General features: G+C 43.4%; 6 protein-coding genes, 1 non-coding gene and 2 pseudogenes across 17 annotated transcripts; 5 read left to right on the forward strand and 4 right to left on the reverse strand.

Moving 5' to 3' along the window:
- Positions 1 to 866: 866 nt before the first annotated feature.
- On the reverse strand, positions 867 to 3,713 carry LOC140223458 (uncharacterized; annotated as a pseudogene).
- Positions 3,714 to 6,898: 3,185 nt separating this feature from the next.
- Positions 6,899 to 16,723, forward strand: LOC117863746 (uncharacterized). Of its 4 annotated transcripts, XM_034747576.2 has the most exons (10): positions 6,899 to 7,129; positions 7,409 to 7,561; positions 7,706 to 7,880; positions 8,165 to 8,429; positions 8,523 to 8,745; positions 8,838 to 8,988; positions 9,096 to 9,287; positions 10,458 to 11,513; positions 14,097 to 14,994; positions 15,130 to 16,723. In XM_034747576.2, exons 3-10 carry the CDS (start codon positions 7,776 to 7,778, stop codon positions 16,605 to 16,607), a joined length of 4,368 nt encoding a protein of 1,455 aa, XP_034603467.1. In that variant the 5' UTR covers positions 6,899 to 7,129; positions 7,409 to 7,561; positions 7,706 to 7,775; the 3' UTR covers positions 16,608 to 16,723. The 4 variants fall into 4 exon arrangements, with proteins under 4 accessions (XP_034603467.1, XP_034603465.1, XP_034603464.1 ...); XM_034747574.2 differs by having other exon boundaries at positions 7,703 to 7,880; positions 14,097 to 16,723; XM_034747573.2 differs by having other exon boundaries at positions 14,097 to 16,723.
- Positions 16,724 to 16,863: 140 nt separating this feature from the next.
- LOC117863750 (uracil phosphoribosyltransferase) lies at positions 16,864 to 19,166 on the forward strand. Of its 6 annotated transcripts, none has more exons than XM_034747580.2 (9): positions 16,864 to 17,165; positions 17,247 to 17,324; positions 17,443 to 17,524; positions 17,877 to 17,961; positions 18,098 to 18,159; positions 18,423 to 18,490; positions 18,585 to 18,647; positions 18,760 to 18,808; positions 18,907 to 19,166. In XM_034747580.2, exons 1-8 carry the CDS (start codon positions 17,049 to 17,051, stop codon positions 18,796 to 18,798), a joined length of 594 nt encoding a protein of 197 aa, XP_034603471.1. In that variant the 5' UTR covers positions 16,864 to 17,048; the 3' UTR covers positions 18,799 to 18,808; positions 18,907 to 19,166. The 6 variants fall into 6 exon arrangements, with proteins under 6 accessions (XP_034603471.1, XP_034603472.1, XP_034603477.1 ...); XM_034747581.2 differs by having other exon boundaries at positions 17,913 to 17,961; XM_034747586.2 differs by lacking the exons at positions 18,585 to 18,647; positions 18,760 to 18,808; positions 18,907 to 19,166 and having other exon boundaries at positions 18,054 to 18,159; positions 18,423 to 18,458.
- A 4,137-nt stretch (positions 19,167 to 23,303) lies between these two features.
- LOC117863748 (uncharacterized) lies at positions 23,304 to 33,955 on the forward strand. 3 transcript variants are annotated; one of them, XM_034747578.2, is made up of 9 exons: positions 23,304 to 23,547; positions 23,827 to 23,979; positions 24,121 to 24,298; positions 24,578 to 24,842; positions 24,936 to 25,158; positions 25,251 to 25,401; positions 25,509 to 25,700; positions 28,016 to 29,071; positions 31,717 to 33,955. In XM_034747578.2, exons 3-9 carry the CDS (start codon positions 24,194 to 24,196, stop codon positions 32,569 to 32,571), a joined length of 2,847 nt encoding a protein of 948 aa, XP_034603469.1. In that variant the 5' UTR covers positions 23,304 to 23,547; positions 23,827 to 23,979; positions 24,121 to 24,193; the 3' UTR covers positions 32,572 to 33,955. The 3 variants fall into 3 exon arrangements, with proteins under 3 accessions (XP_034603469.1, XP_034603468.1, XP_034603470.1); XM_034747577.2 differs by having other exon boundaries at positions 24,124 to 24,298; XM_034747579.2 differs by having other exon boundaries at positions 24,165 to 24,298.
- Positions 33,956 to 35,687: 1,732 nt separating this feature from the next.
- LOC117863752 (uracil phosphoribosyltransferase) lies at positions 35,688 to 37,951 on the forward strand. Its single transcript, XM_072295412.1, has 7 exons — positions 35,688 to 36,286; positions 36,674 to 36,722; positions 36,859 to 36,920; positions 37,187 to 37,254; positions 37,341 to 37,403; positions 37,516 to 37,563; positions 37,662 to 37,951. The coding sequence occupies exons 2-6, from the start codon at positions 36,676 to 36,678 to the stop codon at positions 37,540 to 37,542; spliced, it is 267 nt and encodes an 88-aa protein (XP_072151513.1). The 5' UTR covers positions 35,688 to 36,286; positions 36,674 to 36,675; the 3' UTR covers positions 37,543 to 37,563; positions 37,662 to 37,951.
- A 233-nt stretch (positions 37,952 to 38,184) lies between these two features.
- TRNAV-CAC (transfer RNA valine (anticodon CAC)) lies at positions 38,185 to 38,258 on the reverse strand. Its single transcript has one exon. It is a non-coding gene; the product is annotated as a tRNA-Val (tRNA).
- Positions 38,259 to 38,628: 370 nt separating this feature from the next.
- LOC117863751 (uncharacterized) lies at positions 38,629 to 39,227 on the reverse strand. Its single transcript, XM_034747588.2, has one exon. It carries the CDS (start codon positions 39,191 to 39,193, stop codon positions 38,813 to 38,815), a length of 381 nt encoding a protein of 126 aa, XP_034603479.1. The 5' UTR covers positions 39,194 to 39,227; the 3' UTR covers positions 38,629 to 38,812.
- Positions 39,228 to 43,034: 3,807 nt separating this feature from the next.
- Positions 43,035 to 49,941, forward strand: LOC117864676 (nuclear poly(A) polymerase 4-like; annotated as a pseudogene).
- Positions 49,942 to 55,414: 5,473 nt separating this feature from the next.
- On the reverse strand, positions 55,415 to 56,191 carry LOC140223459 (uncharacterized). Its single transcript, XM_072295300.1, has one exon. It carries the CDS (start codon positions 56,189 to 56,191, stop codon positions 55,415 to 55,417), a length of 777 nt encoding a protein of 258 aa, XP_072151401.1.
- Positions 56,192 to 67,345: the final 11,154 nt, after the last annotated feature.

The raw sequence follows: 67,345 nt of genomic DNA on the forward strand, positions 1-67,345 counted from the left end.
GATTTCGGTTTTTTAGTTTCGGCATTTGCATTTGATGTTAGACTCATTTTCTTGACTTGATGTTCAGATTGCAGATAAATGTGAGTACTACAGGTGGCAAAGGTTTTATTTCAAAGATTTGGTTGATGCCAAGGTGATTGAAGTGCTTAATTGGGAAGTTGATGACCAAGTTGATGACCAAGAAGTTGAGTCCATGGGGCGTGCAGAGAGGGCAGTTGCAAGTTTGAAATTTGAGAAGGAAGCCATGGAGGCAGGGCTGGATAAAATGATGAATGCCTTGTTGCTGTTGACTGTGCTGCTTGTAGGATTTATGGGTGTTGTTGTTGGGAACATGTTGAAGTAGTAGTAACATTTATGGGTGTTGTTGTTATTGTTGGAAACAATGTATTGTGTCTAGGTGTAATAAATGAAACATCACTTTTGTTTTTGGATCACTGTGTTGATTCCTGAATTTCATTCATGGCCAAGCAATATAGTTCATGGCAAACAGATACAGTTGACAACCAAATAGGTCATGGCAAACAGATACATCCTCATTGCCAACAGAATTTGTTCATGAGCAATGGCCAAGCAATATAGTTCATGTCAAACAGATATACTTGACAGCCAAATAGACATTGTTGATGGCCAACAGATAGTTCATGGCCAACACAAAAGCATAATTCATGGCCAACACAAAACCATAATTCATGGCCAACAGAAAAGCATAATTCATGACCAAACACACAGACATTGTTCATGGCCTAACAAACAAAAGTCACACACAGAGAGTTTAAATTTTTTTGGCGTCTTCTTGACTTTGGTCGCCAGCAACTTCCTTGGGGTCATCTTCTTTGCAACTTTTGGTGCTACTGGTGCCACCACTTCTAATGGTACAGGTTCAAAATCAGCAGCTTCTTCAGCAGGTGGGTCTGGTGGTGCCTCCAAAGCAAGTCTCCTGTGCAATGTAATAGGCTCTTAGCTGCTGCAGTACACATATTATTGAAAATGTTGTTGTGTAGCTGCAATACCAACCTCTTAGGCCTTGATGCTGATGCTTCCAGATGTTGTTGTGCTTGAGCTGCAGCTTCAGCTTCTTCCCTAGTTGCTTTCCTGGCTGCTTTCCTTGCTGATGCTGCTGCAATTGCTTTAGCTTCTTCCCTAGCTGTTGCAGCTCTTGTCCTTGGTGTCCTTTGTGGTGGAACTTGGTCTGGTTCAATAGAAGTGTCATGGTTGGCCTTCTTCCTTCCTGGCTTCACTGCTGCTTTCTTGGTCCTCTTCCTGTAAAACAAGTTTAGTAGTTAGTCATGGCAATATTAGAGCACAAACAAATGATTGGCTTAGTACATACCTTTTCTTGGTCCCAGTGAGCCCACAGTGCCTACTGCCCTTCCTTTTCACTACAGGCTGCACATATGGATTGCCTAGTAGGCTTACCTGACCTCTCCAAGCAAGAGGGAATTCTGTTCTTCCTCTGCCTACCAATGCCTCTCTTCTTCCCTATAGGTGGCAATAGTTTGAAGTCCTTTGCAACTTCAGGCCATTGATTCCTATCTGTGATGTTAGGCCACCCAGCATCATATGCTTGTCTAAATCTTTGCACAGAATATGCCATGTCCACAAACTTTTTATAATCTGGCTGCCTCACAGTGGTTATAACAGCCAATGCATGGGGGCAAGGCTTACCAGTAACCTGCCATTCTCTACATGTACTGTTCATTTAGATAGACCACATGTCTTCTTACTTTCTCATCCTTGTATATCTCAGTCACCTCAGCTTGATGTGGCAGTCCATTGGTGACTTTTAAGTGTCCTATCCCCTTTGAGGCAGCATTAAGTTGATGAATCACAGCAGGGAGAATAACTCCATTTAAAGCTCTTCCAATCCTCCTCCTCCTTTCAAACATGACCACACCTTTCTCTCTGATAGCATCTACCAGACAGTGTAGTGGCAGGTCCTTGAATTCTTTGATCCATGCATTCCAAGACTCAACCAAATTGTTGAGGATGTAGTCACATTTGATGTCTGGAGAGAACTTGGATCTAGCCCACAAGAGATTATGGTGCTCTTCTAACCATTTTCCTACTTCAGGGCTAGCTTCCAAGACTTTACTCATAAAATAATTGTGCTTTCCAGCTGAGTAAGCTCTTGCAGCAGGCCACATGTTTTCAGCATATATATTTCCTGTGAACTTCTTCTTCATGTTTTCCATCAAGTGCCTGAAACATTCCCTCTATTCAGCCCATGGGAAAATATGCTTGACAACAGATTCTAGGCCCTTACAAGCATCAGTACAAATAGCCATTCTTGGAAGTACTCCAATGGCCTTGCCTAACTGCTCCATGAACCAAATCCAATTTTCCTTGGTCTCTGAATCAAAAAACCCAAAAGCCAAAGGGAACATCCAATTATGACCATCTAAAGCTAAGGCTGCAGGCATATGTCCATTCCACTGCCCATTCAAAGCTGTGGAGTCTATACTAATGTAAGGTCTGCACCCATACAAGAACCCATCTATACTACCTCTGAAAGCACAAAAAAATATGTTGAAGTGGTGCTTCTCTCCAACTTTGACAGTATCTATCTCAACTACACTACCAGGCTGCCTCAACTCAACTTCTGCCTTAAACCTATACAACCAATCAAATGAATCATCCTACTTACCAAATAATTTGTCAGCTGCTCTCTGCCTACCATACCAAACTGTCTGGTAGTTGATCTTAATCTTGTACTTGTCCTCCAATGCTTCCTTCACATCTGCAGCACCCATTCTAGGCTTCCTCTTGAGCAAAGGTATGGCCCTCTCAGCCACCCATGCTTGATTGGCCATTTTGCCCAGCACTCTGCTTCTTGAAGCACACTTATGAAGCTCATTGTTTATTTGGACCTGCAGGACATAAAGATTTGTTAGCTCAAGATCAAACAAATAGTAAGGTTAAGTTAGTCAAACATTACAACACATGTAAGTTAGTAAATGTACCCTGACAGAACCATCAGCTTTTGTTCTAGCTCTAATAACCCATGGACACCCTTTAGCCAAGCAATGCCCCCTGAATCTTTCTTTGTCTGACTTCTCAGTTCCCGGCTCAAACTCATTGACTATAACATGCTGCCTCACTGCCAATCTGAAATCTACCATGTTAGGATAGATTGTGCCCACCCTCATGTCTGGGTTGTCTCTATCCCACTCAAGTATTGGCTCTGAAGGTTCATTGTCATCAACATTAATTCCAGCCTCATGCATCTCTGCTTGTACATCAGGAGGAATGTCAGGGATAGCAGGGTCATCTTCTGCTGCTGCTTGTGCTGCTGCCTGAGCTGCTGCCTCATCTGCTGCTTTGAAGCCCATTGCCTCATAAACCCTGTCCTCATCAGCCAAAACATAAGCTTCACCATCTTGTTGAGTCTCTGGCAGTATAGTCAGTGTACTCCAATCAACAATTTCTGGTTGGGCTTGCTCATGTTGTGCTGGAGATGTACAATTTTCACTTGCACCTTCATTTGTTACTCCAGAATTGCCTACTGACCCTGCACAACTGTTAACATTCTGGTACCCTTCATTCCATCTGTCCACAACTTCTACCCTAACATTTGCTACTCCAACATTCCATCTGTGCTTAATCATTGACTCAAAATGCTCATTTTTTCTAACCTTCCACTCAGCTTCACTGTCAACATCCATAGACCACACTGCAATTGTCTGACTAGATTCCCAGTATATCTTGCTATCCATTTCAACAACAAAACTATCCAGATTATACCCACTGCATCTATCAAACCATAGCACATGTTCTTGTTCATCAATTTCTACAATACCAGACTCCGCACATGTCTTATACTTTTGCCGTAGCTGGAGGATAGCGATGGCAGGAGGACGAGACGGACAAGAACATGGAGGCGGCGACCTGCGGGTGCGGACTGGTAGAGGAGGCTGGGCTCGAGGCGATGATGTCACTCGCGAGCGTCGGCAACCAGCAGACCGGTGACGGGAAGGACGGCGCGGGGACGTGAGGATGCGACCTATCCCCGAGCCACGCTGGCCGTGGACGCGCCCGGGCACGCCACACGCGAATCCGGTGGCCGCGGCAGCGTCCCGGCCTCCCGCCTACGCCACGGCCGCTGCCTCGCGCCGCTTTGCCGCAGCCGCACCCAGGCCCCACCCGCCCCGCACGTCGTCCGCCGCCGTCGCGTGCGAGGACGTGCTGCGCCACGACCTGGAGGCAGCCTTGCGTCGAATCCATACCGCCGGTGTTAGCCCAGCCCAACGCGTCGTTGGATCTGGGCCTCGTGGGGATGAGAGAGAGGGGAGAAGAGGAGAGAGGGAGGAGGAGCTACCGGTGGCGGGCGACCAACGGGGCGGCGGGACGAGGCGACCGGGCCCGGCGTGGGTGTGGGCGCGAGCTGCCCTGACTCGGTGCGGCCAGCGGGACGGCAAGGGAAGGCAGCCTGCACAGGGGCAGGCACGGGGGGCGAGCGGCATGCGGCACACCCGCGGCGACCGCCGCCTCACCCCGCACATCGCCCGCTGCAGCGGCCGTGGCAATGTATCCGGTGGAGATTCTTTCGCAGTGGAGAAGAAACGGAAGAGCTCGAGAGGCTTCCAGTTAGGGATGGATAAGGATGTATGGAAATTCGAATTATTCGTATTCCTGTCTAAAATGTTAATATGGATATCCGTAAATACACATTTGATTTTAATATGAATCGTATCTGTCTAGAATGTTAATATGGATATCCGTAAATACGTATTCAATTTTAATATGAATGTCAAATGGATATATCCGAATTCGATTTTAATATTTTTCTCTATCCGATTAAAGATTCGTATTTGATAAAAATGTGAAATATCCAACACTATCCGTATCCGCGAAGAGTAAAGTACCCCCATGAAATCATCTAAAACTTATTTCTATGACTAATTACTGATGATAAATGATGTTAACTTTAATATTACTAATAAAGTAATTGTGTACACCATTTCAAGTATTAAAAGGTTATCTATTTGACAAATGACTAATTATTTTAGTCTAATATTACTAGTGATATATAGTGAATAATGATAATGTTTAGCTAATTTTAATGTGGCTAATCATATTAATTTTAAATACATTATCCTATTTTATTTCATGAATAAATTATATTTATATGTATTAATGTAGTTATTTTCTTATTAAATAATTTATATATTTATGGAATTATTTATTTAAATGATATTCATTTGATATATATTTAATAATTGAAATATTTATTAATAAATATATTATTTTTAATAAGCTACTATTGTGTGCTATCCTCATAATTTTATAAAACCATCGATAAAACAAATTGATACTCGATATGACGCTATGTTCCAACTTCCAAGTTGAGTAAGTATCCGAATGTGAATTTGGATTCGAACTATTCGTTTTGTATTCGTATCTGATATGATTCATATTCGTATCCAAATTTAAATTAAAATATGGTAAATAGTGATATCCAAATTCGATTCCATGCGTATTCGATCCGAATCCGTCCCTACTTCCAGTGCGATGAGGACACGTAGACCTAGGACCTCGAGTTTGATTTCCTGGAAACACGAGGGCTTAAACAAAAAATATCCGCGCCCGCTGATGGGTAGCTAGCCGTCGGATCGCGATCGGACGGCAGGAATTGTTTTCACTGGTGTGGCCAGCCTGCCTGCGCGCCGACGGCGCCACAAATCATAAGGAGAGATTATGCTTGTACTGGATTCGTCAAACTCATGCCTATGTGCTGTATAGTTAAAAGACTCGAGGTCTGCAACAACATTGTTTTGTGCTCTCATGCTCTCAATGGTAAATACTCAAAAGGGTCATGGAATCTACAATGACCTTGTTTCGATATCCTCATGGTCAAAGTCTGATCTGGACGTGAGAACCAAGCAAAAGCGTTAATGTTTAGGGAAGGTGTGGTTGTAAGCTTGCCCCCTACGGACGACAATACAGGTTTTGCACTCTATGCTTGTCGTAAAGAATTTATTATTTTCTGTTAGTAGTAGGCAGCAAGCTCATTGATATTGAGGTGCCAATGGCTTCATCAATGGATGTGTACTCTTAGGCCTTCTTCAACAATACTATATAAGTTAGCTCATAGAAATCCACCTTATCATTTTGCTTACATGGAAGAGAGAGAATGTGAGGAGAGAAAGTGTGTCATCTCTTCTTCAAGAGATAGCTCATGGAAAGAATTGGACTTCATGTTTTATTAATTTGAAAGAGATTGTGGGATCTCATATGTTTTGAACAATGTGCTATAAGATAGATCATTGGAGAAGTAATATCTTTGCTATCTTGAGGTGGACATGTTTAGAGCTTGTGCATTAACTCAACCATTGGAGAAGATCTTATACGAGCATGCATATGCAGAGAGATGAAATAATTTTAATCCGGGTGCATGATGGTTCAAGTTAGAAGTTGGGGCAGGCCAAGCTATTATCGATCATTAACAAGATTCTCTCCGATTCTCTCCAAAAAGGCGGCACAGATCTCTATAAGTGTATTAGCTCTCGTTAGGACATGTACAACGGTATAGAAGACCACTGCCTGCGAATATTTACCACGTCACACACAGACAATAAAAGATAGTTTACACAGTAATTTGTGGTCTGTAAACTATTTAATTCATGCATAGATCCATAAATCATGATGATCAAGTAGAATCATGATCTTTGTATACCATATTGTTGCTTATTTGACGAAATACATTGTGTATACCATTGAGAGAGTACACCTTATTCAGAGGGACTGCAACGTAACTTTTTGTTTTTATTTATGCCCTTTTTCCTTACTACAAGAACTCCCCGTGATTTCTAACTCTACTAAGGGTTATTTTGTAAAATGGCAAAGATATTTTGTCGAACTACCTCATCTCTCCCGTTGACTACTCGTATCGAAACTCTCTCTCTCTCTCCTCGATCTCTCGATCTGGCGATGCTGCCAGCGGCGAGGCACTCCGGCAGGTTCCAGCGGATCGTCATGGGCGGCACGGTGTCCGGCAGCCAGCGCGGCTCGGCTTGAGCAGCGTAGCGCGGTGGCGGCAGCGTCCGGCGTGGCTTGGGCATCGGGAGGCGCGGCGGGCCGGCGGGCTGGTGGCGCGGAGCAAGCGGCCAGCGCCCACGACGAGCACGCAGCGGTAGGCTACTCCGCCTTTGCTGATTTTCCCCGCCAAAAGAAGCATAGCCGCAGTAGATCACAGATCAGGCAGCGCTGTTGCCGGGACGAGAGGATGCATATTGCTTCTCGGAGCAGGAGCGCCTGCATGCGGCATGCCGTCGTCTCACCAGACGACGATTCCCTTCTCCCTCTTCATTAATCAGTGTTCATGTTGATTTGCTTATGTAGAGCTATAAAGATGGCATCATCTCTGGGTTGTACATGGATTCACGCACACTAGTTTACTTTTTTATGGCAGGGTAGTAATATCAAAGACGGAAGTGAGAGAGAAGGAAGAGGAGTTACCGTTGTTTTCTCTGATTGGTGGGCCCGTCATGGCTCGCTAGGACGCGCTCGCGTGCAAACTTGTTCACTGCACACGATCTGTCACCAGTGCTGCTTCTCGTTTCAGGTACGACCTTAATCTTGCGCCTATTGTACCCCTACTCACTCTTGGGGGGGGGGGGGGGGGTGCTTACTGGTAATAAGCTTCTCTTCATCTGATCCGTATGTGGTAACATGTTGATAGAATGCTATTCTTCTGTTTTCCCAGCAGATCAGCATATCTCTCCTCATTTGCTCATTAATTTGTACCAGCACAAAAGAACAAGCTACAGGGCACAAGTATGGAAGAACCAGTGGAGCTAACGTTTCAGGATTTACGAGAAATTACAGATGATTTCTCGGAGGAGCGGATAGTTGGGGCAGGAGGATTTGGAATAGTTTACAAGGTATGGTCTGGGCCTGCTTTGTTGTGAATAAATCTGATCTGAGACATTGAGACAGCATACCTGTCTGCCTCACTAGATATTGCTATGCAAAGTGGGCGACATACATACTTACTGCTAAACTTTTTGCCGCAACCTTATCAAATGTGGTAATACTATGCAATAACAAGCAAAACAAAGCCAGGACGATTGTTATATTTTTCTGCTTATCAAATATAATTTAAAAATCAGTATGTATAAATATGCTGAACTTACATTATTGAGTGGATATCACGTTTCTCTTACAGGGAGTGACTAAACATGGAGTGGATGTTGCTGTAAAGATACTTCGTCGTGGCAGTAATCCAGATCTTGACTTCAAGCAGTTTCAAAACGAGTTTTATAACCTCATGAAGGTCAAGCATGAAAATATTGTACAATTTCTTGGTTATTGCTATGAAATAGAGACAACACGTAGCGAATGCAATGGAATAATAGTGCGTATTGAGGAGACACATGGGGCACTCTGCTTTGAGTATATGCACAATGGGAGCCTTAAAAATCATCTTTCTGGTATGCTTCTTCTCCATTTTCATTGTCATGGAAAGAAATGTTCCTGCATGTTTCCATTCAGTTGATTGACAATCCTTCTGTTTGCTACTGCAGATGAGTCTTCCAGACTTGACTGGCATACACGGTACAAAATTATTAAAGGAACATGTGAAGGTTTAAGATATATTCATCAGACAGAATCTCTTCTACACCTAGACCTAAAACCTGACAACATATTACTAGATCAGGACATGGTGCCAAAGATTGCGGACTTTGGTTTATCCAAGATCTTTGGTGATGATCTAACAAGGACAACAAAAAGTCCTTTAGGAACACCGTAAGTCGAGTGCATCATGTGAATACATCTTTTTCTAATCACAGAATTGTTCATGTATTACAATTGAATTCTTCGCATGTGATGCATTGCAGTGGATTCCAGCCACCAGAATTCATCGACAAAGGAGAAATCTCAGAAAAGTTCGACATATTCAGCTTGGGTGTCATAATAATAAAGATAGTGTCAGGACCAGAAGGCTACCCCAAATGCCAATACATGCCTTCGGAAGAATTTATTGATCAGGTGAGAAATGACGTTTCTTTCGAATAAGATCAAAATTTTAATAAGATGATATGTCATATTCAAATTTGGATTGTGCTAGAGCCCATCTTGACAGCCCAATTTCTCAGGTCAAAGGAAACTGGAGGAAGAGATGGCAGACAAGCAGTATCGATTCCTTACTTGAATCAGCATGGTGCCGCCAAGTAGAGACATGCACTAAAATAGCATTATTGAACTGCTTGGAGAAAGATAGCCAAAAAAGACCTCATATTGTCAAGATCATCAATATGTTAAATGAGACAGAAACTAATAATTATGAGGTAATCAATACCATAGCTTTCTTTTACGTGAGAATTTTGTTGTAAAGGCATATAGTGAAATATATAAACTAATTTATACGTGAAAACTGACAAATTGTAGCGGTATATTATTTTTATGACTACAATTTGTTTTGCCATGGCAAATGTTTTAGTGGGCAATATTTTGAAAGTTGGTTGCAATGTGAAAATATCAGCACCATGACTTAATAGTTTGTTCTAATAATTTTTTATTTACCTATTGAGACATTTTCCAGCCAATACTGCCAATTTAGAGGATTTATTTTTTGGGGGGCAATTTATATCTTCGACTCAACATATTACATTACTAGGTAGGGATTAGTTGGATGATTATGTGGCATAAACCACACGCCATTAGATATCACTAAACCATTGTTAAACTAAGGTGTGGATGATAAATGCATGGTTTAATTAGTTAAGGGGTTGATTTGCACCAAATGGAGCATGAGGGGTGAATGTCACACTTTTCCAATACTTGAGGGACGAAAAATACACTTTTTCCTTTCTACAGTAATGATATTTTTTTCGATAAATTATAAAGTCAGTTACGCATGGCTCGCAACGCCTTGGGAGATACTAGAGCATGCCCCGTGTGTGGAACCATGACGGGTCGTCGACTGAAGGTGGAAGCAGACCTCTCAGCCAGCGGCCGTACACACGAGTATGCATGGCAACGCACTTCCTGCTGGCACCTGCTAGCTGTCTTCTTGGTTGTCCTGTGACTGCCCTTTGTTATCGTTGCTCCGGCCCTTGCAAGGAAGGCCAGCCATGTATGTGTCTGACCAGTGACCAAGCGTTGCCGCTCGGGCAAACCATTCATCGTCCTTGGCTGCCGGGTTCCATAGTTCCATCCCAGTTCTGTGTAGTAGGTGCAGGGGTTGAGACTTGAGAGGACGTTTTGGTCACTCATTACATGTGCAAACTAAGCAGTTTTCATTTTCCGTTTGGAAAAGCATGTATTAATATTCTCGCATGGTTTGTGAGAGCAATAGTAGACGTCGATTGGTTATTTGCAGTTACTTGTGGTTACACTGATGTAAATCACCAGTGTTTGGAAAAAATATGAGCAGTTATGCTGCTATCAGACTGATTATTTTGCATTGTTGTCGATGTGACTATATAACAGGTCTTCGTTTGTTGTCAACATTACAGGAGAGACAGATTTTTCAGCCTCCCGAGAATGGACACAATACTGTGTGCGGGACGACAATGCATAATAAGATGGAGCTGATAGAGGAACATAAAGTGATCACTGATGTTGGGGAAGATCTAATTGTAGGCAGGGGCGAAGAGAAAAATAAAATAGTGGCTTCTTTACTTGAGAGCATCAAGTCAGCGAAGATCGTCATCCTTCCTATATATGGTATTGGAGGAATTGGCAAGACAACCTTTGCGAAACTAATTTACAATCATACAAATTTCAAATATTACTCTCACGTCTGGGTCTATGTGTCCCAGAGATTTGACTTAAAGGAAATTGGTAAATCTATAGATTCACAGCTATCTGGGGAGGAGAACCAAGCTAATGAGCAGCTAATAAGTAAGGAAATTCTGATTGTCTTAGATGATTTTTGGGAGGATAATCCAATTAAAATAGAGGAGTTGAAGGATATGCTATATCGTGGTGATAGCATTAAAACAGTCATTGTTTTAGTAACTACACGGAGTGCAGACATTGCCCAGAAAATTTGCAGAAACATTGAACCATATCAGATAGAGTCCTTGACAGATGAAATGTGCTGGGATATAATTAAAGAGAAAAGTGGTTTGAAGGGTGTACATGGCAAAGAAAATGAAAATTTGGTGGATATAGGAAAAAAGATTGCCCAGAAGTGTGGAGGTGTGGCCTTAGCAGCTCAAACTCTTGGATTCATGTTGCGGTCCATCAAACACGATGAATGGATCACAGTGAAAAACAGTGATATCTGGAATGAAACTATTTCAGAGGATACCTCTTTGCCGCAACATGTTCTTGCATCCTTGAAATTAAGTTATGCTTTCAGTATGGATGACTTCTTGAAGAAATGTTTTACCTATTGTGCAATCTTCCCAAAGGGTCACCGGATAGTTAAATATGATCTAATCTACCAATGGATTTCTCTAGGTTTCATTATGCCTACGAAAATATTGTCCACCTTGCAGCTCTGTGAGAAGTATATTGTGCGCCTGCTGGGACTGACTTTCCTTCAACATTCAACATCAGCAAAGGTGAGTTATCTATGGCTACTATTACAGGCTTTTTCATGTTATCTCCTTGTAACAATTGATATGTAACTTATGTAATACGCATTTTAACAATAGAGGAGTAGGCCAACATGAACTAACAACGTAGCAGTAGTTCAGATTGGCAAAACAAAATGTGAACAGCATTTGTTTCCGATAAATACTCCCCCTTATTACAGTACGCTTAAACCACAGCGAAGCTTTTACATACGCATCTTTTAGCCATTTCCTGCTCTTCGAAGTCAGTGCTGGAGTAGGAAAATACGTGGAATCACTTTGTTTTGAATTGAGAATTCAATGTGAAAGCACTGTATATGTGATCCTTTTATTTTAAACATTGTGGATGAACCACGTGGCACACTACTACAAAGACCATCATCTGTGCCCGCGCTTAACCATCATTCGTACCAGTTTCTAGAGCCTGCACTACAAGAATGGCATGGATGAGGAGCTTTGTCCATGCCAAGTAAAAAGGTGGAACGGATAGTTATTGATACCGGACCCTTATAAGGAGCTAGCACGGATACTCAATATATCATCGTCCTTGTTTTAGCGCTGGTAGGAATATGATTATATTGCTTCGGTTGTTTTTTAGGGACCGGTAAGAATATTAGCATATCCTTACCGGTGCTGATCTACGAGACGACAATATTATTGTTGGTTGGTCCAAAAAAATACAAATTTTAGATTCTTTCATATTATCAAACACTAAATATTAGTACTTGTTTGGTTCTTCAACATCCACAGCACGAAATTTAAACTAACATCAAATTAACTATAACAACATATGTGCACGGCCAGCCTCAAGAAGCTGAGATTAGGCCTCACTGATGACGAGCTTCTTGACGCGGTGGAATATCTCATTATCTCACACTCGTTCCACCACACCCAGGAGTGGCCATGGAACCTGGCCGCGTCCTCAGGCAAAGGAAGCTTGAGATAGAAGACATGGCCATGATCATCATTGGGCACTATCTTGCAATTGTAGTTCCCCATCACCTGAGCAACGCAGACGCTTGAGGTGATGAAGGGCTCGAAGTGGTTCCTCGTCATGTAGGCGATTACGATGAGATTTTGACCTCCATCCCACACCCGAAGCTACTGGAGCACGCGGCAAGAGACAATCATCTCCTCAACTGGTGCCATCGCCGCCATTCTCTGCCTCTCCTGCAGCATTGGATCATCATAAGGTCAATAATAAAATCAGAAAAACATGGAGCAGATGATCGGCATAAGAACAAGCTGATAATAGGCAACACCTATGGCGATGATTGATGATGCTACAGATGAACAAACTAGCAGTGCAAGTGCCAAGATTAAGGCCAGATGAGTACACAGCAGTAGCTATATATGCGGCAACAAACTTGCAGTGCAAGATGAAAGCCGTCAACCTTCCGGGTTCATGAATTCACATTGCCCACGCTCCGAGAGAAGCTGATGAGTTATTCCTCTTTGTCCACTAACACTCGTATCGGTCAAAATTCACACCACTACATTAAATACCTATTCTAATCGGTTTAATTCTAAGCCGGCTAGAATATACAAATATATGTGCTGGTGCTAAATTCCACCGGCATGTTTGTGTAATAAAAAGAAAAAAAGTAAAGCAAATATAATACGTGCAAATTAATTATTTACATAAATTGCAACCAGTTCATTACAAATAAGTACATATATAAAATTTAATTAAATACAACTGATCAATACATCTGCCTAGGATGTCCGGCTAACTCATGGTCACTGTCGTGGATTCGGAGTTTCTTCATCCGCGTGAAAGCAACGAACTCCTTGTAGAAACACCAGGCGTGACCATGCAGTTTGTTGACGTCCGTAGAAAATGGAAGTAAGGTGATGTAGGTGTCGGCGATGGCTGCTCCCCCATTGTCATCGTCCTTTGTGATCTTCCAGTCCTTGTATGTGCCCAGGCACGTGCTGATGCACATGCTTGCGGTGACCAAAGGATCGAAATGCTGCAGGACGCGGCGGGAGATGAACATCTCCGCGATAGGCTGGTGGCGGTATCCTTTGGCGCGCCATTGCTTTGATCTTCTTGAAAGAGGGGTAAGTAGAAATGCAAAGATGGAGAGAGAGACTTTTGGAGTGTGAGTAGATCGTGCAGGTACTTGGAGTGGTTGGGCCTTTAAATATACAGGGTGGAAGGATATGAAGGGCTTGAATTTCTTGATTTCACACGCCATCGTCAAAGAGACCACAGTGGTTCAACTCTTCTCTCTCAACTTCACACCCGCCATCAAAAGATACCTCTTCAACTCCTCTCTCGACTATCGCGCGTGTAACCATTCAAATTCGTCCCAATCGGTCAAAATTCAAACCGCTATATTAAATAACTATTCTAATCGGTTGATTTTCAAACCGGCTAAAATATTGAAATATATCTGTCGGTGCGTATTGGCACTGGTGCGTTTAAGTAAACTGCCGGCATGAAACAACACCGGCAAGTTTATATCTTTATTTGTGTCGGTTCTTGTTTGCGCCGGTGCGAATAGACTAAATGCTATACATTTTAAGTAGTGTTGAGGAACCTTACACTATGTACTTTTGATGCAGACTTATGGAACGTATGGTGAACATGACACCTTCTTCACTATGCACGACCTGGTGCATGACTTGGCAGTTTCAGTCCTTGGTGACAGAATTCTATATCAGAGCAAACAAGGCAACGATGGGGGGAGCATCTGCCGCTATGCATTGCTCCATGACAGTAGCAAGCCACTAGAGTCATGGACGACTTTTCCTGACAGGCTATGGGCACTGCATTTTCTGAACTGTCAGTGGATCGATGTACATGGTGCTGCATTTGAACTTGGTGAGTCCTTGCGAGTGTTGGATTTAAGCGAGTGCTCGATACAGAAGTTGCCAGATTCTATTGGTCTACTGAAGAGGTTGAGGTATCTTAATGCTCCAAGGATCCGGGAACGGATGCTTCCAGAATGCATCACTAAGCTCTCGAAGTTGATGTATCTCAGTCTTCGCGGATCTTGTTACATCCTAGAACTACCAGAGTCGATTGGGGAAATGGAAGGTCTGGTGCATCTTGATTTATCAGGTTGCTTGGGAATAAAAACACTGCCAGCATCATTTGGTAATCTTACAAGTTTGGAGCATGTGGATTTTGCAAATTGCAAAAATGTCACAGGAGTATCAAAATGTCTGGCTAGCTTTACAAAACTGCAACATTTGAACTTATCAAACTGTGAAAGTATTGGAGACTTACCAAGAGCATTTGGCAGCCTCACAGAATTGCAATACTTGAACTTATCAGACAGCTCATACCTTTCTGGAAACAAACTTACTATGCCAGAGTACCTGGGCTCACTCACCAAATTGAAATATCTTCTGGGCTCCCTCACCAAACTCAAATATCTAAACCTGTCTTCAAGTAATATCTATGTAAACCTGTCCCCAGGCAATCAACAGCGCATCATCAGCTCGCCTGAAGCTTTCGGTAGCCTCACTGAACTCAAGTATTTGAACTTGTCACATCACTGTTTTATGGGAAAATTGCTACCATCGTTTGGGAATCTTTGTAACTTGGTGCATCTTGACTTATCATACTGTTATCCTCTTCGAGGTCTTCCAGGAGCTTTGAATGGGCTTACCAAGCTCCAATATTTGGATTTATACAAGTGCTCCGGTTTTGATGTCATGGAATGGCTACAAGACGCTTTTGGTAATCTCAGTGAACTTCAACATTTAAATTTAGGCTGCTGCATCGGAGAAATATCTTATCATCCAGACAAAATAAATGCTCTCCTGGGGTGGATCTGTAATCTTACCAATCTAGAGTACCTGAGTCTTCGTGAGAATGATACCATTTATAGCATACCTGAAACTCTTGCTAACCTCAGGAAGTTACATACACTGGACCTTTCGTTTTGCAGTAGCCTGCAGAGGCTGCCGGCAAGTATATCTGAAATTGAAAGCTTGAAGTTTCTATATACTATGGAATGTTGGAAGTTGGATAGATCCACCCTGCCTAGTCAATGCATGAGCATCTCAAGAATTCCACCGCATTTTGTGGCCCATAATGGTGATGGTGAATCTAGCAGCTATGTTTTTCAGTACGAGGATGGAAATCCTGCTCGGCTAAAGATAAGTAGGCTTGAAAATGTGAAGTCGGCAAGAGAGGCACGTACAATAAAGCCCGTAGAGAAGAGACATATTACACAATTAGCATTAGAATGGACTAGAGATGCAAAGAGATTAGTGGAAGACGCAGAAGTTCTGAGGGAACTAGAGCCACCGCACAGGATTTCAATGTTCCGCCTACATGGTTATAATAGCGTCAGCTTTCCATCCTGGGTGATGCACTTTGGTGCTTATTTACCTCATCTGACATTTTTTGAGATGCGGGACTTGCCCAATTGCAACAGCCTACCACCACTTGGTCAGTTACCAAACCTCGAGGATCTGCACATCGGAGGAATGGACAGCATTAAGGAGATTGGCGCGGACCTGTACGGGGGACCAAGAGCATTTCCTCGACTCGAGAACTTTTGCATACATGGTATGAAATGGCTGGAAGTGTGGAACACGGTCAACTCCGTGTTCCCCTGCCTCAGTTACGTATCGATTATTGATTGCCCAAGATTGAGGTTCAAAGGACGCCCGCCACGAAGTATGCACGACAACTTGGAGTTGTCGATACGCCGTAGTGATGAAGTAATGTTGTCGTCATGGGTGAACATAGGCCACGCTACTGATTCCACAGTCAAAAATCTTGAGGTGATTAGCTGTTTGCTGCCTCTGTATCAGTGGAGATTGCTTCGCCACCTCCCTTGCCTCCGGGTTTTAACGATTGAGGACTGCAGTGATATCTCAGATGACTATCGCATCTCACATGACGCTCACCGGATTTTCTTTGCCATCCCACGTCTCTCACGTCTCTCAGCTCTCACAGTCAGGCCCGGCCCTGAGGGGGTCGAGCTGTGCGGCCAATCTGAGGACTGCAGATCGATAAGATTGATGTCCTTTGATCCAGAGAAAGAGGCCATACCAACTCTGGCTGAAGCTGCTCCACTCCAAAACTTCATGAGCCGGACCCTGCGGCATCGGTAGCTGACATTACCCATCGTCGTAGTGTCGCTGTGTGTACGTACCGCACACGGTGCCACCGCCGCCGCAACACGAGGGGCGTCCTCATGAGTTGGGTGTGCCTCCATTGGACACGCCACCCATCCGCCCTCGCCCCATTTTGAAGCGGTGTGCGCCAGCTAGTCTCGTCGGTGTGGTACTTTTGCGTCGCCATTCTCGCGTGATTCGTCGGTTCACGGCGCTGCCGGCCAGATTAATTAGCAGCGGGGCTTTTTTTTGGGTTGCTTGACGGGTTCAAAGGAAAGAACAACAGCCCAGCCCAGAATGGGTATGGGTACACCGCGATCGGAGCCTTCAGCCCAGTGTGTTGTGGTCCGACGGTTTCTGGTGTTGGTTGGGCTGCTTCTTCATTCTCCTCTGCGGGCCTGGTGCTTCGAGCTGTGCATGTTTTTGTTTGCAGGGTAAATGCAATCGGAGAACAGCAGGATTTGGTTGGTTGAGCTGAGAGCATCACGTGCGAGTCTATCTACCTACCTGGTTGCCTGCTTGTTCTTCGCCTACGAAGCCACAAGAGATTGCCTGGTAAATTGTTGCTGAATTTACATGTGGACATAGTCACATTCTAAAATACTAAAACCTGTAATTGAATTTGTCTCTTGGCAGCCAACTGCGGCAAGGGAGGTGCAGACGCCCCTCGGCCCTGCGGCGGTCCAATCCATCGATGACGCACAGCCTATCATGGTCCGCAACCCCCCGTGTTTCTTTGATCCTCCTCCATGGCATTTCAGCTTTCGTAGTCATACCATATCTATTTGGCCTAACTCGATCCACCATCCATGCTTCTCTTCTGTTTCATCAGATTGTCCCTATCCTCCGAGCAGGCCTCGCTTTCGCAGAGCAAGTGACATCCATTCTGCCGTCCGCAAGGATTTTTCATCCAGGTCAGCAAGATTTTTTCTGTTCTTTATTTTTTTTTGCCAATGCCAAATCATCCATTGTAGTATCCAAGTAGCTAGTCAAATTTCGTGTATGATCCTGCATGTGTTTTGCTTAGACCTCAGAGCATCCTTCAAAACCGCCACGATCAGCAGATGCAGTCGTGCAGAGTTGCAGACACAGTAATGCTAAATCCAAAGTTCTGGTCTTTTTCAGTCGTCAAAAATTTACATTAAGATGTACCTTACTTATTTCGATCTCCTCTTTACAAGCAAATAAAGTTCATACGTTTTCATCTTCCTGTATCATTATTTACTAATGGAGTAGTATCTTGTTGACTCATCCTATTTTTTTTAGGGAAGACTCATCTTGTTTTAATTTATATTAATGAAGGGATGAGCAGGAATGAGGAAACGCTGCTGCCAGCAATTTACCTGAACAAGTAGGTGACTACCAAAATGCTTTAATTTCCATGCAACACTACTTGTAACATCTGTCCCTGAAAAATCAAGTTTTGATGCTCAACTGTTGTAGGAGTCATTCATTTATGCCTTTTGTTTCCCCTTACATGGACGCAGGCTGCCTGCCAAATTCCCAGGTGGATGCCACATCTTCCTCATGGATCCAATGCTTGCAACCGGTATAGTTTTTTATCTTCCTTATCGCAGCATTGCACAATGCTAGAACTTTTCTCTCTTGTTACGTTAATAATAGTTCATTTTTACCTTATTCCTACATCCATAGAGATTAACTTCAGAAAAAAAGAATTGCAAATTTCTATTTCTTATGCTATTAGTATATATCAGCTCTGGTGGATACTAGCAATGAGATCAGAGTGCTATTGTCTTGTGACAATGGTAGAGTTGGTGACCTCCTCTGAATGATATCTCACCTGTACATCAGGTGGAACAATGGCGGCAGCAATCAACCTGATCGAGGATCATGGAGCTAACATCGAGCAGATAGCAGTTGTGAGTTCATTCATTCAACCAACTAGTAAATCCTTCCCTTTGCCAAATGTATAGGAGTATCAGAATACGACATAAGCCATCCTTGCCATTTCAGATATCCGCAATCACTTGCCCTCCTGCCATCGAAAACCTCAGGCAATTATTCCCAGTTCCCAGGGTACGTTACCAATACAAAAACACCAGTACTACATCCCAACATTGCTTACTGGCACTGCTTCCAGTATTGCCTCAAATTAAGCTAACCTTGGAGCTACTATTTTTTTTCTCAGGATTCACGTGTATGTCGCTGCAGGTTGATCATGTCCTGAATGAGAAAGGGTAGCTTCGAGATATCGCACAGATATATTCGTATATGGAACTAAATTCTAATCAAATGCTGACTCGCAGATTTATGTCTTTGGGTGTTGATGCTTCAGGTCCATGATCCCAGGCCTTGGAGATGCTGGAGACCGAAGCTATGGGACCTAGCTAATGATCTAGAGCTCGAGAGATGCAGCTGGGCCTGGGCGCCTGGCTGGCTTATTCAGAATTGAAGCAGAGCAAGAATGTAGCCATGGGGGTAGCCTGAGAAGGGCATCTGCTCGTTGTAAAAGGCACCAGCTTGACTTTGTGGCATGGCACCGCAAATGATATGAGATGCTCACAGTGGGAGAATTTAAATAAATTGTTGCTATCATATGCAAAAAGCAAAAATTAGGTCCCATTTGGTAGGCTTCTCAAAGTGCTTCTCCAACAGCTTTTGGTGAAGCCCTACCAAAGGGCCAATTTCAAAACGGCTTCACCACCAAAGCCAGGGAGAAGCCGCAAAACGGCTTACACTAGAGAGAAGAAGCCGAAAAAAGTGGCTTCACCGGCTTCTCTCTCTCCAAGCATTAAGTGATCATAAAATTACATATATTGCCATTGAGAAGCCATTTTACTAAACGTTTTGCAAAATGGCTTCAGCTTCACTAAAAAAGCACTCTACCGAAGGAGCCGAAGCCGAAGCCATTTTATGAGAAGTCGAGACCTTAGTATCCTGCTATGTATATCAGACTATCAATACAGTCGTCAGTTGAATGAAGGTGATAAGAAAAGTAGCCGCGAGATAAAGTTGCGTACGAGTGTGCAATGATTGGCCGTGCCTTTTTCGTGTTAGGCGCTTAAAGGAAGTAGGCCCTTGTTTACTTTGCGAATTTGGGAGGTGCCAAATTACTGTAGCAACACTGTAGCATTTCGTTTGTATATGTGAATTATTGTCCAAATATTGACTAATTAGGCTCAAAAGATTCGTCTCGCAAAGTACAATAAAACTGTGCAATTAGTTTTTGATTTCGTCTACATTTAGTACTTCATGCATGTACCGCAAGTTTGATGTGATGGGGAATCTTCTTTTTGCATAGTGCCAAAGTTGGGAGTTTGGTAGGAAGTGAACAAGGGCTAGAAATTGTCCAGATGAGGATCTTGGAACTGAAAATCTAAAGGGAAAAATAAACCGACGCGAAAAAAAAAGAAATGGAGAAACGACAAAAATCTCATGGGAGATTGAAGGATGGTGCTCCCTGTTTGCTTGGCGGAGAACAAAGCTCCTCATGGCACACACCAAAACCGAGCATTGGCGTTGCTCGGCATCTTGCCTGAACACAACCTTGACGCAGTTCGCGGCTGCCCCCCTGTTGCCGTAGCTGGAGGGTAGCGATGGCAGGAGGACGAGACGGACAAGAACATGGAGGCGGCGACCTGCGGGTGCGGACTGGTCGAGGAGGCTGGGCTCGAGGCGATGAGGTCACTCGCGAGCGTCGGCAACCAGCAGACCGGTGACGGGAAGGACGGCGCGGGGACGTGAGGATGCGACCCATCCCCGAGCCACGCTGGCCGCGGACGCGCCCCGGCACGCCACACGCGGATCCGGTGGCCGCGGCAGCATCCCGGCCTCCCGCCTACGCCAGGGCCGCTGCCCCGCGCCGCTTTGCCGCAGCCGCACCCTGGCCCCACCCGCCCCGCACGTCGTCCGCCGCCGTCGCGCGCGAGGACGTGCTGCGCCACGGCCTGGAGGCAGCCTTGCGCTGAATCCGTGCCGCCGGCGTCAGCCCAGCCCGACGCGGCGCTGGATCTGGGCCTCGTGGGGATGAGAGAGAGGGGAGAAGAGGAGAGATGGAGGAGGAGCTACCGGTGGCGGGCGACCAGCGGGGCGGCGGGACGAGGCGATCGGGCCCGGCGTGGGTGTGGGCGCGAGCTGCCCTGACTCGGCGCGGCAAACGGGACGGCAAGGGAAGGCGGCCTGCACAGGGGCAGGCACGGGGGGCAAGCGGCATGCGGCACACCCGCGGCGACCGCCGCCTCACCCCGCACAGCGCCCGCTGCAGCGGCCGTGGCGATGTATCCGGTGGAGATTCTTTCGCAGTGGAGAAGAAACGGAAGAGCTCGAGAGGCTATAAGGATGTATGGAAATTCGAATTATTCGTATTCCTGTCTAAAATGTTAATATGGATATCCGTAAATACGTATTTGATTTTAATATGAATCGTATCTGTCTAAAATGTTAATATGGATATCCGTAAATACGTATTCAATTTTAATATGAATGTCAAATGGATATATCCGAATTCGATTTCAATATTTTTCTCTATCCGATTAAAGATTCGTATTCGATAAAAATGTGAAATATCCAACACTATCCGTATCCGCGAAGAGTAAAGTACCCCCATGAAATCATCTAAAACTTATTTCTATGACTAATTACTGATGATAAATGATGTTAACTTTAATATTACTAATAAAGTAATTGTGTACACCATTTCAAGTATTAAAAGGTTATCTATTTGACAAATGACTAATTATGTTAGTCTAATATTACTAGTGATATATAGTGAATAATGATAATGTTTAGCTAATTTTAATGTGGCTAATCATATTAATTTTAAATACATTATCCTATTTTATTTCATGAATAAATTATATTTATATGTATTACTGTAGTTATTTTCTTATTAAATAATTTATATATTTATGGAATTATTTATTTAAATGATATTCATTTGATATATATTTAATAATTGAAATATTTATTAATAAATATATTATTTTTAATAAGCTATCTATTGTGTGCTATCCTCATAATTTTATAAAACCATCGAAAAAACAAATTGATACTCGATATGACGCTATGTTCCAACTTCCAAGTTGAGTAAGTATCCGAATGTGAATTTAGATTCGAACTATTCGTTTTGTATTCGTATATGATATGATTCATATCCAAATTCAAATTAAAATATGGTAAATAGTGCTATCCGAATTCGATTCCATGCGTATTCGATCCGAATCCGTCCCTACTTCCAGTGCGATGAGGACACGTAGATCTAGGACCTCGGGTTTGATTTCCTAGAAACACGAGGGCTTAAACAAAAAATATCCGCGCCCGCTGCTGGGTAGCTAGCCGTCGGATCGCGATCGGACGGCGGGAATTGTTTTTACTGGTGTGGCCAGCCTGCCTGCGCGCCGACGGCACCACGAATCATAAGGAGAGATTATGCTTGTATTGGATTCGTCAAACTCATGCATATGTGCTGTATAGTTAAAAGACTCAAGGTCTGCAACAACATTGTTTTGTGCTCTCATGCTCTCAATGGTAAATACTCAAAAGGGTCATGGAATCTACAATGACCTTGTTTCGATATCCTCATGGTCAAAGTCTGATCTGGACGTGAGAACCAAGCAAAAGCGTTAATGTTTAGGGAAGGTGTGGTTGTAAGCTTGCCCCCTACGGACTACAATACAAGTTTCGCACTCTATGCTTGTCCTAAAGAATTTATTATTTTCTGTTAGTAGTAGGCAGCAAGCTCATTGATATTGAGGTGCCAATGGCTTCATCGATGGATGTGTACTCTTAGGCCTTCTTCAACAATACTATATAAGTTAGCTCATAGAAATCCACCTTATCATTTTGCTTCCATGGAAGAGAGAGAATGTGAGGAGAGAAAGTGTGTCATCTCTTCTTCAAGAGATAGCTCATAGAAAGAATTGGACTTCATGTTTTATTAATGTGAAAGAGATTGTGGGATCTCATATGTTTTGAACAATGTGCTATAAGATAGATCATTGGAGAAGTAATATCTTTGCTATCTTGAGGTGGATATGTTTAGAGCTTGTGCATTAACTCAACCATTGGAGAAGGTCTTATACGAGCATGCATATGCAGAGAGATGAAATAATTTTAATCCGGGTGCATGATGGTTCAAGTTGGAAGTTGGGGCAGGCCAAGCTATTATCGATCATTAACAAGATTCTCTCCAAAAAGGCGGCACAGATCTCTATAAGTGTATTAGCTCTTGTTAGGACATGTACAACGGTATAGAAGATCACTGCCTGCGAATATTTACCACGTCACACACAGACAATAAAAGATAGTTTACACAGGACCTGTTCGCTCCAGCTTATAAGCCGGCTGAAAAGCTGAAACGGCTGATTTGTTATGAGAGGAAAACACTGTTTGGTGGCTGATAAGCCGACTGAATAAGCTGAAGCGAACAGGCCGACAGTAATTTGTGGTCTGTAAACTATTTAATTCATGCATAGATCCATAAATCATGATGATCAAGTAGAATCATGATCTTTGTATACCATATTGTTGCTTATTTGACGAAATACATTGTGTATACCATTGAGAGAGTACACCTTATTCAGAAGGGCTGCAACGTAACTTTTTGTTTTTATTTATGCCCTTTTTCCTTACTACAAGAACTCCCCGTGATTTCTAACTCTACTAACGCTTATTTTGTAAAATGGCAAAGATATTTTGTCGAACTTCCTCATCTCTCCCGTTGACTACTCGTATCGAAACTCTCTCTCTCTCTCTCCTCGATCTCTCGATCTGGCGATGCTGCCAGCGGCGAGGCACTCCGGCAGGTTCCAGCGGATCGTCATGGGCGGCACGGTGTCCGGCAGCCAGCGCGGCTCGGCTTGAGCAGCGTAGCGCGGTGGCGGCAGCGTCCGGCGTGGCTTGGGCATCGGGAGGCGCGGCGGGCCGGCGGGCTGGTGGCGCGGAGCAAGCGGCCAGCGCCCACGACGAGCACGCAGCGGTAGGCTACTCCGCCTTTGCTGATTTTCCCCGCCAAAAGAAGCATAGCCGCAGTAGATCACAGATCAGGCAGCGCTGTTGCCGGGACGAGAGGATGCATATTGCTTCTCGGAGCAGGAGCGCCTGCATGCGGCATGCCGTCGTCTCACCAGACGACGATTCCCTTCTCCCTCTTCATTAATCAGTGTTCATGTTGATTTGCTTATGTAGAGCTATAAAGATGGCATCATCTCTGGGTTGTACATGGATTCACGCACACTAGTTTACTTTTTTATGGCAGGGTAGTAATATCAAAGACGGAAGTGAGAGAGAAGGAAGAGGAGTTACCGTTGTTTTCTCTGATTGGTGGGCCCGTCATGGCTCGCTAGGACGCGCTCGCGTGCAAACTTGTTCACTGCACACGATCTGTCACCAGTGCTGCTTCTCGTTTCAGGTACGACCTTAATCTTGCGCCTATTGTACCCCTACTCACTCTTGGGGGGGGGGGGGGGGGTGCTTACTGGTAATAAGCTTCTCTTCATCTGATCCGTATGTGGTAACATGTTGATAGAATGCTATTCTTCTGTTTTCCCAGCAGATCAGCATATCTCTCCTCATTTGCTCATTAATTTGTACCAGCACAAAAGAACAAGCTACAGGGCACAAGTATGGAAGAACCAGTGGAGCTAACGTTTCAGGATTTACGAGAAATTACAGATGATTTCTCGGAGGAGCGGATAGTTGGGGCAGGAGGATTTGGAATAGTTTACAAGGTATGGTCTGGGCCTGCTTGTGAATAAATCTGATCTGAGACATTGAGACAGCATACCTTTCTGCCTCACTAGATATTGCTATGCAAAGTGGGCGACATACATACTTACTGCTAAACTTTTTGCCGCACCTTATCAAATGTGGTAATACTATGCAATAACAAGCAAAACAAAGCCAGGACGATTGTTATATTTTTCTGCTTATCAAATATAATTTAAAAATCAGTATGTATAAATATGCTGAACTTACATTATTGAGTGGATATCACGTTTCTCTTACAGGGAGTGACTAAACATGGAGTGGATGTTGCTGTAAAGATACTTCGTCGTGGCAGTAATCCAGATCTTGACTTCAAGCAGTTTCAAAACGAGTTTTATAACCTCATGAAGGTCAAGCATGAAAATATTGTACAATTTCTTGGTTATTGCTATGATATAGAGACAACACGTAGCGAATGCAATGGAATAATAGTGCGTATTGAGGAGATACATGGGGCACTCTGCTTTGAGTATATGCACAATGGGAGCCTTAAAAATCATCTTTCTGGTATGCTTCTTCTCCATTTTCATTGACATGGAAAGAAATGTTCCTGCATGTTTCCATTCAGTTGATTGACAATCCTTCTGTTTGCTACTGCAGATGAGTCTTCCAGACTTGACTGGCATACACGGTACAAAATTATTAAAGGAACATGTGAAGGTTTAAGATATATTCATCAGACAGAATCTCTTCTACACCTAGACCTAAAACCTGACAACATATTACTAGATCAGGACATGGTGCCAAAGATTGCGGACTTTGGTTTATCCAAGATCTTTGGTGATGATCTAACAAGGACAACAAAAAGTCCTTTAGGAACACCGTAAGTCGAGTGCATCATGTGAATACATCTTTTTCTAATCACAGAATTGTTCATGTATTACAATTGAATTCTTCGCATGTGATGCATTGCAGTGGATTCCAGCCACCAGAATTCATCGACAAAGGAGAAATCTCAGAAAAGTTCGACATATTCAGCTTGGGTGTCATAATAATAAAGATAGTGTCAGGACCAGAAGGCTACCCCAAATGCCAATACATGCCTTCGGAAGAATTTATTGATCAGGTGAGAAATGACGTTTCTTTCGAATAAGATCAAAATTTTAATAAGATGATATGTCATATTCAAATTTGGATTGTGCTAGAGCCCATCTTGACAGCCCAATTTCTCAGGTCAAAGGAAACTGGAGGAAGAGATGGCAGACAAGCAGTATCGATTCCTTACTTGAATCAGCATGGTGCCGCCAAGTAGAGACATGCACTAAAATAGCATTATTGAACTGCTTGGAGAAAGATAGCCAAAAAAGGCCTCATATTGTCAAGATCATCAATATGTTAAATGAGACAGAAACTAATAATTATGAGGTAATCAATACCATAGCTTTCTTTTATGTGAGAATTTTGTTGTAAAGGCATATAGTGAAATATATAAACTAATTTATACGTGAAAACTGACAAATTGTAGCGGTATATTATTTTTATGACTACAATTTGTTTTGCCATGGCAAATGTTTTAGTGGGCAATATTTTGAAAGTTGGTTGCAATGTGAAAATATCAGCACCATGACTTAATAGTTTGTTCTAATAATTTTTTATTTACCTATTGAGACATTTTCCAGCCAATACTGCATTAAAAAGGGGTATATAAAAACTAATATAATTTAAATATTACACAAACAGTACCTTAAATTTGATAGGAATGCAACTAATTGAATATAAGAATTTAAAGTGTCCAAAATTTATCCTTAAATACAAGTATTCTTGAAATTGAACATGCATAACCCCACAAGTAATTATCAATTGACTTTTGTTGTAACTTGTGAAATATGATTAATTTTGTTGTAACTTGTGCAATGTGATTTGAAGGGAGTACAAGTTTAGGCTACTTCCAATGGGTTTGTATAATGGGTATTAAGCGTGTGCCACATAAGCCCCTCTGTTGATGTGACTAGTAATTAAACAAGAGAAAAATAGAACAAATAAAAAATGATGTAGTAGTTTTCACCAGATCACTGTTCGAAACCAATGGACAATCCATACAATAGTTAATCGATTTCTTAACAACACCATGATATCGCACATTGCAAAGGCTGTGCCATTCTTTCTTCATACAACATGGCATTGTTGGAGAGCGTGATATGATACAATGGATTGAGTAGCCTTGTAAAAGAACTTTCCTATGCATTTTACATGCATGTTGTGTTCTAATAAAAAACAGACGTGCACTAATAAATAAAAAATATATGGATATGCAATGTAAATGTTGTGTTCATAACATGGTTCATTTATGCATTAACTAAATATATGAAAAATAAATAATACTAATGCACAAAAAATCAGCCAATATTATATTATCACTCACACACACATACATGTAAGAATCCATATGCACCGCTCTCTTTTAGCAAATGCAATTTCAAGGCATCTTGCTCATCTATTTATGAACCGGTGATGAAAACTCATCACCACATGTTTGATTTAAACAGGCGGTGAAAGGGAGTATGAAAAAATGATTTCGATTGGGAAAAGGTATATTTTTCATCCCTCAAGTATTGTAAAAGTGTGGCATTCATCCCTCATATTTTATTTATGCAAATCAACATGTGCATTTATCATCCCCACCTTAGTTTAAAATTGGTTTAGTGTTATATAACACCGGTTTAGGCCATGTAATCATCTTACTAACTACTGCTTAGCCACATCTAATGTTGAGTCAATCGCTATAATAGTTGTCGAACCAGTTTCGTTAATTTTTCTGTTACAATTATGGGATAGACAATTTAGAGGATTTATTTTTTGGGGGGCATTTATATCTTCGACTCAACATATTACATTACTAAGCAGGGATTACTTGGACGATTATGTGGCATAAACCACACGCCATTAGATATCACTAAACCATTGTTAAACTAAGGTGTGGATGATAAATGCATGGTTTAATTAGTTAAGGGGTTGATTTGCACCAAATGGAGCATGAGGGGTGAATGTCTCACTTTTCCAATACTTGAGGGATGAAAAATACACTTTTTCCTTTCTATAGTAATGATATTTTTTCGATAAATTATAAAGTCAGTTACGCATGGCTCGCAACGCCTTGGGAGATACTAGAGCAGGCCCCGTGCGTGGAACCATGACGGGTCGTCGACTGAAGGTGGAAGCAGACCTCTCAGCCAGCGGCCGTACACACGAGTATGCATGGCAACGCACTTCCTGCTGGCACCTGCTAGCTGTCTTCTTGGTTGTCCTGTGACTGCCCTTTGTTATCGTTGCTCCGGCCCTTGCAAGGAAGGCCAGCCATGTATGTGTCTGACCAGTGACCAAGTGTTGCCGCTTGGGCAAACCATTCATCGTCCTTGGCTGCCGGGTTCCATAGTTCCATCCCAGTTCTGTGTAGTAGGTGCAGGGGTTGAGACTTGAGAGGACGTTTTGGTCACTCATTACATGTGCAAACTGAGCAGTTTTCATTTTCCGTTTGGAAAAGCATGTATTAATATTCTCGCACGGTTTGTGAGAGCAATAGTAGACGTCGATTGGTTATTTGCAGTTACTTGTGGTTACACTGATGTAAATCATCAGTGTTTGGAAAAAATATGAGCAGTTATGCTGCTATCAGACTGATTATTTTGCATTGTTGTCGATGTGACTATATAACAGGTCTTCGTTTGTTGTCAACATTACAGGAGAGACAGATTTTTCAGCCTCCCGAGAATGGACACAAAACTGTGTGCGGGACGACAAGGCATAATAAGATGGAGCTGATAGAGGAACATAAAGTGATCACTGATGTTGGGGAAGATCTAATTGTAGGCAGGGGCGAAGAGGAAAATAAAATAGTGGCTTCTTTACTTGAGAGCATCAAGTCAGCGAAGATCGTCATCCTTCCTATATATGGTATTGGAGGAATTGGCAAGACAACCTTTGCGAAACTAATTTACAATCATACAAATTTCAAATATTACTCTCACGTCTGGGTCTATGTGTCCCAGAGATTTGACTTAAAGGAAATTGGTAAATCTATAGATTCACAGCTATCTGGGGAGGAGAACCAAGCTAATGAGCAGCTAATAAGTAAGGAAATTCTGATTGTCTTAGATGATTTTTGGGAGGATAATCCAATTAAAATAGAGGAGTTGAAGGATATGCTATATCGTGGTGATAGCATTAAAACAGTCATTGTTTTAGTAACTACACGGAGTGCAGACATTGCCCAGAAAATTTGCAGAAACATTGAACCATATCAGATAGAGTCCTTGACAGATGAAATGTGCTGGGATATAATTAAAGAGAAAAGTGGTTTGAAGGGTGTACATGGCAAAGAAAATGAAAATTTGGTGGATATAGGAAAAAAGATTGCCCAGAAGTGTGGAGGTGTGGCCTTAGCAGCTCAAACTCTTGGATTCATGTTGCGGTCCATCAAACACGATGAATGGATCACAGTGAAAAACAGTGATATCTGGAATGAAACTATTTCAGAGGATACCTCTTTGCCGCAACATGTTCTTGCATCCTTGAAATTAAGTTATGCTTTCAGTATGGATGACTTCTTGAAGAAATGTTTTACCTATTGTGCAATCTTCCCAAAGGGTCACCGGATAGTTAAATATGATCTAATCTACCAATGGATTTCTCTAGGTTTCATTATGCCTACGAAAATATTGTCCACCTTGCAGCTCTGTGAGAAGTATATTGTGCGCCTGCTGGGACTGACTTTCCTTCAACATTCAACATCAGCAAAGGTGAGTTATCTATGGCTACTATTACAGGCTTTTTCATGTTATCTCCTTGTAACAATTGATATGTAACTTATGTAATACGCATTTTAACAATAGAGTAGGCCAACATGAACTAACAACGTAGCAGGAGTTCAGATTGGCAAAACAAAATGTGAACAGCATTTGTTTCCGATAAATACTCCCCCTTATTACAGTACGCTTAAACCACAGCGAAGCTTTTACATATGCATCTTTTAGCCATTTCCTGCTCTTCGAAGTCAGTGCTGGAAGAGGAAAATACGTGGAATCACTTTGTTTTGAATTGAGAATTCAATGTGAAAGCACTGTATATGTGATCCTTTTATTTTAAACATTGTGGATGAACCACGTGGCACACTACTACAAAGACCATCATCTGTGCCCGCGCTTAACCATCATTCGTACCAGTTTCTAGAGCCTGCACTACAAGAATGGCATGGATGAGGATCTTTGTCCATGCCAAGTAAAAAGGTGGAACGGATAGTTATTGATACCGGACCCTTATAAGGAGCTAGCACGGATACTCAATATATCATCGTCCTTGTTTTAGCGCTGGTAGGAATATGATTATATTGCTTCGGTTGTTTTTTAGGGACCGGTAAGAATATTAGCATATCCTTACTGGTGCTGATCTACGAGACGACAATATTATTGTTGGTTGGTCCAAAAAAATACAAATTTTAGATTCTTTCATATTATCAAACACTAAATATTAGTACCTGTTTGGTTCTTCAACATCCACAGCACGAAATTTAAACTAACATCAAATTAACTATAACAACATATGTGCACGGCCAGCCTCAAGAAGCTGAGATTAGGCCTCACTGGTGACAAGCTTCTTGACGCGGTGGAATATCTCATTATCTCATACTCGTTCCACCACACCCAGGAGTGGCCATGGAACCTGGCCGTGTCCTCAGGCAAAGGAAGCTTGACATAGAAGACATGGCCATGATCATCATCGGGCACTATCTTGCAATTGTAGTTCCCCATCACCTGAGCAACGCAGACGCTTGAGGTGATGAAGGGCTCGAAGTGGTTCCTTGTCATGTAGGCGATTACGATGAGATTTTGACCTCCATCCCACACCCGAAGCTACTGGAGCACGCGGCGAGAGACAATCATCTCCTCAACTGGTGCCATCGCCGCCATTCTCTGCCTCTCCTGCAGCATTGGATCATCATAAGGTCAATAATAAAATCAGAAAAACATGGAGCAGATGATCGGCATAAGAACAAGCTGATAATAGGCAACACCTATGGCGATGATTGATGATGCTGCAGATGAACAAACTAGTAGTGCAAGTGCCAAGATTAAGGCTGGATGAGTACACAGCAGTAGCTATATATGCGGCAACAAACTTGCAGTGCAAGATGAAAGCCTTCAACCTTCCGGGTTCATGAATTCACACTGCACACGCTCCGAGAGAAGCTGATGAGTTATTCCTCTTTGTCCACTAACACTCGTATCGGTCAAAATTCACACCACTACATTAAATAACTATTCTAATCGGTTTAATTCTAAGCCGGCTAGAATATACAAATATATGTGCTGGTGCTAAATTCCACCGGCATGTTTGTGTAATAAAAAGAAAAAAAGTAAAGCAAATAGAATACGTGCAAATTAATTATTTACATAAATTGCAACCAGTTCATTACAAATAAGTACATATATAAAATTTAATTAAATACAACTGATCAATACATCTGCCTAGGATGTCCGGCTAACTCATGGTCACTGTCATGGATTCGGAGTTTCTTCATCCGCGTGAAAGCAACGAACTCCTTGTAGAAACACCAGGCGTGACCATGCAGTTTGTTGACGTCCGTAGAAAATGGAAGTAAGGTGATGTAGGTGTCGGCGATGGCTGCTCCCCCATTGTCATCGTCCTTTGTGATCTTCCAGTCCTTGTATGTGCCCAGGCACGTGCTGATGCACATGCTTGCGGTGACCAAAGGATCGAAGTGATGCTTCAACACGTTGGCAACCACGACGTGATCCTGATCACCATCCCAGAGGTACGTCAAAATGCTACAGGACGCGGCGGGAGATGAACATCTCCGCGATAGGCTGGTGGCGGTATCCTTTGGCGCGCCATTGCTTTGATCTTCTTGAAAGAGGGGTAAGTAGAAATGCAGAGATGGAGAGAGAGACTTTTGGAGTGTGAGTAGATCGTGCAGGTACTTGGAGTGGTTGGGCCTTTAAATATACAGGGTGGAAGGATATGAAGGGCTTGAATTTCTTGATTTCACACGCCATCGTCAAAGAGACCACAGTGGTTCAACTCTTCTCTCTCAACTTCACACCCCGCCATCAAAAGATACCTCTTCAACTCCTCTCTCGACTATCGCGCGTGTAACCATTCAAATTCGTCCCAATCGGTCAAAATTCAAACCGCTATATTAAATAACTATTCTAATCGGTTGATTTTCAAACCGGCTAAAATATTGAAATATATCTGTCGGTGCGTATTGGCATTGGTGCGTTTAAGTAAACTGCCGGCATGAAACAACACCGGCAAGTTTATATCTTTATTTGTGTCGGTTCTTGTTTGCGCCGGTGCGAATAGACTAAATGCTATACATTTTAAGTAGTGTTGAGGAACCTTACACTATGTACTTTTGATGCAGACTTATGGAACGTATGGTGAACATGACACCTTCTTCACTATGCACGACCTGGTGCATGACTTGGCAGTTTCAGTCCTTGGTGACAGAATTCTATATCAGAGCAAACAAGGCAACGATGGGGGGAGCATCTGCCGCTATGCATTGCTCCATGACAGTAGCAAGCCACTAGAGTCATGGACGACTTTTCCTGACAGGCTATGGGCACTGCATTTTCTGAACTGTCAGTGGATCGATGTACATGGTGCTGCATTTGAACTTGGTGAGTCCTTGCGAGTGTTGGATTTAAGCGAGTGCTCGATACAGAAGTTGCCAGATTCTATTGGTCTACTGAAGAGGTTGAGGTATCTTAATGCTCCAAGGATCCGGGAACAGATGCTTCCAGAATGCATCACTAAGCTCTCGAAGTTGATGTATCTCAGTCTTCGCGGATCTTGTTACATCCTAGAACTACCAGAGTCGATTGGGGAAATGGAAGGTCTGGTGCATCTTGATTTATCAGGTTGCTTGGGAATAAAAACACTGCCAGCATCATTTGGTAATCTTACAAGTTTGGAGCATGTGGATTTTGCAAATTGCAAAAATGTCACAGGAGTATCAAAATGCCTGGCTAGCTTTACAAAACTGCAACATTTGAACTTATCAAACTGTGAAAGTATTGGAGACTTACCAAGAGCATTTGGCAGCCTCACAGAATTGCAATACTTGAACTTATCAGACAGCTCATACCTTTCTGGAAGAAAACTTACTATGCCAGAGTACCTGGGCTCACTCACCAAACTCAAATATCTAAACCTGTCTTCAAGTAATATCTATGTAAACCTGTCCCCAGGCAATCAACAGCATCAGCTCGCCTGAAGCTTTTGGTAGCCTCACTGAACTCAAGTATTTGAACTTGTCACATCACCGTTTTATGGGAAAATTGCTACCATCGTTTGGGAATCTTTGTAACTTGGTGCATCTTGACTTATCATACTGTTATCCTGTTCGAGGTCTTCCAGGAGCTTTGAATGGGCTTACCAAGCTCCAATATTTGGATTTATACAAGTGCTCCGGTTTTGATGCCATGGAATGGCTACAAGACGCTTTTGGTAATCTCAGTGAACTTCAACATTTAAATTTAGGCTGCTGCATCGGAAAAGTATCTTATCATCCAGACAAAATAAATGCTCTCCTGGGGTGGATCTGTAATCTTACCAATCTAGAGTACCTGAGTCTTCGTGAGAATGATACCATTTATAGCATACCTGAAACTCTTGCTAACCTGAGGAAGTTACATACACTGGACCTTTCGTTTTGCAGTAGCCTGCAGAGGCTGCCGGCAAGTATATCTGAAATTGAAAGCTTGAGGTTTCTATATACTATGGAATGTTGGAAGTTGGATAGGTCCACCCTGCCTAGTCAATGCACGAGCAGCTCAAGAATTCCACCGCATTTTGTGGCCCATACTGGTGATGGTGAATCTAGCAGCTATGTTTTTCAGTACGAGGATGGAAATCCTGCTTGGCTAAAGATAAGTAGGCTTGAAAATGTGAAGTCGGCAGGAGAGGCACGTACAATAAAGCCCTTAGAGAAGACACATATTACACAATTAGCATTAGAATGGACTAGAGATGCAAAGAGATTAGTGGAAGACGCAGAAGTTCTGAGGGAACTAGAGCCACCGCGCAGGATTTCAATGTTCCGCCTACATGGTTATAATAGCGTCAGCTTTCCATCCTGGGTGATGCACTTTGGTGCTTATTTACCTCATCTGACATTTTTTGAGATGCGGGACTTGCCCAATTGCAACAGCCTACCACCACTTGGTCAGTTACCAAACCTCGAGGATCTGGACATCGGAGGAATGGACAGCATTAAGGAGATTGGCGCGGACCTGTACGGGGGACCAAGAGCATTTCCTCGACTCGAGCACTTTCGCATACATGGTATGAAATGGCTGGAAGTGTGGAACACGGTCAACTCCGTGTTCCCCTGCCTCAGTTACGTATCGATTATTGATTGCCCAAGATTGAGGTTCAAAGGACGCCCGCCACGAAGTATGCACGACAACTTGGAGTTGTCTATACGCCGTAGTGATGAAGTAATGTTGTCGTCATGGGTGAACATAGGCCACGCTACTGATTCCACAGTCAAAAATCTTAAGGTGATTAGCTGTTTGCTGCCTCTATATCAGTGGAGATTGCTTCGCCACCTCCCTTGCCTCCAGGTTTTAATGATTGAGAACTGCAGTGTGATCTCACATGACGCTCACCGGATTTTCTTTGCCATCCCACCTCTCTCACGTCTCTCAGCTCTCACAGTCAGGCCCGGCCCTGAGGGGTTCGAGCTGTGCGGCCAATCTGAGGACTGCAGATCGATAAGATTGATGTCCTTTGTGCCAGAGAACCTGTTCAAAATTTCAGGTGGAGCCAGCTCTACGTGACTTTGGGCCAGTTCCATATGAGTTGGGGTGTCCTTCAGTTCAAGAAAAGGGCCAGTTCTATATGAGTTGGAGCTGTCTGATTGGCTGGGATGGTGTCCTCAGTTCCAGAAAAGAAAAGTTTAGAGTAGATTGTCATTCTTGCCCTTGGTTCGAAAATACATTGTTCTTTGATAAAATAAATGACTTGAACTAATTCTCACAAATACGAAATGAAAGTACATGCAGTGAAGTCCAAAATAATAATAAATTACATGTCATTTGCTTAGAACTAAAATTACAAAGTAAGTTCATAGTTATAAAATAAGGTCGTTACAATAATCATCGCGCTAGTTCCATATCGTTACGAGGAGGTTCATATTGGGTGGTTTTGGAGCTGCAAAAGAGGTGCTCCAAAAATTCATCCACATTTACACTACAGCTCCATGAAGTTGGCAGCTTCATGAAGTTTTAGAACTAGGATGTTTGGTTGGAAAATTAGCTAGAGTTGCTGGAGTTCAGCTCCAGAGCTGTGCCAAACGTGTCCTAAGAAGCAACCGAGATTGGTAGGAGCTACTTACTCCTCGAGCTGATACAACAGTAGCCTTCAGTCAAATAAACAGGGCAAGCAGTTTTATAACCAAACGGTACAAGTGCACAAACCACACAGTTCTTTAGGTTGGATCACTGGGCCTAGGGCCGAAGCCAGGATCTGGCCTTATTGCTTGATGCCTCGAGAGGGAAATGCGGCCCAACCTTAGCAAGCTGAGGGTGCATGTTGTTGTGGGCTTGTGGTCGTAGCTGTCTCGCTCGCTCCTGCTGTCCTGCACGACGAAATCCGGTGGAGTGGACCCCGAGTCCTGCACGTTCTCTCTCCATTACATGCGGTGCGGTGCCCAGCAGTGAGGCACTCAGGCCCCGCGTCGTGCGTGCGCCGCTGCATGGCCACCGTGCGCGATCCCGGCAGGTCGCTAGGTCGCAACGCAATGCCGCCGGCCGCCGCCTGGCTGGTAAGCTTTTGTATCTGGGTCGGTCGAACCGTCTGAGTCGTCGCCGCCGCCGTGCGCGTTCGGAACCTCCGGCGAATTGAATTCACGAGGAGCACGCGTGCCCGTTCACGGCGGATACACACGCAGTCACGCACTGTGTTCGTTCTCACCGAACGCGCGCCAAAGTCAGCGCCCACCTGGCGCCGCGACTCGCCGCGCCAGCGTGGCAGGGGGCCGCCGCGCCAGTGCATGTGGCGCGGCAGCATGTTCCTGCCGCGCCAGGCGGTCTGGCGCGGCTAAAAGGGTTAGGCCGCGCAAATAAAATCCCGCTGAGGTTATTTTTAAAAATAAAGAAAAAAAAGGGTTAAAAATAAAAAAAGTTCTTGGTTGGTTGAGCTGAGAACATCACGTGCGAGTATATCTATCTACCTGGTTGTCTGCTTGTTCTTCGCCTACGAAGCCACAAGAGATTGCCTGGTAAATGGTTGCTGAATTTACATGTGGACATAGGTCCCGTTAGGAAACCACCGCTAAAATTTAGCACTTATCACATCGAATGTTTAGATACTAATTAAAAGTATTAAACATAGACTAATTACAAAACTAATTGCACAGATGGAGTCTAATTCGCAAGATGAATCTATTAAGCCTAATTAGTCTATAATTTGACAATGTGGTGCTACAGTAACCATTTGCTAATAATGAATTAATTAGGCTTAATAGATTCGTCTCGCGAATTAGTCCAGAGGTTCTACAATTAGTTTTATAATTAGCTTATATTTAATCTTCCTAATTAGCATCCAAATATCCGATGTGACACTGCTAGTTTAACACCTAGTATCCCAACACCCCATAGTCACATTCTAAAATACTAAAACCTGTAATTGAATTTGTCTCTTGGCAGCCAACTGCGGCGAGGGAGGTGCAGACGCCCCTCGGCCCTGCGGCGGTCCAATCCATCGATGACACACAGCCTATCATGCTCCGCAACCCCCCCGTGTTTCTTTGATCCTCCTCCATGGCATTTCAGCTTTCGTAGTCATACCATATCTATTTGGCCTAACTCGATCCACCATCCATGCTTCTCTTCTGTTTCATCAGATTGTCCCTATCCTCCGAGCAGGCCTCGCTTTCGCAGAGCAAGTGACATCCATTCTGCCGTCCGCAAGGATTTTTCATCCAGGTCAGCAAGATTTTTTCTGTTCTTTATTTTTTTTTGCCCATGCCAAATCATCCATTGTAGTATCCAAGTAGCTAGTCAAATTTCGTGTACGATCCTGCATGTGTTTTGCTTAGACCTCAGAGCATCCTTCAAAACCGCCACGATCAGCAGATGCAGTCGTGCAGAGTTGCAGACACAGTAATGCTAAATCCAAAGTTCTGGTCTTTTTCAGTCGTCAAAAATTTACATTAAGATGTACCTTACTTATTTCGATCTCCTCTTGACAAGCAAATACAGTTCATACGTTTTCATCTTCCTGTATCATTATTTACTAATGGAGTAGTATCTTGTTGACTCATCCTTTTTTTTTAGGGAAGACTCATCTTGTTTTAATTTATATTAATGCAGGGATGAGCAGGAATGAGGAAACGCTGCTGCCATCAATTTACCTGAACAAGTAGGTGACTACCAAAATGCTTTAATTTCCATGCAACACTACTTGTAACATCTGTCCCTGAAAAATCAAGTTTTGATGCTCAACTGTTGTAGGAGTCATTCATTTATGCCTTTTGTTTCCCCTTACATGGACGCAGGCTGCCTGCTAAATTCCCAGATGGATGCCACATCTTCCTCATGGATCCAATGCTTGCAACCGGTATAGTTTTTTATCTTCCTTATCGCAGCATTGCACAATGCTAGAACATTTCTCTCTTGTTGCGTTAATAATAGTTCATTTTTATCTTATTCCTACATCCATAGAGATTAACTTCAGAAAAAAAAAAGAATTGCAAATTTCTATTTCTTACGCTATTAGTATATATCAGCTCTGGTGGATACTAGCAATGAGATCAGAGTGCTATTGTCTTGTGACAATGGTAGAGTTGGTGACCTCCTCTGAATGATATCTCACCTGTACATCAGGTGGAACAATGGCGGCAGCAGTCAACCTGATCGAGGATCATGGAGCTAACATCGAGCAGATAACAGTTGTGAGTTCATTCATTCAACCAACTAGTAAATCCTTCCCTTTGCCAAATGTATAGGAGTATCACATAAGCCATCCTTGCCATTTCAGATATCCGCAATCACTTGCCCTCCTGCCATCGAAAACCTCAGGCAATTATTCCCAGTTCCCAGGGTACGTTACCGATACAAAAACACCAGTACTACATCCCAACATTGCTTACTGGCACTGGTTCCAGTATTGCCTCAAATTAAGCTAACCTTGGAGCTACTATTTTTATTCTCAGGATTTGCGTGTATGTCGCTGCGGTTGATCATGTCCTGAATGAGAAACGGTAGCTTCGAGATATCGCACAGATATATTCGTATATGGAACTAAATTCTAATCAAATGCTGACTCGCAGATTTATGTCTTTGGGTGTTGATGCTTCAGGTTCATGATCCCAGGCCTTGGAGATGCTGGAGACCGAAGCTATGGGACCTAGCTAATGATCTAGAGCTCGAGAGATGCAGCTGGGCCTGGGCGCCTGGCTGGCTTATTCAGAATTGAAGCAGAGCAAGAATGTAGCTTAGCCATGGGGGTAGCCTGAGAAGGGCATCTGCTCGTTGTAAAAGGCACCAGCTTGACTTTGTGGCATGGCACGCAAATGATACGAGATGCTCACAGTGGGAGAATTTAAATAAATTGTTGCTATCATATGCAAGAAGCAAAAATTAGTATCCTGCTATGTATATCAGACTATCAATACAGTCGTCAGTTGAATGAAGGTGATAAGAAAAGTAGCCGCGAGATAAAGTTGCGTACGAGTGTGCAATGATTGGCCGTGCCTTTTTGCGTGTTAGGCGCTTAATGGAAGTAGAAATTGTCCAGATGAGGATCTTGAAACTGAAAATCTAAAGGGAAGAATAAACCGACGCGAAAAAAAGAAGAAATGGAGAAACGACAAAAACTATATTGTCTGAGCCCAGGTTCGAACTGGGGACCTTTAGTGTGTGAGACTAACGTGATAACCAACTACACCACCCAGACCTGTTGTTGGTAGCTTCGACTCAAAATTATATATTTGGTAAACTCGAACCTTCCTCCACAAACGTATCCCACATCGTTTTCACAGCCTCACGGGCGTTGGATATTCTTGGATTTTTTTTTTTTTTTTTTACATTCGGAGGACAGAGACGAGTGCGCGCTCCATCTCCGACTCGGTGGACGCCGTCACGGCAACGCCATTGCGCACCGAGTCTAATCGACCAATCAGTGACCTCGAACATGCACACAGCAAGCAAAGGCCACCAACCAAGCAAGCATCCAACGGAGGGAAGCGAACAATCTAGATTACAACCAAATCAAATCGGAGCAGCGCGTCCGCGAAAAGGGCGATCGATCCTCAAATCTCATGGGCTGGATAAACAAGATTGCATTCAAAGTCTTGATCGATTACAACCACAGACTGACCAGAGGAACAGATCATTCAGTCGCACGCACAATCGCATCATCAGTTGGGACAAGCGAAGCGGAGAGAGGGAAAACACGGATCTCGTTCCGATCGAGTCACGGCGGCGGCCGCCGATCCCTGCCCCGGCTAGCTACCCGGCGTAGATGTGGATCCCGATGGCGATGAGGAAGATGGTGATGAGCGCGAAGTAGAGGATGGCGTGGACGATGATGGCGATGGGGCTGGTGTGCATGCTGCCGAACTCCGCCACCCGCCCGCGCCCCGGCAGCGTGCAGAGCAGCCCCGGCGTGAGCACCACGAACAGCGCCGTCGCCACGATCACGGGGCCCCAGTCCGCCATCGGTCGGTCGACGGCCGCCGGCTGACGGCTGATCCCCTTCCCCTCTCTCCCACCCTCTCGCCGGTCGCCGCTCCCTTCTGCTGCTGCCTCCCGACCAAATCTGCTCGCCTTTTTGGCGTTCTCGAACTCTCTCCCCCTGGCGCAGTGCGCTTGCCAGTGGCAGTCACGCATTTTAGAGGAGGAAGGAAAAGCACGGCGGGGCCCACGCGCACGGCGAGAGCGACGCGGGGGCCCACCAGTCATTGGCACGGGCACGGAGCGTGGTCCAGCCTGCGTGGGGTGTGCGCAACGAATCCTCCCCCCGTTGCTGCTTTTTGGATCGAGCCGTTGCTGCCTTGCTTTGCTTGCGCAGGCATCTCTCCGCCCCCCGCCGGGCCCACCGGCGCTCGGGGAAGCGAGGTGTGTCGCTTTGACGGCGAGCTGGACTGCTGGGCTTGGGCCGCTCACAGGCCGAACAGAATTGCCTTTTGCATGGAGGCCCAATAGAATTTTGCATGGGGGCAGCCGTCTTCTTCTCTCTCAGGGGGAAAAAGAAAAATCTCTGCAACCCCATCAGCAGTTTGGTTACCTTATCAACTTAATCAAGCACCGTTCCAAACAAACAAAACTAATCAAGCAGGCGCAACCGGGTGCCCTCGCCAAGCTGCAACATTCCTCTTCTCATGCCATCTCCATCCCAGTTCTTTTCGTCCTCCGATTCCCCTGCTCCCTTTCTCACCCACGCCCACGACCAGATCACCTCGACGTCCCATTCCTCAATGAATATCCCTCTCTTTTTCGCTCCATCATTTCCCGCTTTCCCCCCTCCTCCTGCTCCTCGTCTCCTCCACACATTGCAGGCGAGAACGTGCGCGGGAGTAATACATACACGCGCACATTGCCTTTAGCTACCGCTGTAGTAGTGATCTGGCTGGAAGGCAGCCGCGCGCGCGGCAGGGGAAGCTAACTACTGACTGACATCGCAAGGGGAGGGGGGAGAGATACCGGCCGACCGACGGGGAGTAGGAGTGACCGAGATGCTGGACTGGGCGCCGGTGGTGGTGGGGGTGGTGCTCTTCGTGCTGCTCTCGCCGGGCCTGCTCATCGAGTTCCCCGGCACAACCCGGTGGGTCGACTTCGGCAGCCTCCGCGTCACCGGCAAGGCCGCCACCATCCACACCCTCGTCTTCTTCACCCTCTTCGCCATCATCACCATGGCATGCAACCTCCACATCTACGCCTAGACACGCCCAACCAGCAGCTAGCTGATGATCGTCGCGTCTACCTCTTCATCGTCATCGATTCATCACTACCGAACCAGTGTATACTGTACAGTACCGCACTCTGCTCGGCTCAGTTGACGGCCGGGCATCTGGTTATGCGTAAAGCATCTGTTCATCTGTAATCTGGTTGCTTTTACAAAGGGTGTGTATTGTCAGATATACGGGCTTCGCTCGTATAAATATTCTGAATAAATCTCTAAGATCCATTAGCGTAAGAGGGGTACACCATCTCTTAGTCCCATATTGCTAATAGACGAGGCTGTTAGCGGTTTTCTTCCCAATAAATACGGACGATCCCCTCATGGAAAAGACGCACCATAGACTACTGTACGGGAAGGGCCCCAGGATAGGGTGTCCCTAAGGTGGTCTATACGGGTTAGGTAAAAACTTTTATACACTACTGCACCGCCACTGTAGTCTTCTCCATTCCGTTACGTCGGTGTGCACCGGCGAACGGGAGAGCAGGTCTCCGAAACCGGTCGTCCTTGTGATCCTGCACTAGGAGAGGGCGAATAAGGTTTTTGGTAAGCGCTTCGCACGATTGCTCAAGTTCGTCGCCATGGCTTGTCCTCCATCCAATCTTCGTGTCGTGGCGGACCGTTGTCTTCAACACCAGCTACTGCGATCCTTTTGCAACACCATCATCATTCCGTCAGCACCGCTCATCATCACAACTTCCCGGTACATGCGCCATGATTTGATCTGGTTGTTAATCATATTTTCTGAGATCAGGATTATATTGTTCCTGTTGTCTAGTATATTAGAGTTTTGCATGTTAAGATTATCTCTTATCATGATTTATTTATTTCGAAAATTAATACAATAATTGCCTAATTATTACATCTATATCTGTTCTTCTTGGGCGCGGTTAGACGCAGCAGCCTTGATGCGCGGGACTTAGCATCGGTTTATTTGCGGTGTTTCTTGTTGATTATTTTTGTAATAAGATGCAACAAAGTGCATCGTGATAGGTCACTCATCTAAGCTTCCACCGCAGCACGGATGTCTTGATTGATACTCCCTCTCCGTCCCAGAATACAAATCTATGTGCTGACGGGTGATTTATATGTGCTGGCGGGTGACATTATCACTAGCCAATGCAAATCTATCTACATCTTTCTTTTTTAAAATTTTTTAGACAAGTAAATTAGTATAAAAGTTATTGAATCTTCTACACTAGAATATATATCTACAGTGTTAGAGCAACTCCAAGAGTACTTCAAAAAATTCTTCCCCAAAACTATGTATTGGAGGTTCTTCCAAAAAAAATTTCCTCCAAAAACATATCAATCCATAGCAGATCGCTAATAAATAGCCCCCAATATTTTAAAACATGCCACGTCATCGTATTGGGCCCATCGGAAGGGACGCGTGAGCGTGCGGGGATCAGGATTGGGGGAGAAATGCCAACGCTAAAAAATTAGGGAAGGTTTGGGGGACTGTTGGAGTTCATTTTTTCTCTTTTTTTCCTAAAAAAATATTAGAGGTAAGATTAGCAGTCTCTTGGAGTTGCTCTTATGCATGTAAAAATTATATTAAGATATATATGATAATTATTTTTGCTAAGTTATGACAAGCCTAAAGTCGAGTTATATGAATTTCCGGTGAAGATATTTGTGAACAATGTATAGTCTAATTTTTTAAAATATATTGAAACTTTTATGTCAAGGCTTTGGACTCACAAAATGACTCCCTACCGATCTGTATAATTTTCGGACCATATTTAGATATTATTAGAACCTTTTCCACCAAAAGTTGTAATAGAAGTGACAAATATATTAATAAACTTGTGAAATTTCTTATGTACATTCATTATTTGAGCAAAATTGGAACATGTTTCCTAATTGTTATTTTTCTGCAATTTTGGAATTTTATTTGTGAAAATTTTAGTTCAAATATTAATTAATTTTAATTAATATGGTTACAATCATTTAAATCGTAGAAAATTGCAAATCATTTTTGAAACTCCTACACAACTGCATATATATAGTCTAATACATTTTAAAAGTATATTGGGATATGTACGATTAAGTTTTTGGTTAGTTAGAAATGTTTAGCCCTCCCATCAATATAAATTGAAATGCATTTACGCTAACAGGTGATATAATCATCACAGATGGTCTCCATTTTGCTGGTAGGTGGCAATCATGTCCACCAGCACCAAAAATTAAGGTGCCAGCGCAAATTGTTTCTGACATAGTGTTCTGGTCGGGTGATGGTGGCGCCCGTGACATCACACTTGGAGGGGTCACATTGGAAGCTGCGGCCGCCAACGATGTCTTGTAGATTCATTTCAAAAACAAAAAAAGAAAAATGAAAAAGGAGGGAGAGAGAGAGCTAGGGATGTTGGTGTTGGTGCATGCCGATGCCGCAGTGGCAGTAGGGGCTCAACGACGTGTTGGTGTAGTGGCCCAGCAAGTGGTGCCAGTGGAGGTGACGAGGCCGTTTGCGGTGAAGAGTTAAGTAGAATGATGAATGTGGGCGGATTAAGATTTGAAAGTTGTCCTTGTAAGTTGTCAGTTTTAGTACCATTTTACTATTTTATCTTCTATTTATTTCACATGTTGCCACTTTGATGTGTTAATCATTAGTAGCTGGACAATTTCAAGTTATGATCAATTTTATTAACCAATGATGCTGCCACTTAATTATGTGTTATAAAACTATAATTTAGGCTGTTAAATTTTTTTTTGCCATCTGGAATTTTGAATACCCATAGCCTGAATTCTGTGCCCGCCTCTGAATCGTGGCCTGTTTGGCTGCCGGGCTGGGGAGGGTTTTGTGTTCTCGTGCGGTTGATTCCATGGCGAGCAGCTCTGATCCCCCAAAGCAATACGGAATAACCAAGCCGTTATCGTTGCTTGGGCCAGTGGAGGCGGATCTCCAGAGGACGGCGGAGTTGGAGAAGGTTCGTAATTGCTTCAGTTTCATGTCAGGAGTCTCGTCTCAGTTTCTTTGTATAGTGGTTTCACATTCTCTGTTTCAGATTGAGATTACGTTACCTGAAAATGTTATTTCTGGTGTCTATTTTAATTCCAGTTCTTGGTAGAGGTGGGCCTATATGAGAGCCCCAAGGAGTCTGCTAAGCGGGAGGAGGTGCTGGGGCAGCTTGACCGGGTAATTTCTCTGGTGCCACGCTACTTGCTGTGGACTTTTTGTATATCAGGGAAAATAGAACATTTTTTTGTAGGAATCCAAGGGTGCCATTTTCTTAGCGCAAAATCCTAAATGAATCCATAGTTTCCACTTGCTTCTGTGCATCATTATGCGTGGTAGCTTATTCTTTCCTAAGCACACTCTTTCGGCACTTGCAGTTTGTGAAATCCTGGGTGAAGCAGTTGACTAGTCAGAGAGGATATACCGATCAGATGGTTGAAGATGCAAATGCCGTACTATTCACCTGTGGCTCATATCGTCTAGGGATAATTCTAATATCTACTTCTTCTCTTTTACTAGTTGCACTTTGCTCATCAGCCACCAAAAACAGCAGAAGTTCTGCTTATCAATACACATCTGTATGTGCCATAACCTGCATCTGTATAAAAAGCTGTTGCCTCCCATGTCCCATCTTCTATTCAATAGTGGCATTATGATGGGGACAGTTTACATAATCTTCTTGCTGTGATAATTATAGTTTTGCTGCTCCTTTTACACTGTTATGGATGTCCTATTAAAACAGAGCAATGGAACGTTCTTGTGCTTGAGAAGTAGCGAGTTCAAACTGATATGGACACTGGACAGAGTCTAAACAAAGGGAACTGTTGATTCAGACAAACATGACAGAAAGATGAATAAATATGCAATCTTTACTTAGTTGGTCTAGTAGGAACGAGTGAGTTATCAATACGTGTTATGAGAACACAATTTAATGAGTTAAGAGCCACAGTTTGTCTTCTTTTCAAGTAAATTTGCCGACCAATTTGCCAACTTTTAACATGAAGTCACAGAGATGAGCTTTTTTAAACACCTTGTAGCATTACTGAACAGTTTGTATCCAATTGTTATGGGTCTTGAAGTCCCCAGTCGCTACCACGTGATGTGAAGCACGCGTTCATCTTTTTGAACACCTTCACTTCGTCCATTTTAAGCTAACATATATAAATCGTTATGGTTTATATCTTTTGTCAACCTTGCATCTGCAATTTGCAGTCAGTGTGAAGATAATCTTGTCGTAATTTGAACCATCTTACAGTATGAGAACAATCTCTCATCCGAAAATATCTTGTTTAGATGCCTGAATTTTTTGCCATTATAACATCTTTACCAAACACTTTGCCTTTCCTTTCTGACTCGTTCGAATACTCTTGTTATCCACTTAACAAGGATTGAAATAAGTAATGAGAGTACATTATTATTAATATTAACATCACATAACAAGGATTGAAGAAAGAATGAGTACATTATCAATAACATGAGAGTAGAATTAAATGAATATTATTGTTCACTACTTAGTTAGAATTGAGTTTTACAACCAGCATTTTCAATATGCCGATTGGTGATCAGCAACAATCCACAAGATACACTTTGCTTTGATGGGACTTGAAAAAATTGGAATGAGTAGTACAACATTGGCTTTGAAGTATGCATGGTGTAGGAAAATGTAGGCGAGATGAGGCACTCTTGGTTCTTGCATACCATTGTTGCTTGTTCATCACTGACCATAGTTTGAGTCCATGCTCAGGCTGCTAGGCTGTTTTTTCTACCTTAGGAGCTGTTTGGATACCAGGGCTAAACTTTAGCCCTGTCACATTGGATATTCGGATGCTAATTAGTAGGACTAAATATGAGCTAATTATAAAACTAATTGCAGAACTCCTAGGCTAATTCGCGAGACTAAACTATTAAGCCTAATTAATCCATCATTAGCAAATGGTTACTGTAGCACCACATTGTCAAATCATGGACTAATTAGGCTTAATAGATTCGTATCACGAATTAGCCTCCATTTATGTAATTAGTTTTGTATTTAGACTATATTTAATACTTCTAATTAGTATCCAAACATTCGATGTGGCGGGGGCTATAGTCCTCGTGAGCCAAACAGGCCCTTATTGACCATATTTCATAGTAGTTTGTTGGGTTACATTGCTATTAAGTGGCTTCTGATCCAAGATGGATCTTCTGAAGGTAGGCATGCTACAAGCAGGATAAAAAAAAACAAATTGTAACAGACCATTTACCGCTGGTAACTGCTTCTAGTAGCTTGTAGATACCTATCCTGCCAGTGGGTGATTTAAAGAAGTTTTGATGTAACCTTGATGCTTATGATTGTGGAAGACCACACCAACACTATATTTTGGGAATTTTGTTGTGTAAAAGAAAAAAAATAGAAGACGCTAACCAAAATTAACCAGAAACATAGGATTAACCAACTGCTAACTGCCTGATTACTGGCCACCGACCTATCTCTGTGGTTTAATATTGGTTTGTCACTGATATGGCTATATTGCTGAGATATATAGAACAGGTAGCTCGAGGTAGATGGAGATCTCGCCCTCATGCTGGAGGCTCTGATATTTAATCCTCTACTTCTTGCTTGCCTTTTACAGATAAACTGCTGTGCTGTATATAAGAGCTCGTCTCTAAGAAACTGACCAAATTATCTCTAATAAACTCAATCTCTAATGGCTAACTTATTCCTTAACGAAACTAACAAACCCACTAGATTTCCCTCAGCCACGTTCGGCTGAGTTCTTCTTGCGCTGAAACTGAGCACCAAAGAATTTGTCCATAGCAGTCATTCTGTATTTTATATATACTTTTGATTATAATGCTGACTGTAGAAAATAATTTTCTATAGATGACGTGGAGCAGAGTATCTTTTTTGTTTAAAAATTTCTTTGTACTTTATTTTTTCGTATATTATATTTCTGCATAATTTTATGTTTCTCATTGTAGGTTCATGGACCTGGGGCTGGTATTGATACTCTTTGTGTTGGACCTTCATATGTGAATCGTGAGGTGATGTTTTCTTTCTGCTATGTTTTATGTTTAGACATAGCATCGTAGCCTTAGTGAAGTCTTACGTAGGATTTGTCTGCAGGAAGATTTTTTTATCGTACTGCATGAGATATTAGCACAAACAGAGGATGTGACTGAGTTGCAACCTTTACCTGATGCACATGTCCCTGTTATGAAATTTAAGTTCCATGGAATATCAATTGACCTTCTTTATGACAGTATCTCCCTCCTAGTGGTACCAGCTGTAAGTTTCTTACAAGATATTACCCTCATTTGATCAATTATTTATCTCAGCTCTTGTAGGGTAAACTTAGCCTACCCCAACTTGCTTGGGACTGAGAGGGTTGAATGTTGTTGATCAATTGTTTATCTGTTCAACTTAGATATCTCTTAATAAAGGTATCCGAAAGGTACTCTCGTTCGAGCTATTCTTTTAGTAACAACACAGAATAAAAATGCAGAACTTTCTCTGCTGTTGACTCCACCAAATCATTCATTTCTTTTGCTTAGTGTCCTTAAATTATGAATCTTCATTTACTGGAGGGTCCTTCTGCCTCGTGCTGTTATATGCCTTTTTATTCCCAAGAGATACATCTTTAGTTGGCATGCCACTGCAGGATTTGGATGTCTCTCAAGGATCAGTGCTTTATGATGTCGATGAAGCAACTGTCCGTAGTCTTAATGGTTGCAGAGTAGCGGACCAAATTCTTAGACTTGTTCCAAATATTGAGGTTGACTCGAGGAATCAGCTGTGCTCGTTTTGTCTTTTGAACTGTTTCTTTGTTTTGTCTATAATGTCTGATTCAATTCTTCTTTTCTTGCAGAATTTCCGCATGACATTAAGATGTTTGAAGTACAGGGCAAAAAGAAGAGGTATTTACTCGAACGTAAGTCTTCCCATCTCACAATACTCGTGGGTAACTTTCTCTTGACGTGATATGACATCCAATTATTGGTTCTGCCAGGTTACTGGTTTTCTTGATGGTGTCAACTGGGCTTTGCTGGTTGCACGTGTCTGCCAGCTCTATCCTAATTCTGTTCCAAGTATGTTGGTCTCACGATTCTACAAGGTTTTTTCCCAGTGGCGGTGGCCAAATCCGGTTGTGCTTTGTTCCATAGAGGATGAACTTGGTTTCCCTGTTTGGGATCCACGCAAAAATCCTCGAGATAGATCTCATCATATGCCAATTATAACCCCTGCATATCCGTGCATGAACTCCAGCTCTAATGTTTCGACAAGCACACTTAGGGTTATGATGGAACAATTTCAGTTTGGTAATAAAATTTGCCAGGCAATCTTCTTTGTCAACATTGAAGTATATCTTCATAAAATTTACCCTGGCCATATTTATTATGCCCTCTGGTACAGGAAATTGAAATGAATAAGGCCCTTTCAATTTTCCGAAGTGTACAAGAATTATCTGCAGGTTGATATCATCGCCCAGGATGATGAAGACCTTAGACTTTGGAAGGGATGGGTGGAATCTCGACCGCGGCAGCTAACTTTGAAGGTAATGTGCACCTGTTTTATCTGATTATTAATCATGCAAGCTGAATCAACTTTCTAGCTTTTGAGCAGCTTATATTTTTTGGAACCAGAGGTGCTTGTAGGGAAGATGTACATGGTTTGGGGTGTCACCGTTAATAGTTTTACTGTTGGAGTCAGTTGCTATTTTGATTGGTGGAGTCAGCCTATGTTTCTCTGAGTCAATCTTTTGTTGATTCCTTCATGATTTTGTCTAACATGAATGTTGATGCTGTTTATCTATCATGTACTGAACTAAGATAATTTGTCGTCGGTTGTGAGCAGATTGAACGTGATACATATGGAATGCTGCAGTGTCATCCATGCCCACATGAGTATGCAGATCCTTCCAGACAGTGTGCTCATTGTGCTTTCTTCATGGGCTTATCGAGGAAAGAAGGTGTGAAAATACAGGAAGGTCAGCAGTTTGATGTTCGTGGAACAGTATAGTAGATGAGTTTAGGCATGAAACCAACTTGTATATGTTCTGGAAGCCTGGGATGGAACTAGCTGTTTCTCATGTTAGGAGGAAGCAGATCCCAGCTTATGTATTTCCAGAGCGAGTGTTAGCATAGGAGACCCGCTCAATTCAAGACATGTGAACCATCAGCAGCAGTCTAAAAAATATGATACTGAAGATGGCACACCGACCAGACCTCGGGACAGTCAGCTGAAGAGAGAGCATTATTATGCTGGAACTGACGGTGCTGAACCCCCAGAGCTGCCAAGAGGTCATCAGTCAGCCCAGTTCACCCAAAAACTACATGTAACACTCAGAAATGCGTAAAGAGAAAGTATGTTTTGTACGTGAGAATATGTAAAGATGATAGCCAAAAGTTCACTTTTAAATTCGTCGCTCAGAAGGATGAATAGATGCAATGGTTGCGTAGAGATCTTCGAATGCAATCAGTTTGACTACTCATTTGACTCGTTTGAAGTTCCGATCATAGAGTTGCCGGCGTTAGCTTTCAACCCATAGCTACTACAGTAAGCGGCGAGTTACAGCCTTACAGGAACCGAGTCCTCTTATTTTTCCTGCCGAGTCCCTTTGTTTTTTTTCTTTTTCCCCTTCCACCATATACATTTCTCATATTCCAAACCCTATACCTTGTCTCCTTTCACCGCCGCCACCCTCCTTTTGCCATGTACCAAAAGGGAGAGAGGGAAAACAAGAAAAGAGGGAAGAGAAGGGAAATTGGGGCACACCGCCGTCCTTCATCGCCGTTCCTCTCAAAAAATTGGTGGTGTTTCCTTTCCTCTCTCTATTTTTTCTAATCAGTTGCCTTACCTCGCTGTTCATGGCAGTGCCGTTATGTGTGGTGCAGTCTAGAACTTTAGATGCAATCGAACGGGCTGCTGTGAGTCCGTGACGTTCGTTGCTAGGGAGAGGAAAACGATCGGAAGTCGTCATTGGTATCGCCGCCGTCGCCGTTGCCCTTGCTATTTTTAAGGGAAACCTTAGGTGAGGCATGCCTCTGCTGTAATCCATGATTTTCTTAAGGTTTCAGATGTTCTAGCACATGCGTGTAGCGGTATTCGACGTCAATAAGGGCCCTCGTCGTTGTTTTCAGCACGTAAACCTGTGGGAGATGTACGTGCTAGAAGAGCTGTTCGAAGCATCTGAAGGCGACTGCCCTCGCCTTCGCAAGATCTGCGTCAGTCGGTGCCCGGACCTGAAGAGGCTGCCCTGCGCCCCTTCTCTGACGGAGCTGGTTCTCCACTGCGGCCTCCAGCTCCCTGACATCCTGGAGCTTGCGTCCCTGGTGTATCTGAAAATCGAAGGCTTCCATGGAGTCAGGTCGTTCAGCTTGCTGGCCGCTGCGGTGCTGAAGAAGCTGGAGATCAGGTCTTGCAAGGAGCTCTCGTCGGTGGACGGGCTGTCGGCGCTGAGCCGCTGATGACGGTTCAGAGGTTTAAGATAGCAGGGTGTGCCCCAAGTTTGTTCTGCCAAGAACCGATAGCCTGACAACCTGAATGTAATAACTTGGTTCAGTGCTTGTTTATATTTTTCATACGGATTATTACACGGCAATGTCCAACACTGATATGACAAAAGACGTGTGATTAGCCTTCCAGCTCAATTGGCGCATGTTGACACTGTACATGTGATCTGACTGACTGATTGCAATTGCAAGATATACTAACAAACCTTTAACCATGTGTTTGAGAAGACAATTGTCAATTGGTACCCTCCTGAGACACGACTTTGTGAAGAAGATATGAGGAGTCCCCTTTTGTCATATGGATGAAATCAGCAACAAGACCAGGAGGAGCTAGCACGTGGTGATTCCCAGGAAATGCGGTGTCAATCCTATAACCAAAGGCAAAAATCTCCTTTTGACCTAGCCTGTTGTGATGACATGTTCAGAGCCACAGGACTCACTCGGCAAGCACGTCACTGACCATATGCATCTCCCACCGAGCTATGCACTACTATGCATGGTGGTTGAACCTTCAGCGCGTGTACGGCGAACCAAGATTCCTCCGTCCACTCCATGTGGCCGGCCAACAACATTCCTTTCTTCAATCAAGTAGCTCTCTACGCCAAGTTGTAGTAGATTATTGGCGCCACGTACCCGAGGCGATGTTTTGCTAGCTCGTGCGCGGAATCCGGGTGGCAAGCTAGTGCCGGCATGTGAAGAACACATGCACCGGCACGGCGGCACCACGGGAACACTTGGAAAGGGTATTCCTTCAGGTGGCGCGTGCTCCCCTCCCTGACTTTTTTCCTTGTGGTGCAGTGGAAAATTCTGCAGCCAGCAGCACTTGCACCACTGGGTTTTTGCTTGCAATCTGCTGGACATGTGCGGAAGATGAGAGGGAGGCAGGTCGTAGTTGTGGTGTGTCATGATCCAGCATGCCATCCAGGGGCAGCAAGGATCATCAGAAGTATATTCCTCTGTGGGTTCAGGTTGTGGTCTTGGAGACAACGCAGGGAATGGCGAATGCCATTTGCTTTTTTCTGAAGCAAAGCCGAGGGAGCCTTCATGGTAAATCTGATGTTAAGAGAGGGTGGTGGTGGTAAAAACGAGTAGCAGCGTACAGATTGAGCAGAGGTACATGCGTGCATGCATGATTGTTCAGTAAATTTTTGGTGACGGCGACCTCCTATGTGTTGTGAGATCAGTCCTGACACTTTGTCCATCCAAATTATGATGACGTCGTTGATTTTGTACATAATATGGTTCAGTCAAGCTACTAAACGCCATTTTCCTCGTTACTGCCCTGTTACCCACTAGAGTACCGCTGGTGCAGCGGTGGTGCTGAGGAGGTGGAGCTCCCTCGAGTTGAATGAAGCGATGACGTTGTGTGACGTCAATGTCCCAATGCAATCTGACCGTCTAGAGTTGCTGTTATTCGTGTCGATGTCCTAATCTAATCAACTAATTGGAGTTGTTTGTGGAGATGAGTTGAGTTCGGCATGTTGATGCCCCAATCCAACTAGCCGTTGTTGTTTTGTCTGAGTTGAGTGATGCTTTGGAATGGTGCGGTGTTTTGTCTGAGTTGAGTGATGCTTTGGAATGGTGCGGCGTGTGTTGCTGTCTCCCATCCAACCGGCCGATTTTTTTTTCCATTGGTTGTTTTCTCCAATCTAAGCTTCATCTTCTTTTTATTAACAATTATCAAAGCTGTAGAAAATGATGGAAAACTATACTACAAACATTGTTGGCCACTTGGAAAAAATACTAATGGTGATAATATATGCCTATAGCATACGTAAAAGATATTTCCATGCTGTAATATTTATTCTTCTCAAATCGTAGCATAATATTTTAAAGAGTAAAGTGCATGGCCGGTCCTCTAACTTATCGAGATGTGTCATTTAGATCCCACACTCTTAAATTGCAAAATCAACTCACTAATCTCTGTTTCGGCCATCACAGGTCCAAACGAGCTTTGACCCGTTCTGCTACTAGCTGACCTGGCGTGCCACCTGGATCCAGCGTGGGAGGGCTGCTGAGCAGGCCGACTAAATATGCAAAGGCCCCCTTAATTCAGATCCCTCATTTTATATATTTAGTCATATGCTAGTTGTAGTGTGTAAATTGGACTTTTCTCGTAGAAGAACAGAAAGAGCATGTAGGTCTGCAGGTTGTAATTGGAGAGAGTACAACTTCACATGCCCAAAGCAACCCCAATTAGAGCATCTACAGCAGTTCTCCAATAAATATTTTCTAATAACTAGTTAATGAGGATATCCTAATATCACTTTCGTTGTTATTGGGAGAGTTGCTTTTGCAGTCTCCCAATAATCTCATCACAATCCAACTGCCGTATTGGGAGAGTCAGAACTCCTCCTTTATCTAGGGAGTTGTCCCAATAATTATTGGAAAAAATGAAAAATAAAGGGAGATTGTTTGAGCACTATTTTCTTATCAACTCTCCCAATATGTTAGTTGGATTGGGGAAAGAGAGACTGTTAGAGATGCTCTCACCCTCTCTTTCTGAAACGCAAATTATGCATATGTTTAGTGTACAAATTTTGTATGAAAATATCCTATAATTTCATAAACCATTTTGTACAGTATCAATTTTGTAACAGTCGATAATGTATGGTAATGATCAAACAAGCTATTTCCAAAGACTACTTTGAAATCCTAATTAACATGCCCTTCGAAGGAACTAGAACTAACGACGTGGAAATAGTAGAGCACAATCATTGCCAAAGGACAAATAACATCAAGCAGTTGCTATCATCAATCAATTATCAATTTAACACTACAGAGTCCAGGTCAAGTCGTTCTTAAATGCACAGCAGTAGTCCTAAGTCCTAACATGTCTCTGCCCCTAGCAGCTAGAGATTCGGATGTGAACCTTCCATTTCAAGTCCTGCTCCAGTTTGTACTGCGTGTTTTTGTTTCTCGCATAAAGTGGAGGTCCCCTGGCTAGGCAAGTACAGTCACAATTTAAGCGGAAACTACACGGAAAGTCGAAAAGGACGTTTTACGCGCGTGTTGCAACGCGTTCAATCCGGTGGGTCTAAGGGCCCGTTTGGTTTAACGGAGTTTAATCCCTATTGTATCAAATATTTAGGGGGTGTTTGAAAACACCCTAAACTTTAGTACCTGTCACATCAGATGTTTGGATACTAATTAGGAGTATTAAATATAGTCTAATTACAAAACTAATTGCACAGATGAAGTCTAATTCGCGAGATGAATCTATTAAGCCTAATTAAGCCTAATTAGTCCATGATTTTACAATGTGGTGCTACAGTAACCATTTGCTAATGATGGATTAATTAGGCTTAATAAATTCGTCTCACGAATTAGTATAGGGTTCTGCAGTTAGTTTTATAATTAGCTCATGTTTAGTCCTCCTAATTAGCGTCCGAACATCCGATGTGACCCTTCTAAAGTTTAGCATCTCATATCCAAACAATAGATACCAATTAAGACTATTAAATATAAAGTTTAGCATCTCGTATCCAAACACCCTCTTAAATACCAATTAAGACTATTAAATATAGACTAATTACAAAACTAATTGCACAGATGGAAACTAATTTGTGAGACCAATCCATTAAACCTAATTAGTCCATGATTTGATAATGTGATCCTACAGTAAATATGTGCTAATCATGAATTAATTAGGCTTAATAGATTCATCCCGCGAATTAGCCTCCGTATGTATAATTAGTTTTATAATTAGCTCATGTTTAGTTCTCCTATTTAGCATTCGAAGATTCGATGTGATAAGGATTAAACTTTAGTTCAAGGATCCAAACACTTCTAAACCTTCTCAAGATCCGTTCCTTTTTGTCCCAGGCGAGTGTATTCAAACCGTATGCAATTTTTTTTAAACATGTCCTTTGGATTGAGGGCTCGTTTGGTTGGAGGTAATTGGTGGGAGGGAAAGGGACTTTAGGTATGAGAGACTAAAATTCTCTTGTATGTTTGGTGGGCATGGAATTTTAATGGGACGAGGAATGGGAGTTTAGAGGAGCAATTCCTACGAATCACTTTCCATGGGGAGGGGTGGGAATTGGGTGGAAGTTTATTTTAAGTGCTTAAGTGCAAGATGGATGCATCTACACCGTTAATCATGTCTTAAGATATGATTTCCCCCTTCTAAAACCCTTATACCAAATAAGGGATATGAATCTCACTTAAATTCTCACACTTAATTCCTTCCAAAAGACAAACAAAGGAATGAGACTAAAAATCATATTTCCAAGTGAATCTCTTCTCCAACTCCCACCACTAATTTTCATGCCCCTTCCTATTAGTTGCCAAACGCATCTTGAGAGAAAAAGGTGTCATGTTACATATGTTTGATTGCTTGACAAGTTAAATCTGATACAAATGTGAACCACTCATTCTTTTAGCACACCCGGTCAAAACAACCACAGCCACCCATTCAAATTTTTAACTCAACAGAACAACGCATGTAACGGTAGAAAACGTAGTATCATGCTAAAAAATAGTTACAGTACACAATTTTTTTTATTATCATGAGACAAGATGTACCATCTCAAAAAAATGTACTCTACATGTATATCGATTCAAATTACATGAATACAATTCGTACAGATCTTGAAACAGAATACAACTCGGCAACATGTTCCACACATCATATGGATTACTAAAGCACATATCCATCAAAATAAAAATAATATTTAAAATTAAATAGCATATAATACCACCAAATTTTATTTGCTGCTTTCTCGTTAATAGCACATATCATCCATGTACCAAACATGTATACCACCAAAAGAGCCCTATAACAGTATGAAAATTGCCTATTTTGTTATCCACATGAAAAAACTATATCAACGTCATAGCTTTTCAGCCCCAAGTACTCTAGAGTTGAAACCCAATAAAAAGAGTCACAAATTAGGATTTGGACACACGAATAGCTATGTTTCAAGCACTTCTATCCATAGCTAAATCTTTGGATATATTCCATCCTTTCAAATCTTATTTTATTGACTCTTCCCATCTCAATTTTAATCTTCCTCTGCCTCTCTTCACATTACTATCACGCCTTAAATTCCACTACATACTATACCTCCGGAGGCTCAAACCATCTCAGTGTTAGTGTTAGATAAGCTTATCTTCTATTGGCCTGTCACATCTATCCTCCGGACTCGACCACGGTCTCGTGGTGCCGCTGATTGCGATGCACCGGAGGTCGACGAGCTGCAGCACCCGGCCGAGTTACTGTCCATGTATCTTCTTGGTACCTTCGAGATGAATGCTCGGAACGCATGCCCTGTTGCCTTTTTTTGACCAATGTATTTTGGCCAGTAGTTCTCGGCTGCCTCAGCTATTTTTGGACGCACTTGGGATCAGTAACAGCGAAATCTTCCCTATTTCCCACGTGTTGTAAAAAACAGCCTGCATAATCTACGGTGGAGCCAAACAAGCAAATTGTAGATGGTAATAACAATCTACTCCTAGGGAGCCAAATTTAACAATCAGATTGTAACAACAATATGTGAGTATGGCTACGTGCATCCTTGGTTGATCCAGTGGTTGGGATAATTTTTTTTTTTGAAACGAGCTGGCAGGAGAGCTGCCACTTTATTAATAAAGAGGAATGCTCGAAAGGCGAAACAGACTAGAAAACTTTACATGCTGCACACTGCAAGCTTAGCTCGCGGACTGAAGAGATAAAAGGAACAGACACCCCTATATACACTCAACTGCGCCTTGCGGCGTCAAGAAACCGCTCCAGATGCATAGCACCTGCCGCCACCCACGTGGTTGCCTCGTCCCTTATCCGAGCCACTAAGCGGGGGATGGATTGTTCCTGATGCTGGAAAACCCGCGCATTGCGCTCTTTCCAGACCTCCCACAGGACTAAGATGATGAGAGATCTCAAGCCTTTTTTGTTAGCGACCTGCGCGCCTGCTAATGCAGTCCACCAGTCATGCAAAGCGTCATGTGGAGTCCAGCATTCCGGGTCAATGGCCGGGCACCTCGTCCACGCGCTTAGTTGAGCCCAGACGTTCCTTGTGTAATTGCATGCGGTGAACATGTGTAGCCCCGTCTCTTGAGTTGCTTCACAGAGAGCACAATTTGGGTTGCTCGCCCATCCTCGACGTTGCAACCGGTCCGCTGTCCAAATTCTGTCCTGAATCGCCAGCCAGCTGAAGAACTTACACTTTGGGGGCGCCCACGGCTTCCAGATGATGGTTTCGAAGTTGGTGTTTGTGGACCCGAAGAACTGCGCTCGGTATGCTGAATTCGTGTTATAGTGACTGTCGGCCGTCAGTTTCCATCGAATGGTGTCCGGGACCCCTAGTCGAAGTTGCAGACGGCTCGCCGCATTCCAGAGTTTCTGCAGCTCGATGAAGTGTGTGACCGAGAAGCTCTGGTGCTGTAGGTCAATATCTGTGACCCAAGCATTGTCTGTGATGGCTTCGCGCAGCGATCTGTTCTTCCTTTTTGAAATGCTGAAGAGGTTGGGCGCCATGTCCCGGGGCCTTTGGCCATCGATCCAGCCACTGTCTATAATTTTATTTCATCATCTACAATCTATAAGAGTATTGTTACAATACATCAATCCTCTCCTACTCGATTTGCTGATGTACTCTCTCCATCCCAAATTATAAGTCATTTTCTAGATTTATAAATTTAACTATGTACATGCATACACGTTATGTCTATGTATACATAGCAGAAGCTATGAATCTTAAAAAGCGAAAATAAACTATAATTTGGGACGGGGGAGTACACTCGATGCGTAGCAATCCACAATCTGTAATGATGCAACAATTCGTAAAGGAAGCAAACCTGCTATGTGACTGTGAGCTCAAGTACACCATCCACGCATGAGGATAGAGTGAGGCCACTTCATGTTGAGCTTGGCGATCGTTGCAGTGGTAATCTGGTGTAAGATAGCGATATATGCTAATTTTGTTTGGAAATACTTATTCACTATTCAGAAGATAACAATGCTGCCAAATATAACTTTTCTTTTTCTAGACGCGGTGCGTTACTTTCGCTTTCTCCTTTTATCACTAAATGATATGGCAGGGGCTGTTCCCAATCTTTCGATGAGAGGAGGGGTAACTTCGATTTGGGGGTGGAATCAACGTTGGCTGTCCGACTACAACAATCACAGGATGCTGCGCCTTAGCAACAGGTACACCGATTCCGACGTTGGCTGTTCTTGCCGGGCCAAGAACACCCTTGAACCTGCTAGCAATCGAGAACAAGCAAGAACAAGATGAACAAGCAAATAAACCCACGGATTTGAAACAAATGAAACCTGAATCACGAGTTGGGGTCTTGAATCAAGCAAATCGGGTGGTCTGGTCGACACACGCGTTCACTAGGAAGTAGCAGTAGCTAACTTGCATCTAAAACAAAACCCAAGTTCATCCTGGTGGCTGCTAGATGTATTTATACATGGGCAACAGCAAGGAGGCGTGGGAGGGTGTAAACCCTAAGCTGGAAAGGGCCCCTAGTGGGCTGCACGAGATATAAGGGTTTCAGCCCAAGACTGGAAGGCCGAACGTCTCTTTGTCAATTCTGCTCAGCTCCGGTGGAATTTCGTCCTGAGGTTGGATCCATCTGAAAGTGAACTTTAAGAGCTTTCCAATGAGTACTCATATGCCTCAAACAACATCCGGAGTTGAGAAATATTGCCACGTCAATTTGATGTTGCCTGGCTGTACGAACTTGAAGTCTAAACTTGATGTCCGATCTTGTGCTTTCTTATTGTGTGATCTTGATGCCCAAACTGATTGGTTGATCCATTAGGCTCCTCTCCATCATTCCTAATAATAATAAAATCATCACAATGACTTAGTAGCATCCAATTCTGAGATGAGGGTTTATGGACAGTGAGGAATGAGTTAACCTGATAATTTAGCTCTCGTGCACGGGCTCTTGTCATTGGTCCTTGCTGCATAGTAGTCGTGGTTGTATCATTGGAAGGGATGTCCTCATCATCCTCCCCTTCTTGCATGTGAGTCGTCCTCGACTCAAGTTCATCTTCCTCACCCAAATATAGTTTTAAATCTGCAATGTTAAATGTGGGGCTGACCCCAAAATCTGCAGGCAACTCAAGTTTGTAGGCATTATCATTGATCTTAGCTACAACTTTAAAAGGACCAGCAGCTCTCGGAAGCAACTTTGACTTTCTCAAATCAGGAAACCGATCCTTTCTCAAGTGCAGCCAAACCAAATCACCCGGTTCGAAAGTAACATGCTTCTTTCCTAAGCTACCAGCAAGTTTATATTTAGCATTCATGTTCTCTATGTTCTCTTTTGTGGTCTCATGTATTTTTAACATCAACTCAGCACGTTGTTTAGCATCAAAATTCAATCTCTCAGAAGTTGGTAAAGGCAGCAAATCAATAGGGGCACGAGGCACAAAACCATAAACAATCTCAAAAGGGCTCTTTTTAGTAGTAGAGTGTTGTGAACGATTGTAAGCAAACTCAACATGAGGCAAACATTCTTCCCACAATTTTATGTTCTTTTTCAAAACTGCCCTAAGCATGGTAGATAAAGTTCTATTCACAACCTCGGTTTGTCCATCAGTTTGGGGATGACAAGTAGTGGAAAAAAGCAACTTAGTACCCAATTTAGCCCACAAAGTTCTCCAAAAATGACTAAGAAATTTTGCATCACGATCTGAAACAATTGTGTTTGGTACACCATGCAAACGAACAATCTCACGAAAGAACAATTCAGCAACATGAGTAGCATCATCGGTCTTATGACATGGTATAAAATGTGCCATCTTAGAAAATCTATCCACAACCACAAAGACACTATCCCTCCCCTTCTTTGTTCTAGGCAGTCCTAAAACGAAATCCATAGAAATATCCTCCCATGGTGCATTAGGAACAGTTAGAGGCATGTACAATCCGTGAGGATTAAGGCGTGACTTAGCTTTTTGGCATGTTGCGCAGCGAGCAATGAATCTCTCCACATCCCTCCTCATCTTGGGCCAAAAGAAATGATCAGCAAGGATGCTTTCCGTCTTCTTTGCACCAAAGTGTCCCATCAGCCCTCCTCCATGCGCCTCCTGCAATAATAACATACGCACGGAGCTAGCTGGAATGCATAGCTTGTTAGCTCGAAATACAAATCCGTCATTGAGGACGAATTTGTTCCATGTCTTTCCCTCCTTGCAATTCAACAACACATCTTTAAAATCACCATCATGGGCATATCGCTCTTTTATTGTTTCCAGGCCAAAAATTTTGAAATCAAGTTGTGAAAGCATGGTATAACGTCTAGACAAAGCATCAGCAATTACATTTTCCTTCCCTTTCTTGTGTTTGATGACATAAGGAAAGGACTCAATGAATTCAACCCAGCGAGCATGCCTACGGTTCAGTTTTGCTTGACTTCGAATATGCTTCAATGATTCATGATCAGAATGTATAACAAACTCTTTGGGCCATAAATAATGCTGCCATGTTTCTAAAGTCCGAACTAGAGCAAGCAATTCTTTATCATAAGTAGAATAGTTCAAACTAGGCCCACTCAACTTCTCGCTGAAATATGCTACAGGTTTTCCTTCTTGTAACAAAACACCTCCCAAACCAATTCCACTAGCATCACATTCAAGTTCAAAAGTTTTAGTGAAATCAGGGAGTTGGAGCAAAGGGGCATGGGTTAACTTATCTTTCAATGTGTCAAAAGCACTCTTGTGTGCTGCAGCCCAAGTGAATGTAACGCCCTTCTTGGTGAGTTCATGCAATGGGGCTGCAATGGTGCTGAAATCCCTCACAAAACGGCGATAAAATCCAGCAAGCCCGAGAAAGCTTCTCACTTGTGTGACCGTTGTGGGAACCGGCCAGCTATGTATTGCTTCAACCTTGGCTTGATCAACTTCAATTCCCTGTGGGGTCACAACATAGCCAAGAAAAGAGACTCGATCCGTGCAAAAGGTGCACTTCTCAAGGTTACCAAACAAACGTGCATCACGTAGAGCATTAAAAACATCACGCAAATGATCAAGATGTTCCTCAAGTGATCTGATGTATATCAAGATGTCATCAAAATATACCACAACAAATCTGCCAATGAAAGCGCGTAAAACTTCATTCATTAGTCTCATGAAAGTGCTGGGTGCATTTGTGAGACCAAAAGGCATAACTAACCACTCGTATAGACCGAATTTAGTTTTAAATGCTGTTTTCCATTCATCTCCTAGCTTCATGCGAATCTGGTGGTAACCACTACGCAAATCAATTTTTGAGAACAAAATGGAGCCACTTAATTCATCAAGCATATCATCTAGCCTAGGAATAGGATGACGATATCTGATTGTAATGTTATTAATCGCTCGGCAATCTACACACATGCGCCATGATCCATCTTTCTTAGGAACCAAAAGAACAGGAACAGCGCAAGGGCTAAGAGACTCACGCACATAACCTTTATCGAGCAATTCTTGCACTTGGCGCTGAATCTCTTTAGTTTCCTCGGGGTTGGTCCTGTATGGCGCACGGTTGGGCAATGAGGCTCCGGGAATAAGGTCAATCTGGTGCTCAATCCCACGGGTTGGTGGCAGCCCTGGTGGGACCTCATTTGGAAAAATGTCCGCATACTCCTGCAAAAGGTTAGTAACTGCAGGAGGCAAAGAAGAAGGTATCTCCTGAAGTGAAAACAAGGTTTGTTTGCAAATCAAAGCATAGCAAACAGCAGTATTAGCATCAATCTCATCCAAATCAGATTTGGTTGCAATGAAACATGACCCTTTCAGCTTGATCTCATTTTTATTATTGTGGGCAGATTTAGTGTTCTTCTTTGTGTGCTTTTTAAGTTCATGTGCTACAATCTGATTTTCACTCTTAGCATGCTCCTGATTCATTACTTTACTAGCTCTAGCAAGTTCATCTTTCAAAATAGCTTCAGGAGACATTGGATGCAAAACAAGTTTCTTGTCATTATGCATAAAAGAGTATTGATTTGTTTTACCATGATGCAAAGAATCAATGTCAAATTGCCATGGTCGTCCTAACAACATAGAGCATGCTTGCATGGGCACGACATCGCAGTCAATAGAATCATGATAAGAACCAATAGCAAAATTAACTCTCACCAACCGTGTTACCTTCACCTTACCGCTGCTGTTTAGCCATTGAATGTAGTAAGGTTGTGGATGTGGCTGGGTGCACAATGCAAGCTTCTCCACCATTTCAGCACTTGCCAAGTTGTTGCAGCTCCCTCCATCAATGATGACTCGGCAAGAACGCTCCTTGATCACACACTTGGTTTGAAACAAAGTGTGGTGCTGATTTTGTTCAGCCTTCTCCATTTGTGCACTCAACACTCGCTGCACCACAAGGCTCTCATAGTTTTCAGCATGTTCCGTTCCAATGTGCTCCTCATTTTTGTTGTGCTCCTCATCTTCCCCTACATTGTTAGCTGCAAGCAAAGCATATGTTTCTTCATCTAAATCACTAGCAGAGGAATACTCACCATTAGGACGCACAACTAGCACGCGTGCACTTGGGCAGTCCTTGCGCACATGACCGTAACCTTGGCAGCGGAGGCATTGAATGTCTCTCATTCTCCCTGAGGATGCAATTGAGGATGAACTCTTGGTTGGTGCAGCAGCTGCCCCCTTTGTGGGTTCAGGAGGGCATGGTGAGGAGTTCGTTGTCAAAGGTCGTGGTTTGCTGCTTGATGAAGATGGGGCAGCGACTCGGTACAGTTGGGCAGTGGGGTTGGATGGTGTCCAAGAGGTAGCACGACCTGCAGAAATGTTAGTTCTCGTGCTAGCTCTCCGTCCCTGTACTTCCCTTTCAGCTTTACAAGCAAGATGAAACAAACGAGTGATCGAATTGTATTCTTTGTAAGCCAAAATATCCTGAATTTCCCGATTCAGCCCACCCATAAACCTAGCCATAGCTGCATCCTCATTTTCTACCAAACCACAACGAAGCATCCCTGTTTGCAACTCTTGATAGTACTCTTCTACAGATTTGTTTCCCTGTCTCAAAAGCTGAAGCTTATGCAAAAGATCACGTGCATGATAAGAGGGAACAAATCTAGCTCGCATAACTCTTTTCATAGCATCCCAAGTTTGTGGAGTGTTGTTTGGGTGGCTGCGCACATATTCGCTCCACCAAATAGAAGCAAAATCAGTAAACTCACTAGTAGCAGCCCTAATACGTTTGTTTTCAGGAAAATCATGACATGCAAATTTTTGATCAACAGCTAGCTCCCAAGTGAGATATGCATTGGGGTCATATTTTCCATCAAAAGAGGGCATGCTGAATTTAATCTTCCCTAAAGAATCATCATTGTCGCGTACCTCACGTCGTGGTTGACGAGCATGTCCACCATGTCGACGGCGGCGCTGCTGCTGGTTATGTTGGCCATTTACCTCCCCATCAAGCTCCGTGTCAGCTGAATATTCTTCCTCATCTTGCCCAGCAATGCTACCCTCAGTGTTGTTGTTGTTGCGCCGTCCCGAACCATCACGACCCACCTGGTCCATCCTATCCAAACGTGCCAAAATACCTACAAGAGAGGTGTTAAGAGCCCCAAGCGTGTTCGCCATTGAGGTCAGCTTGGTGTTGGTGTCGATCTGCGTGGCCTCCAATTGGCCAAGGCGTTCGTTGGTAACTCGAACATCCTCATCAAGGTGTTCAGCATGCACCCTTACTTGGCGTTCAAAGTGTTGAATGATGCCCCTTGTTCGAGGTGAATGAACTTGTCCATCATCCTCATTTCCTGCCATGGTTAGACAAGGGAAAAAAATGTCCTACCAACTAGTGGAACTAGGTGACAGCAAACTCCATGCTCTCAATCTTGTTCCATCAAGTTCTTACATGTTCTTACCACGCTAGGAAGTTGGTGTTGGCAGCCGGCAAGAACAGCACAAAATGTTACACAAGCACAGCCCTGTGACGTAGTAGATAATTTGTGGAGCTATAGGTGGCTGCAAGAAAAAAAAATCAAGGAACAGCTAGAACCACGTTAGCCAAAGCAAGTTGAATAAATGTTCACAATGGTACTGTGCTGGTCCTAGGCTAAACCATATTAGAGACGTGAGCCTAGACACAAACGTAGTCACCCAACAGCGGCAAACAAGGCATACAAAGAGAGTAATGCAGCAACAAGAACTCTTTTTCTTCCTTTCTTCTTTTCCTTCTTGTTTCTTCCTCTTTTTTTTTCTTTTTTTTTCTTTCTTTCTTTTTTTTTTCTTTTCTTTTCAGGGGCCTCAAATGTTATGTTTGGCACAATGAAACAAAACAATTACTTCACACAGCCCTCCTTGCTTTTAGATGCACAGATTACACAGCAGATATGCGGAAATCTCCGTAGCGTTTGCAAGGCGCTCAGAAAGAATTTGGCGGCAAGGTTAATTTTCCCTGAAAGAGCACAAAGTAACCTTTCCAGAATGTATCTAAACACTTGAATCGGAGATTGGATGCAAGAAATAGAGCTGATTTCTTCTCGTGCAGATCTGGAAGTGGGGATTGCGAAAATAGTGGGCAAATGCAGCAGCGTGAAAAGGTGGGGGGAAAGTGGCAGCAAACCTAATGGTGATAAAAACGTGACAAGAACTCAAAACTCTAATGGATTAGAACTTAAGAACCAGCACTTGACACCATGATGCAACCACAAACTCAACAAGCCAAGAACTAGGTAGAACAGCAAGGGCTCCAACTAGTTTTGTTTTTGGGATTTCAGATCTAGCCTATCTATCTTTTTGGGTATTTTTGGACTGTAGGTAAAGTAAAGAATGGGTAGTTACTCTCACCGATTAACCTTGCTCTGATTACCACATGATATGGCAGGGGCTGTTCCCAATCTTTCGATGAGAGGAGGGGTAACTTCGATTTGGGGGTGGAATCAACGTTGGCTGTCCGACTACAACAATCACAGGATGCTGCGCCTTAGCAACAGGTACACCGATTCCGACGTTGGCTGTTCTTGCCGGGCCAAGAACACCCTTGAACCTGCTAGCAATCGAGAACAAGCAAGAACAAGATGAACAAGCAAATAAACCCACGGATTTGAAACAAATGAAACCTGAATCACGAGTTGGGGTCTTGAATCAAGCAAATCGGGTGGTCTGGTCGACACACGCGTTCACTAGGAAGTAGCAGTAGCTAACTTGCATCTAAAACAAAACCCAAGTTCATCCTGGTGGCTGCTAGATGTATTTATACATGGGCAACAGCAAGGAGGCGTGGGAGGGTGTAAACCCTAAGCTGGAAAGGGCCCCTAGTGGGCTGCACGAGATATAAGGGTTTCAGCCCAAGACTGGAAGGCCGAACGTCTCTTTGTCAATTCTGCTCAGCTCCGGTGGAATTTCGTCCTGAGGTTGGATCCATCTGAAAGTGAACTTTAAGAGCTTTCCAATGAGTACTCATATGCCTCAAACAACATCCGGAGTTGAGAAATATTGCCACGTCAATTTGATGTTGCCTGGCTGTACGAACTTGAAGTCTAAACTTGATGTCCGATCTTGTGCTTTCTTATTGTGTGATCTTGATGCCCAAACTGATTGGTTGATCCATTAGGCTCCTCTCCATCATTCCTAATAATAATAAAATCATCACAATGACTTAGTAGCATCCAATTCTGAGATGAGGGTTTATGGACAGTGAGGAATGAGTTAACCTGATAATTTAGCTCTCGTGCACGGGCTCTTGTCATTGGTCCTTGCTGCATAGTAGTCGTGGTTGTATCATTGGAAGGGATGTCCTCATCACTAAATGTGAGAGTGATGTGTCTGGAGTAGGAGTAATAGACTTTTCCATCTTGCTCTTGACTGAGAACATGACACCGCAACTGTGTGTAGACTTTTTCGACCTGTTCGCTTCAGCTTATTCAGTCGGCTTATCAGCCACCAAACAGTATTTTCCTCTCACAACAAATCAGCCGTTTCAGCTTTTCAGCCGGCTTATAAGCTGAAGCGAACATGCCCAAAGCCACCTGCAATTATCCAACAGAACCATACTTTTTGAACTTCCATTTTTTTACACAAGCTTTTTTGAAATGAATCGGGCAGGAGAGGCGCTTTTTTAAGCCTATTTTCTTCTCAAGTTTTGAATTTCGTATCATACTTTTTGGGGAAAAACACAAATTAGCTTCTCATGTTAAACGTGTTGTTTTTCTATGTTCTTATTAGAAAGAAAAAGCCTAGGAGTTGCAAAGGTAACTATGATGGGCTTTACCGTCGTCCCTACCATTTTTTATACAAAGTAGGATTTGGGGGTACATGCATGTCTACATAAGGTAGATGGAAGAGTGATCTCTTCTGAAATTTAATGCACAAATATGCTATGAAATGTTGTTTTAACCCATTGCGAAGCATTCTCCTAACATTATGGTTTTTTAAATGGCGTCACCAGGGCGCGGTGTTTTTGCCACCTGCAAACTGCCTCCTTTACTCGGGAGTTTGCCACTAGGCGTCTAGGCCACAGGCCGGTCTGCCTAGTATAATGGTTTTGTTATAGCGTTAATAGAGTGCACGGACTCTCATGTTTAAATAAAGGGGAAAATTATATCACATTCAAGTATTTTGAGGAGCTCTTGCACTCAATTCTCTTTGACCAAGCGATGAACGCCACAACTCTGCTTCTCCTCCTCTGATTACGGTGACATCCTTCGGCGAGCCTTTAGAGTTTGGATTTCGGTGTTTAGGATTGGGGATTGGAGTTACTGTATGCTTAAGGTAGCTCGCACGGCTAGCAGTGGTGGCGGTTGAGACGGCAAGGGAGCGTAGACGGATGGCAGTGGGTCCCCAGTTGGGCGGGCGATGGAGGAGGCTAGGAGTGAGCACCGGCGATGAGTTATCACGGGAGCGGTCGAGATGGGGGAGGCAGCAGCAAACGGCGGAGGTGAGCTTGTCGGGTGGAAGGAGGAGGGAGGGCAGATCTCTTTGGTGACGGAGGTTCGTAGCAGCACTGTGTCATGAGTAGCCGATGCAGGAGAAGATAGGAATGAGGTCTTGTTTAGTTGGCTAAATTGGGAGATGCAAAATTACTGTTACAGCACTGTAGCACACTGTAGCGTTTCGTTTGTATTTGTGAATTATTGTCCAAATATTGACTAATTAGGCTCAAAAGATTCGTCTTGCAAAGTACAACAAAACTGTGCAATTAGTTTTTAATTTCGTCTACATTTAGTACTCCATACATGTACCGCAAGTTTGATGTGATGGGGAATCTTCTTTTTGCATAGTGTTAAAGTTGGAAGTTGGGAGGTAACTAAACATGGCCTGAGTTGTTCTTGATTTCTGACCGATTCAAAAATTCGAGTGTGGAAAGGGGATAAAATATTCGAGTTTACTGTAGCCTGCGTTTAAGATGCAAGGCATCGTGTTGATGCATGACAATGTCACAAATTATTTAGGAAATGAGTCTAATTGAATCAGTAAGGTGGAAGACAGTGGTTATACTCCCTCCGTCCTAAATTATAGGTCGTTTTGGTTTTTTAATCCATAGATTTTGCTATACACTTAAATATACACTATGTCTTGTATAGTAAAAGCACCTACAATTTGGGACGGAGGGAGTACATTCTAACCGTTCATGTTGAGTCTTCAACTTGAATTTGGATATCTATAATGCAAAATCACCTTGCTTTCTAGGTTGAGATATTGTTAGACATAAATATATACCTAGTACAAAAGAGTTTAGAGCAACTCTAACGTACTATCTATTTTTGGCTCTCCATTTGACTCTCTAACTAAGTTGGCAAAAAGATTCATATCCATATTGAGTTGCTCATTCCAACAGACTATCCATTTCCTACTCTCCAAATTCCAACAGTTAGATTCCTCTCTATAAATCTACACTCTCTATCCACTCCAACAATCTCTCCATTTCACACTACAACAGACTCTCCATTTTGCACTCTCTATTTTGGTCGTCGGACCCACATTTGGCAAGCCAAACCCACTTGCCAAGTTTGGAGAGTCTGGGTGAGTATTTGGCAACCCGGATGGATAGCCATCCGGATAGCAACTTTGTTGGAGCAAACTTTTCTAACAAACTTGCCAAATTTTAGCTTAGAGAGGGAGATAGCCATTCTCTTGGAGATGCTCTTAATATACATTTTTTGACGAAATATATAAGGGGTGTTTGGTTCCCGCTGTCACGCCTGCCGCCCGTGCCCGCCGCCACCCTCCCAACCGGCTCCCTCCGCCGCCGCCTTCTTGTCCGACCCCCACCGCCGTCCCGCCTGCCGCCCGTGCCCACCGCAAGCAGGCTCCTCCGCCACCCTCGCCGCGAGCAGCTCCTCCTCCCCCCGCTCCCACCCCCACCACGAGCATGCTCCCCTGCCGCCTCCTGGAGCCCCGTCCCCTCCCGAACCTCAGCTCCACCCTGCCGCCTCCTGGAGCCCTATCCCACCCCGCAACTCGAGCCCCGAGTGGATCTAGGCGGCCGGAGCTGATTTGGCGCGCCAGGAGGTGGGCGGCGCCGGCGAGCTTGGGGCGCCGGGCTTGGGGCGGGCCCGTGCTCTGGTGCTTCGGGGAGAGAAGAAGGTAGGGAGGATGGAGAGCGCGGAGAGTAGGTGTGGCTGTTTGTTCACGCGAGAACAGGGGTACCTCCTCCTCAGGGGTAAAAGGGTCTTTGTTCAACAACATTTATGGACTTTAGTCCATTTTAGTCCATGAAACCAAACAGCTATT

Source organism: Setaria viridis, chromosome 7 (assembly GCF_005286985.2).
Source record: "Setaria viridis chromosome 7, Setaria_viridis_v4.0, whole genome shotgun sequence".
In the NCBI taxonomy this organism is placed as follows: domain Eukaryota; kingdom Viridiplantae; phylum Streptophyta; class Magnoliopsida; order Poales; family Poaceae; genus Setaria; species Setaria viridis.

Coding starts and splice junctions, on each gene's coding strand:
- LOC117863746 (XM_034747574.2), top strand. CDS start 7,776: ATGGAAGAACCAGTGGAGCTAACGTTTCAGGATTTACGAGAAATTACA. Junction 8,989..9,095: donor CGGAAGAATTTATTGATCAG/GTGAGAAATGAC, acceptor CCAATTTCTCAG/GTCAAAGGAAACTGGAGGAA. Junction 9,288..10,457: donor CAGAAACTAATAATTATGAG/GTAATCAATACC, acceptor TCAACATTACAG/GAGAGACAGATTTTTCAGCC.
- LOC117863750 (XM_034747580.2), top strand. CDS start 17,049: ATGCAATCGGAGAACAGCAGGATTTGGTTGGTTGAGCTGAGAGCATCA. Junction 17,325..17,442: donor ATGACGCACAGCCTATCATG/GTCCGCAACCCC, acceptor CTGTTTCATCAG/ATTGTCCCTATCCTCCGAGC. Junction 17,525..17,876: donor CGCAAGGATTTTTCATCCAG/GTCAGCAAGATT, acceptor TATTTTTTTTAG/GGAAGACTCATCTTGTTTTA.
- LOC117863748 (XM_034747578.2), top strand. CDS start 24,194: ATGGAAGAACCAGTGGAGCTAACGTTTCAGGATTTACGAGAAATTACA. Junction 25,701..28,015: donor CAGAAACTAATAATTATGAG/GTAATCAATACC, acceptor TCAACATTACAG/GAGAGACAGATTTTTCAGCC. Junction 29,072..31,716: donor AACATTCAACATCAGCAAAG/GTGAGTTATCTA, acceptor CTTTTGATGCAG/ACTTATGGAACGTATGGTGA.
- LOC117863752 (XM_072295412.1), top strand. CDS start 36,676: ATGAGCAGGAATGAGGAAACGCTGCTGCCATCAATTTACCTGAACAA. Junction 36,921..37,186: donor GGATCCAATGCTTGCAACCG/GTATAGTTTTTT, acceptor CCTGTACATCAG/GTGGAACAATGGCGGCAGCA. Junction 37,404..37,515: donor AATTATTCCCAGTTCCCAGG/GTACGTTACCGA, acceptor TTTTATTCTCAG/GATTTGCGTGTATGTCGCTG.
- LOC117863751 (XM_034747588.2), bottom strand. CDS start 39,193: ATGCGTGACTGCCACTGGCAAGCGCACTGCGCCAGGGGGAGAGAGTTC.
- LOC140223459 (XM_072295300.1), bottom strand. CDS start 56,191: ATGGCGCCCAACCTCTTCAGCATTTCAAAAAGGAAGAACAGATCGCTG.